We start from the raw sequence: 68,708 nt of genomic DNA on the forward strand, positions 1-68,708 counted from the left end.
GGGGTGATGGAATGGTTTCTTTTCCTTATAAATTTTATTTATTTATTTATTGGCTGCACCGCACAGTTTGTGGGATTTTAGTTCCCCAACCAGGGATCGAACCCGGGCCCCCAGCAGTGGAATCTCAGAGTCCTAACCACTGGACCGCCAGGGAATTCCCGATGGAATGTTTTGGAACTGGATAGACATGATGGTTGCATGCCATTGTGAATGTATTAAATGTCTCTCATAGTAAATTGTATGTGTATTTTACCACAATTCAAAAATCGATTGCACTAAAATAGTATTTATCTTGTTGACTGAGATTTTGATCTTAAATTTTACGCCTGAAGAAAGTGCCTTACTAGAAAGTACACTCATCCTAGTCCCAGCCCTGCCAGAATTAAATAGGAAAGTCACAATACAGCCTCATTGAGAAGGTGACATTTAAGTCAAGACTGGAAGGAGACAAAGGAATTAGCCAAACTGGGTTGTGGGGATGAGCTTTCCAGGCAGAGGGAACAGTGAGTGCAAAGGCCCTGGGGCAGGACCGGGCCTGGTGTATTGGAGAAACAGCCAGGAGGCCCCTGTGTCTGGAGCAGAGTGAGCAAGGGGGAGAGAGGGAGGAGGGGAGGGCAGGGAGGGGATGGGGCAGGTCTTGCAGGGCCTTGGGGAGGACTTGGGTTTTTACCCCGAGGGAGGTGGGACCCTGGCAGGCTGTGGGTAGAGGAGGGGCAGGACCTGAGTCAAGTATTTAAAGCCTGTCTGCTCTGCAAGGGGAAGGATTTTTGTCCTCCTTAATCACTGCTATAAACCTCCACTTAGAGCCATGCTTGGCACACAGTAGGTGCAATAAATGTTTACTGAGGGAATGAATGAATAACAGCTCCCTTTGGGGAGGGGGGCACTAGGGTACAGAGCAGTAAACTCATACTGCCCTGGGGTCACCTAGCCAGGTTATGGCAGCCAAGGGCTCAAACCCAGGCCCGGACAGCTGAGGCCCCAGCTCCACCAGGCCTATCACAGGGAGGTCCCTGTGCACACGGCAGCCACCTGTTTCCTCCCCCGCCTCTGATTAATGGCCCTGCAGCCCCATCCATCATGCGCCAGCCAGCGCCTGGCTCTGCCCTGGAGGCACGGGGCCCAGCGCTCATTTGTAAGCAGGCTGCGAGGCTGGTCTCAGGCTATTGGATACATGAGACAGATCCCCGCCCCAACTTGGCCCCAGATGTGGCCCTAAGAACCCCAGGGAGAGGAAAGATCAGGATATGGACCCAAGGAGTAGGTGATGGGTAGGAGCTGGGGGGTGTGGGATGGCAGCTTCCCAGACAGGAAGGTCTTCAAAAGCTCCAGTTTCCCCCAAATTAATTATACGATGAAGACTATTCCCTCCTGGGCTGCAGGCTGCTGCCCTGCCTTTCCCTGACTTGCTGGCATTCTGCTCTTTCTACCCGCAAAAGCTCCTCCACACAGCGGGGCCCGGCCCAGCCTGCACCTCTCCTGAGCCTTAGTTTGGGGGTGCCCCCTGGTCTCCTGACCTCCCACCTCATCTGCATCCATTCCCACTATCAGTAAGCATTTTCTACCACTTGTCCTGGTGGTCTCTCTCTGCTGCTCTAAGCCAGGGCTTCTCAGCTGGGGGCAATTCTGCCCTGAGGGACACTTGGGACTGGGGGTACTCCTGGGATCTAGTGAGTGGGGGCCAGGGATGCTTCTCAATACCCCACAGTGCCCAGGACGCCCCCCCACCAGAGAATGATTCGGGCCAGAATGTCGAGAGTACAGACTGACAAACCCTGCTCTAAACTCTTCCATGGCTCCCTAGTGCCCTCCAGGTACAAGCCCAACTCCTCAGTGCAGAATGCAGGTCCTGCATCATCTGGGGTCCTGGCCCTCTCCAGCCAGTGTTCCCACCATGACTTGCCTTCACACCCCACCTGGAGGGGCAGGACTGCATAGTGATCAAGGGCCCAAGGACCTGGGTTAACATGATGCTGCTACCCACCAGCTATGTGATTTTGGCCAAGTCTCTCAACCTCTCGGTGCCTTAATTTCCCCATATTTCAAATGGGCATAATGGTAGTACTCAGGGTTAAAATGCTAAAGCAGAAACTGGTTCATGGTAAAAACTCAAACAGGTAGGAGGGTGTGGAGAAAATGGAACCCTCTTACACTGTTGGTGGGAATGTAAACTGGTATGAACAGTATGAGCATTCCTTAAAAAACTAAAAATAGAGCTACCATATGACCCGGCAATCCCACTCCTAGGCATATACCTGGAGAAAACCATAATTTGAAAAGAAACATGCACCCCAATGTTCACAGCAGCACTATTTACAATAGCCAGGACATGGAAACCTAAATGTCCATCAACAGAGGAATGAATAAAGAAGATGTGGTACACATATACAATGAAATACTACTCAGCCATAAAAAAGAACAAAATAATGCCATTTGCAGCAACATGGATGGACCTAGAGATTGTTATACTGAGTGAGGTAAATCAGACAGAAAAAGACAAATATCTATGATATCGCTTACATGTGGAATCTAAAAAAAGGGTACAAATGAACTTATTTACAAAACAGAAGTAGAGTCACAGATGTAAAAAACAAACTTATGGTTACCAGGGGGTAAGGGGGGGGGAGGGATAAGTTGGGAGATTGGGATTGACATATATACACTACTATATACAAAATAGATAACTAATAAAGACCTACTATATAGCACACTGAACTCTATACTCTGTAATGGCCTATATGGGAAAAGAATCTAAAAAAAGAGTGGATATATGTATATATATAACTGATTCACTTTGCTGTACACCTAAAAACTTAAACAGGGACTTCCCTGGTGGCGCACCACCAATGCAGGGGACACGGGTTCGAGCCCTGGTCCAGGACGATCGCACGTGCCGCAGAGCAGCTAAGCCCGTGTGCCACAACTACTGAAGTGCACGTGCCTATAGAGCCCGTGCTCCGCAACAAGAGAAGCCACCACAGTGAGAAGCCCGCACACCGCAACGAAGAGTAGCCCCCGCTCACCACGAGAAAGCTGGCGCACAGCAATGAAGACCCAACGCAACCAAAAATAAATTAATTCATTAAATAGGTGGGTCGGTTTATTCATAGTCTGGGTCACACTTCCAGGCTTCTCTACTACATGGTGAAAGGCCTGCCCTAACCCCACTGTACTGGAGATGTCTGTGTCCATCTCTGCCCACCCAAGTCTAGGGTCTGCTAAAATGGTCACCAAGAGCTCTAATACTTGGAGCTGCCTGCCTAGATGCAGAGGGCCTCCCAGGAGAAACGGTGTCTGGTCCCTGTGTGGGAGTGGGGAAATTTGGGAGCAGGGCTGGTTTCTTGGGCCTGTGACTCGTGCAGTCTTACAGGACCCTGCACTTGAAGGAAGGGCCCTGCTTTTAGTTTAAAACTCTGTTGTCACCATCCTGAAATTCCTGATCCTTTCTGAACCTGAGGCCCTGCGTTTTCATTTGGCCCTGGGCCCTGAAAATTCTATAGCCTGTTCCACTCAGGGACCCCAATACGATTTGTGAGGTCTGCATATTCTGGAACCATTCAGAATAGTAAACTTTCTATAACTTTTTTTTTTTGGCTGCACCACACAGCTTGTGGGATCTTAGTTCCCCGACCAGGGATCCAACCCATGTCCCCAGCAGTGGAAGCAATGAGTCCTAACCACTGGACCACCAGGGAATTCCCCAGGAATAGTAAACTTTCTAAAAGTTTGCACTTTTTCTCTTAGGGTATCGGGACTAGGGAGACCCTGCATCCTCCTAACTCGTCTCTGGCCCCACTGGATGCTGTTTTATTTATTTGTTTGTTTATTTATTTAGGCCATGCCCTGTGGCATGTGGGACCTTAGTTCCCTGACCAGGGATTGAACCCGGCCCCCTACAATGGAAGCCTGGCATCTTAACCACTGGACCGCCAGGGAAGTCCAAGATGCTGTCTTATTTAATGTGTTATCTTGCTCGTGATGAATTTTTGGCATTAATTTTTATTTTAAAAAATATCGTGTTCCGGGCTTTCACTACCATGGCCTGGGTTCAATCCCTGGTCAGGGAACTGAGATCCCGCAAGCCGCACTGGGTGGCCACAGGAAAAAAAAAAAAAATACGGTGTTAAAGTACTGTTTTATCTTGAAGGGCTTTTTGGGTGGAAGGGGCTTCAATTTTGTTTGCTTACTCATGTCAACCTAGTCCTAACCCTTCCTCTGCCCAGGAAAGGTGACCAGAGTCCTAACTCCAGATGGGAAAACCCAAGGCCCATCCAGGAGGCAAGGTGCATAGTTGATGGTGAGAGTGGTAATTAAGAGCTTGTCTATTTAGCACTTGCTGGGGGTTCACGTGTATTATTTCAGCAGCTTTTTCGAGGCCTGAGTTAGTCCTGTCCCTCCTCTGCCCACAGCCCTCCAGGGCTCCGACCTCACTGAGTAAAAGCCCAAGTCCTTCCCACAGACCCCAAGGCCCTGCACCATCTGTCCGGTCCCATCACCAGCTACTGAATTTGCAGGGCCCTTGTTCAAAAATTGCAAAACAAAACTGTGAGGCCCCTTGTTCAAAAATTATTAGGAATTTCCAGACCAAAACGGCAGATCATTAACCCAAGCGCAGGCCCTTCTGGGAGCAGCGCCCCTGCGTGAATGCAGGAAGCTGCTGCCTCCCTGCCCCCATCTCCTCCCAAGCACCCCACCCCGTGCCAGCCACAGTGCTGCCTCAGGGCCTTTGCACTGGCGTTTCTCCCTACTTGTATAAGCCACCACCCCCACGGCCTACTGGCTCGCTCTCTCACGCTCTCTCACCTTCGGGCCCTCTTAGAGGCCAATCAGGCCCCCTCTGACCTCCCTCTGCGAAAAATCGCACCTTCCCAGCCCTCCCTCCTGCTTTGTTTTCTCCATAGCTGTTACCACCTTCTGACCTGCCAGGGTTTTGGTTCATGTGTTTGCCGTCTCATATCATCTCCACCAGGGTCGGGACTTTGTACCCCTTCCCACCCCCACGTCCTGGAGCGGCCTGGAACACAGTAGGCGCTCCATAAATGTGTGTTGAAAGCATGGCTCGCAGGAAGTCGGTATCACCACCTCCTTTCTACAGAAGAGGAAACCGAGGCTCAGAGAACAGCCCGTGAGCCAAGATTACAGAGCATGTCCCTGGCACGCGTCCGGGTCGCGCCATGACTGCGCCGGCGGTTTCCATGGGGGCAGCCGGGCCCCCCGGCTCTGACACATGGGGAAACCGAGGCCCTGGCGGTTGCCAGGGCCACCCGGCCGGGAAGGGCCGCGGCGAGGCGGGGGCGCGCCGGACCCAAGGTCACTGCGCCGGCCGGCCCGGGGGAGGCGGATGGGTGGGGATCCGCGGGCCTCCCCGGGAGCGCGCCCCCCCCTCGGCGGCGCGCACGGGGCCCGGGAAGCAGTAGCGGCAGCGGCGGCGGCAGCAGCAGGTGGAGCCGGAGCCTCCGCTCAGCCGAGGCCGCGGCCACTGCCGGCGTCGCCGCCATTAGACAATAGGAGCGGCGGCCGGGCGTGCGGGGAGGCGGGCGGCGGGGAGGGGCGCCGGGCGCGCAGGAAGCGGGGCCCGGGGCGCGCCGGGGCCGGGCGCGCGGGGAGGGGGCGCAGGAAGCGGGCGAGGCCGGGCGCGGGAGGCGGCGGCGGCGGCCCCGGGAGCTGCCGATCGGCGCCGGGACAAAGGCGCGGCCGCCCGGCGCCCCGAGCAGCCCGAGCCGGGGCGCACAGCCGGGGCGCAGCCCGCGCCCCCCGCCGCGACTGACATGATGTTTCCACAAAGCAGGCATTCGGTAAGCGGGGCCCGCCGGCCCGGCGCCCCCCCCTTCCGGGCCCGGCACCCCCCAGTTCCCGGCCGGGCCATCCCCCCAGCTCCGGGCCCTGCGTCCGCCCAGGTCCTGGCCCGGTCCCCCCAGTTCCCAGCCGGACCCTTCCCTCCCCCAGATTCGGGCCCTGCGCACCCCTCAAGGACCAAGCCCTGCGACCCCCGCTCCAGATCCCAGCCGGACCTCCCCCACCCCCAGCTCGGCGTCTTCCCCCCACCTCCTAGGCCCAGTCCCCTCCAGCTCCGGGCCCAGCGCTACTCCCCACCCCCAGCTCCGGGGCTCCCTCCCATCCCCCGTAGCTCCCGGTCCCCCTCCCAGCTTCCGGGCCCAGAGCACCCCCCTAGCTCCCAAGCCAGGTCCCCTCCAGATCCCAGCTCAGATCCCCCCAGCCCCGGCCCCAGCTCCTGGGCCCTGTGCCCCCCCCATCAAGCCTGCCTGGGCCTCGGCGGCCTTCTCCTCGGGCCTGGGGCGCCCCGGGAGCCCCACCAGGCACCTCTAACGCCGGGGCTGCTTTCGGGGCCTGGGAGTGGGGGAGACCGGAGGCGCACCCCTCCCGGAAGAGCTCGGCCCGGAGGAAGGGTGCTAGGAATCTGGGGTGGGCCCCCCCGGAAGATTTCGGGTGCTTAGAGAGGCCCCTCCCTCAAGGGGAGTTTGCAAGGAAGCCTCCTCACCCCCTCCCACGCCGCCAGCTTTGGGGGGGACCCTCTAGGACACGTTCTCCCCCCTCCCAGAGGCAGTTGGGGCGCTCAGATGTGCACCCCCTCCCGGCGCTTTGGAGGCGCGGTAGAGGGCGCACCCTGCCCCCCACCAAGGGCGGGCCTTCAAACGCACCTCCACAGCCTGGGGGGGGCGGGGGACGAGAGCCTCCGGGCGCGCCCACCCCCTTCGGCTTCGGGCGGAGAGGCGGGGGCAGGAAGTGCGGGCGGGGGCCGCTCCGGGGGCTGTAAACACGGGCCCGGGAAGTGGGGCGGGGGGGGGGACGCTGCAGCTGCGCCGGCCGCTGCCTCGGGGCAGCCGGGGAGAGAGGTGGGTGGCGGCCCCACCGGATCCTGACCCGGGCCGCCCCTCCCCACAGGGCTCGTCGCACCTCCCCCAGCAACTGAAATTCACCACCTCGGACTCCTGCGACCGCATCAAAGACGAGTTTCAGCTGCTGCAGGCTCAGTACCACAGGTGAGCTGGGCCTGGTGGTACTCGCCCCGGGAGAAGCTGGAGCCCCCTGCTCAGATGGCAAGACTGAAGCCTGCAGCGGGGGTTGTGGCCCCTGCTATATATCTAGGCTCCGGAAAAATAGAGGCGTTGAATGTCTTAGGTGGCAGGCACTGTTTTTAGCACTTTGCCGATGTGAAATTCATTTAGTCTTTAAGACAGTCCCATTTTGTAGATGAGAAAACTGAGGCACAAAAATTTCAATAATTTGCCCAAAGCCTCAGCTGTCTGGTGTCAGAGCCCCTCTCCCCACCCCCACCCCAATCTGCACTGGATAAAAGACCTCCCAACAGCTGGAGTTGGGGATGGGCCCTCCACCTCCCACCCCCCACCAAAATCTGTAGTATGTTATCTCTCTCTGCCTAGTTTTGGAGAAAGGGTTCCTGCCAGCCCGCAGAAAGGTGATTCTCTTTCTAGAACTGAATCTAACGTTTCTAAAGGGCCTGCCAATGTGCCAGATCTAAAGAGAAAGGAACTATTATTGTCTTCATTTTACACTTAGAGAAACTTAAGCCCAGAGAGGATAGGAATGTCCTGGGGTTGCACAGCAAGGAAGTGGCAGAACTGAGATTTGTACCCAGTCTCTGGGTTGAAGAATGCAGATTCTCAAGGTTTTGCTACGGAGGGGGGCTTTGCCTAGGAATCAAAAGGGGGTCCATGGCCACGAATACCAGTGGGGTCTTGGGCCCTCTCTGGACCTTAGTTTACCCACACAAAAGTATTCTTTGAAGGATCCCGAGTTTTCTCCAAGAAGAAACTGGGAACAGTGATATATTTGTTCTTTGGGGGTACTTCCTATTCTCCCCATTTGCTGAAGATTGAACATACATCCTTTTGTTTAATCTTTCCTGCTGCCCTATCATTGTGCCCATTTCAAAGATGAGGAAACTGAGGCACAGTTGGTTGAAGGGCAGGCCTAGGAACTTTGTTCTGGTCCTGTGGTAGGGGCTTTGTCTGGCAGGCCTGGCCTTTCTGAGCTTCCCTGGGGTGTCCCCCCCCACCCCAGCCTGGCCCATACCCATGTCACAGTGAGCACTGGGGCTGATCCAATTCCAGAGACCGAGGGTCAGATTGCTGCCACAGCGCTCTGTGACCTCAGGTAGGCCACACCCCCTCTCTGAGCTTTTGAGTCTCCATCCGCCAAGCCTGGGCTTCCTGCTTTACACTGAGGGGTCCTACCATGTTGGGGGCTCACACAGTATCCACCAGTCCTTCAGGAAGGGCCAGAAATGCAGAGTTTGGAATGAAATTGCCTGATTGTGTTTTTAACGGTGGCAACAAATGCATATTTTTAAAGAAAATTGGAGAAACCAACTGTGGTTGTCCTCCCAACCGGGGTATACAAGTCGTGGGCAGTCTGGCAGAGTGAAACTCCAGTCTCCTGAGGTGACTACAAGAGCAACTAAGTCTTTATTGGGTACTTACTGAATACCAGCATTAAGAGTGTTTCTGGTCTTAATTCATTTCATCCTCACCACCTCACCCTCGGAGGTTGGAACTCAACAGACTTGGAGACCAAGACCCAGAGAGGTAGAGGGGTTTGCCCAGAGTCACACAGCATCAAAATAGCAGGGTTGAACTTTGGACCCAGTCTATCTGGCTTGAGTTTGTGCTCTCAGCTCTTTACCTGTCACCCTGACACCCTCGTGAGGGGCCTTTGAGAAATACCCAAAGCTCATGCTTGCTGGGGGAACTTGAGAGAGGCGGGGGCGGTCACCATCTCTGTTACCCAATGGTGGAAATTTATGCCCCCCCGCTAGGGAAATCAGGACCCACAAGAGGGGCTTGGGTGCCTTTGAAGATTCCTTGGTAAATCCAATCCAGAGCCCTACCAGCCAACTCGGCTCTCACAGCCTCTCCGCAGTGTCTGTTTGTTCCTCCTTTGCTGGAGAGTTTTCCTCAGTGCTTGAGAGTATGGCCTCTGAAGCCAGCTTCCTGGCTGTGTGACCTTGAGCCCGTTCACTCAACCTCTCTGGGCGTCCATTGCATCATCTGTAAAAACAGAGTGATGTTAACAGCCCTGACCTCTTTGGGTTTCAGGAGAGGTAAAAGTTTCTTTGAATCCCTGTCTGACCTACAGTCAGGGCATTTGCTCTGATTTTTGTTATTTTTATTATTATTTTCATTGCTTTCTCTGCCCCCAGATCTGCAAGGTTTGTTTCATAATCCCCATTTTCTAGCTAGGGCACCTGAGGCTCCCCCTGCCCCATCTTCTGCCTGTACCCCACCAAAGTTAGGGGCTCCCCTGCACAATGGGGGGGACCTCAGCCTAGCCCCCGCCCCTCCCCGTGTTCTTCTTCAGTCTGAAACTCGAATGTGACAAGCTGGCCAGCGAGAAGTCGGAGATGCAGCGTCATTACGTGATGGTAAGCCAGCCCTGGGGTCCAGTGGGCAGGGATGGGGGACCCCAGATCCCCCTCCAGCACCAGCAGCTGTTGCCTGAACCCTGGCCGCCACCTCTGGGATGCATGAGGAGTCAGGGTCAGTTCTCCATTCAGCCTGCCCCTGGGCCGGGCTGAGTCCGTCTTGCTGGCCTGGCTGCCGGCCCAGGCAGTGGCCCAGGTGCCAAACCACCGGGTTGCAGCCTGGGCCTGCCAGGTCCCCCGGCTGTCCTTGGCAGGAAAGGAGCCAATGGCTGGGAAAGCCAGGATCTGACTGAGGGAGCAGCCAGATCCCTCCCCACCCCCATGATCCAGGCATCCCAGGCTTAACCCTTCCTTGTCTGAGCCTGGGAAGAGGACTCTCTGACGTGGGTGGGAGGGAAGGGGTGGCACTGCGTTCTTGGGCCTGACATTTGAGACCCTGCCCGTGCACACTGCCAGAATCACTTGCTCGGTTTCCTACCCACCAGGTGGCAATTTCTGCATCAACCCCACCCCACCCTGACGCCCCACCGCACCACCTCGGTCCAGCCCAGAGCCCACTTCTCCCAGGCTGCAGGGGAAGCAGAGCCAGACACTGAACCTCTGGTCTCAGGGGGAGGGATGGGGCTGGGGCAGAGAGAGGGACCCGGCACTGGGGGACTCCATAAGTGGGTGCTCCCGGTTTGAGAAAGGCTGCATGGAGGATGGGGTATTGCAGCTGGGGTCTTGATGGATGAGTAGGAGCTTGCTGGGCAGAGAAGGGGAGACCACACAAAGGCCTGGGAACAAACTTGGCTTCCCCCCCCACCCTCCCTGGGGTGACAGGGGCGCCATGGGACCGTTTAGAGCAAGGGAAGGGTTAGGGTCAGATCTGGGGCGTGAGGGGGGGGGGGCGCTGCTGGCCCCAGAGCCAGACCCAGCAGGATTTGTTTATCCTCGATTATTTATACCCAGGAAGGCAAACTTCCCTGGAGTCCGGGGCCACCCGCAGACAAGACACATAAAGATAAAAGATTAGGAGCCTTGGAGAGAGAGAGAGAGAGAGAGAGAGAGTATGTGTGTGTGTGTCTGTGTTTGTGTGTCTCTGTGTGTGTGTGTGTGTTAGAGGTTGGGGTGTGATCATTATTCCAGAAACCAGGGCACCCACACCACTGCTGGGGCCCTGAAGCTCCCCCAGCTTCTGCAGCAGCCCCACCAGGCACCTGGGCCCCAGCGCCTGGTGTGGGTGTCTCCCCACTTCCATCTCCCATCTTTTTCGCCTGCCCTCCCCTCCCCATCTCTCCATTTCTCCCCTTCTCCCCCTCGTTGTCTGTCTCTCTGTCACTCCCCCCATCTCTTTGTCTCTGGAGCCCCCCCATCCTTCATCCGCCCCCATTTCTCTCTGTCTCCTCCCCCCCATGCAGTATTACGAGATGTCCTACGGCTTGAACATCGAGATGCACAAGCAGGTACGCCCCCTTCCCCCCTCCTCCGCCCCATGCTTCGGCACTCCCCCAGGCAGGTAGGAGCTTGCCCACCCCTTGGCTGAGCACCAAGTCTGCCCTGGTATCCTGTTACCTCCGAACCCACCCCCCCTTCTTTCTTAGGCCTCCCTGACGGGTTTCTCTCCCTGAGGGGGAGGGGCAGAGACTTTCCGGGGACCTGCCACCCCCCACCCCACTGTCTCCCGTTTGCAAACAGCAGGGGAGGGGTGATGTGCCAACCCGCCCTGGAACCCCCAGATTGCCCCTTGCCCTCCAGCCTTGCTCTTGCCATCTGTGCCCTGATGAGGCTACTCTCAGGTATGTCGTAGAGCACTGATGCCAGCTGCCCCCACCCCTTTGCCCGTCTCTCCCACGGAGCACTCACTACCTATCAGGCACTGGGCATCATCTTCCCAGGGCCACAGGGACCCCAAGCGGCTGGGCGTGGGTTTGTCCTGTGCTCTTAGCCTACAGGGCAGAGAGCCAGCCTCAGATTCCACCTTTGCCGCTGATTGGGTGCCCATGGGCCCGATGAGTTGACCTGACCCTGGGCCGAGCTGGCCTCTTCTTAGATTAGACAGAACCCCCAGGCCTCCCGGGGCTGGTCTGCGCCTGCCCCAGCTGCTGCCCAGGGCTGAAGCGTCTGTGTGTTTCAGGCTGAAATCGTCAAGAGGCTGAATGGCATCTGTGCCCAGGTCCTGCCCTACCTTTCCCAAGAGGTGAGTGGAGCCCCCAGGCCTCCCGGGGCTGTGGGGAGGAGGCGGTAGATGGACGGTGAACTTTCCCCAGGCCCTCCCTCCTGCAGCCATCTGGGGCAGCAGCGTGCTGGGTGCCCCAGGGCACACGCCTTCCCTCTCTGGACCTCCTAGCCACCAGCCAGTCTGTGCAGAAGAATCCCCAGGTTGGAGAAACCCCAGGGGTGTAGGGCAGTGGAGGGTGGGGCCTCACCCTGCTGTGGAATTCCCAGCCTGAGTGAGTCATTGCACTGTAAAAATGTCAGCTACGCAGAAGACTGCACCAAGAATTCTGTTTCCCTGTTTTGCTTCCGTCTTTCACCCCCTGAGATTCATCTGCGGGGCCCTGCTGACTGCTGTGTGGATGGGGGGCTCTCAGCACACATAGGCAGACATACAAACAGGCACAGATACGCGCAGATGTAACACACAAACACATGGCACAGAGACACAAAGAGATGTACACGGACACACAGGAACCAGGTACCCAACTCTTCCTCTTTTGTTTCCTGGGGTTCTAAGACTCTTGGTGTGAGGCCCACTCTGTACACACACAAACACACACACGTCTGGGTCATGTAAGGCCCATCTGCTCTCTGCCAGATTTACTGTTGATAATTCATCATTTTCTCTTTAACCCCCACCCATATCTTGGGGTCCCTCAGGTGATGCCCAGGAACAATTCCAGGAGGACACCATGAAAGCCCCAAAGAAAGGGATTCTTAGGACCCTGAAGACCTAGCCTTGTGGTTTCCGTTCACAACAGGGGCTCTCTGATAGCCAAGGCAAAGAAGGAGCTTGGCAGATTCTAGCATCTGCTGGCCAGAGAGACAGACGTTCAGGGAGGGCTGGGGTACAGGGTGGGGGATTGCCCTGAGCCCAGACTGCCCAGACTCATGCCCCAGCCCTGCCAGAATTCACTGGGCCTTCCCAGCCTGTGGAGGAAGAGGAGCTTGGGTTAGCAGATCTCAGATCTCTTGGACCAGCAGTCCTGGTCTGAGATCTTAGAACCAGGACTTGCCTGTACTGTTGGCCAGGTTGTGCACTGCACTTCTGCTTCTTTGCACATGGCATTGGTCGTGGTTCAGGCTTTCTCAGACTCACCCAAAAGCTTCTTCCTAAGATTTTGGTACCAAGCCCTTTGGGTCTTCTCTGCATCTCTGTGTATCCCATTTTCCAGATGAAGAGACTGAGGCTGGATGAAAGGAATCAGCTGGAGAGGGGGGTTTCGGGAGGCGTGGGAAGCCGTGGAGAGGGAGGGCTCTAATAGCCCAGATGGGAGCGGGGCTTCTTCTGGGCTCTGAGCCACAAGCCCTAACAAGATCGGGGCGAATCCCTTGATTTCTCTCCACCCTGCCCCCATCCAGCACCAGCAGCAAGTCTTGGGAGCCATCGAGAGGGCTAAGCAGGTCACTGCTCCTGAGCTGAATTCCATCATCCGAGTATGTTTGGGGTCTTCGGGGGCAGCAGTGGGTGGGAGAAGGACAGGTGGGCCCAAGGAGGCTAACGCTCCCCTTCCTCTGCCCTGCAGCAGCAGCTCCAAGCCCACCAGCTGTCCCAGCTGCAGGCTCTGGCCCTGCCTCTGACCCCACTGCCTGTGGGGCTGCAGCCCCCTTCGCTGCCGGCGGTCAGTGCAGGCACCGGCCTCCTCTCGCTGTCGGCGCTGGGCTCCCAGGCCCACCTTTCCAAGGAGGACAAGAATGGGCATGACGGTGACACCCACCAGGAGGATGATGGCGAGAAATCGGATTAGTGGGCGGCTGGGATGGGGGCGGGGGGACCAAGGGGAGACAGACACGGAGAGAGAGAAAGATTCAGCGTAAGACACAGTATAGTTCGGGATTGGCTCAACTCTGGTAGTATTTATGGTAGCCGCCTGCTGGGGCCCTCGCCCTGCTTGTGTGCCACCCCTGACTTGGCTCCTACCCCCGACTCCCAGCCTCCCTCCTCCTTCCCTGCAGCCTGAATGGGTCAATACCCGCTCATACCACAGATGAGGCAAGCTGAGGCCTGGAGGCGCAAGTGGGAGGCCAGGTCCGAAGGGAGCAAGACCTCAAGAGGTCCAACACCCCCTGCACTTCCCCAATTCGCACACCTGTAACTGACAGTCTGCCCGCTGGCCCCCCCCACCCTCCCCGGGGCACACCCTGGCCTCACACCCTGGCACTGCATGCAAACACAATGCTAGCTGCCCCTCCCAGCCCTGGGCGCCCCGCGTCTGCCCCTCCCACTCACTCACCCTCTGCTAGTTCCCATCGCCCACGCCCACCTAGTTCTGTCCCCTCACCCATGAAAGAAAAGGGCCAGGGACAGCAAGCTTTGCCCGGGGAACAGGGTGGGGTGGGCGGCCCAGAATTCCCTTTCTCCCTTTCCCAAATAAAGATGAGGGTACTCAAGTTGTCTTGGTTTTTATTTTTTATTTTTCCTTTTTCCAGTATACTAGTTTGTCTTTTAAGAAAAGGGATATTAAAAAAAAAGACAAAAATGTTTAAAAAAAAAAAAGCAACACCCACACCTGTGTCTGTATATAGCCTTTTAGACTGTCAGCCTTTGTTGTGTTCAGTCGTTTGATCTCTACGGAGAGAAGTGAAAATGCTGTATCGAGGGTGGGCTTAGCTGTGCCTTTCAAATAAAGATGTGAGACGGTTGGTTGCCGTGTTCCTGCCTCTGTGTTGCGAGTTGCCCGCGGTGCCCCCCTTCCCGGGGGAGGAGAGGGCTTCCTTCAAGTCTGAGTCCCCCTCATCTGTTACAGGACTGGATATTGAGAGTCCTAGCTGAGTCCGGCTTGTAAATGTAGTCTAGCTCCTGAACTTGGCACCTAGCCCAGAGAGGGCCAGCTGGAGGCTCTAGGTCACACAGCACAGCCTAGGTACTTGAGGTCTAGCCAGCTGTTTTGACAGGTAGGCAAAGGGACTCAGAAAAGCTAAGGGGTCACTAGTTTCTGAGTCCCAGGCCAGAGGGTTCCTAAATGACAGTCTTTACCCTTAGAGACAGCTGCTGATACTGGACAGTTACACTGCACACACAAAATGCTTTTTTCCCAGATCAGAGAACACAGACCCCCAGCTGGACCTGAATTCTCCAAGGACCACTTGGAGCCCACCCTCGCCCCCCTGCATCCAAGCTGGACTACCCCAGAAGGGGGAGCCAGCAGGAAAGGTGATTCCCAGCACACTTGGCATTTCAGTCAAGAGAACGTCAGGGACTTTCCTGGCAGTCCAGTGGTTAAGACTCTTGAGCTCCCAATGCAGGGGGTGTGGGTTTGATCCCTGGTCGGGGAACTAGGATCCCACATGCCCCATGCTGCGGCCAAAAAATTTAATAATAAAAACTAAGAGAACTTCAGGCTCCCCACCGAAGATATGGGCCTGGTGGTGGGGAGTAGGGTGGAGAGTGGGGACAGTCATCTGGACTTTGTAAGATCTTCACAAGGGCTTCATGCCACAGAAATCCCACCCTCAAGGAGCTGGGAGCACGAGGGATCCAAGGAATTCTCACCTGTGCCCAATCCAGTGGGTTTTCATGGGGGCCAAGGGCACAGGAAGGGAAGGAGGGAGAGACAGAGGGGTGATCATGGACAGCCAACCTCCGGGTAAATGTCTCCTGTCCCTAAGGAGAGAAAGAGGAGGCAGAGAGGGGACAGGGGAACCCTCCTGCTGGGCCCTTCCCCTCCCCCACTACAGCCAAATCACCTCCAAAAATGCCAGTGAGATGGGATCACTCCCTGCTTAATGTATATCCTTGTGCTGAAAACCAGAACTCATCTCTACCCCTCGCTTGGGGAGTGTAAGTTGTTATATCTGCCTCAGAAGGCTGCTTAGCACCCAGTGATACCCCTAGATTTGAATGCTGGATCCACCCAACACATGTGCCACAAGAATGTTTACAGCAGCTGTAATTAGTCCTCATTGCCCCAAACTGGAAACCACCAGCTGTCCATCAAAGGGCAGAAGGGTAAGTTGTGACATTAGCTGCCCGTGGAATACTACGCAGCCAGAAAAAGAACCAGACCTCACCGCACTTGACACCATACATCTCGCACACAGAACACTGAAGAAGCCGGGTATGAAAAAGTCAATGCTGTGTGACTCCACTTATATAAAGAACAAAGACAGGCCCAAGGGACCTATAGCACCAGATGTCTGGAGTTACCAAAGGAGACTTCTAAGGGTGATGGTAATTTGGGAGTTGATTACACGAGTGTGTTCACTTTGTGATAATTCATCGAATTGTTTGCTTACAATCAGGGTACTCTTCTGTGTGTTCTATTTCACAGTTTTTAAAAAGGATTTAAAGAATAGATAATCTTTAGGGGCCTCCCTGGTGGCGCAGTGGTTGAGAGTCCGCCTGCCGATGCAGGGGATACGGGTTCGTGCCCCGGTCTGGGAGGATCCCATATGCCGCGGAGCGGCTGGGCCCGTGAGCCATGGCCGCTGGGCCTGCGCATCCGGAGCCTGTGCTCCGCAACGGGAGAGGCCACAACAGTGAGAGGCCCGCATACCCCCAAAAAAAAAAAAAAAAAAAAAAAAAGAATAGATAATCTTTGGCCTCCACGGTCCTTGGAATAAATTCTAGGCCCAGGAGACCCCGAGGGCCTGCTACCCAGCCCTCTAATCATTCCTTCCCAGCAGGCTGCAGCCAGGTTGAAACATCTGGCTGTTCCTTGCCTAGTGGCCTTTGCACATGCTGTTCCTTCTGCCTGGAACAGTGTTCTTTCCCCCCCCTCCCCCTCCCCTGTTCTAATCCCCCAGGACTCCCAGAAGTCACTTTTCTGAAGGCCACCCCTGACCCTCCCCCCAAAGCAAGGCTCTGGGACACCCCCACCCCTGGAGGGGAACAGTGGTTGTTATTAATTTGTCACATACTGATTCTGGGCATAGGGTCTCCAGAGTGGGTTTAAATCCTGGCTCTTCCTCTCACAGCAGGGTGATCTAAGCAAGTGGCTTCACCACTCTGGTTCTTGGTTTTCCCTCCCTATCTGTAAAATGGGTATAATCACAGACCCCACGGTTGTCATGAAGATCCTATTACTGACTCCGTGGAAAGTGCTTTAGCAGACCCTCACCCATTCATTCATTCATCTTTTTCATTCATTCATTTATTGCACCCCTACTCTGAGCCCTGGGGACACAGCAGGAAACAGGACACTTAAGTCCCCACCCTGTGGCCGGCGGGAGGAAAATACAAAATGTGTCAGCAGGTGCCAGCAGGCAGAGGAGCTATGGCGAGTGAGGCGAGTGAAATCACTTGTCTGATCTGTTTCTGGGAAGCGGGTTCCGAGGATTAGCAGAAAGCCTGCAAGGGCTCACCAGCCGTCAGCTGATATTATTATTACTGATGTTGCTGGCAGATGAAGGGCGTTGGGGAGGGGGGCAAACCCGACAGTCCCCCCCACGGGTCTTCGAAGCAAAAGGGGGTCCTGCCTAGCCACGGACACATCTGTGACCTGGGGTCTCCCTGTGGGCCTCGAAGCCCCTCATCCCGCCCGTGGGTCTGGGGAGGGTATAGGGCAGGCCCAGGAGTCCGCAGTGGGGAGCGAGACCAGAGGGTGCTGGAGGTACGCTATCGCGGCTGGGAAGCCGGGCGGGCGGAGGTACGGCCTCCCACGCTTAACGACCGGGCTGCCGGCGACCTCGGCTAATTGATCCACTAATGGGCCCCGCGCCGCGGGCACGCCTAATGAGGCGGGAGGAAGGGGAGGAGGGAGAAGGTGGGCGGGAGGAGGAGGGGAAGAGGGAGGATGGAGATAAGGGAGGGGGAGGGGAGAGGGAGGGAGGGCGGGAGGGAGGAGGGGGGTTAGGGAAGGGAGGGAGGAGGGAGAGAAGCAAAGAAGAGAGGGGGACGGAGGGCGATGGGGAGGAGGGATGAGAGAGAATGAAGGAGCAATGTGGGGGAGGGAGGCGAGGGGGAGGGGCAGAAAGGAGGAGGAGGAGGAGCCAGAGCTACGCTCCCAGCTCCTGGGGCACAGGACTGGGTGAACCCATCCCTTCTGACTCCCCGCCCTCCACCTAGACCCCAGGCCCTTCTGGGAGTCCCCTCTTCCGGCCCCCTCCCCCTTTCTAGGGGTCTTTCCAGGGAGGGATCTGTGTGCACCGGGGTGTGAGGCTCCCTGACTCTCTCTGAGCCTTGACTTCTCCGTGCACACAATGATGTCCACAGCGCTGGAGAGTCCCACAGGCCCCAGAGTGGCATGAGACTGACCCAGCCCGTCCCCACACACCCCTCCTGCACCCCAGCCCCCCCCCCAGGAGCCAGGCCCACATCCTCGTCCTGGTTTAGCCTCCAGGGCTCAGGAGGGGTCAAGGACTAACAGATTCCCCAGCTGGGGAGAAAAACATCCTGTGAAGGACAGCGAAAACTAGGATGTGACACATTAAACATTCACAGTCCAGGCAGGCCAGGTACATCTACTGCCTGAAATATTTACGTGGCCTTCCTCCTTCCAGAGTCTGTGTGCTTGCGCCTTGGACTTGGACTTGGAGGAGAAACAAAAAGAAGCGGCAGTGACGTGGAATCAGAGATCTTGGAATGACCACATGCTCTCCCCATTGTGCAGACAGGAAAACTGAGGCCGGAGGAAGGGTAGGAAGTTGTCAAAGTCGCAAAACAAGGCAGGGCCACAGCCGATCTCCTGCCCTCTGCTGGCTGGCGGAGCTCTCAGCCCCGCTAGGCACAAACAGAAATAATCAGGGGACGTCCCTGGTGGTGCAGTGGTTAAGACTCCACGCTCCCAATGCAGGGGGCTCGGGTTCCATCCCTGGTCAGGGGACTAGATCCCACATGCATGCCACAACTAAGAGTTCGCATACCACAACTAAGGAGCCCACCTGCTGCAACTAAGACCCGGTGCAACCAAATAAATAAATACATACATATTTAAAAAATAATCAGGAAAGCAACGCAAATCCTAAGGATAACAGAAATCATAGATGGCTGCAATCTGCTGAACATCTACCATGCTCTGGCTTCGGCTCAGGGCTTCAGCTAAGGGCTTCAGCTACAGCTCTCAATCAGTTCTTGAAAATGCCTGGTGAAGGAAGGTCCATTTTACAGATAAAGAAACTGAGGCTTGAGATATAAAGTGACTCGCCCCGGGCACACAGCCACGGAACCAGGATTCTGATGTGGGAAGATGCAAGCTGCCGGGTCCAGATCTTAGCCTGGATCCAGCGCAGGTGGGCAGAGCTATGGCCGCTCCCCTTGCTCAGGGCCTTCATTCTAATTGGCCTCTTTTCCGTGTCTGAGGGTGACCAAGCATGGTGCCACCTCTGGGCCTGACCCTCTGCGTGGAACACACTGTCCCCACAGTCAGCGTACTCCCGGCCATCACCACCCCCTCTCTCCTGCTCGCTTTATCTTCACAGCATTGATCGCTGTGAACAACTTAGGTCAACAAATATTCCCTGTCCTCTGCTTTCCCCCACTCTGAGATGAGTTTCAGGACAATAGGAATTGGGTCTGTTTTGGTCACTGCTGAATCCCCAGGGCTTAGACTCCTGCCTGGCACACAATAGGTGTTCATGGAAGATGTAGGGAGAAAGTGAGAAAATGGCAAAGGAGCCAGCGAGATGGGTGGGCCTGGGCCAGCCCTGCAGGACGATGTCTGCTCAGTGGGAGAGCCAGCTGCAGGGAGCCATGGAAGGTGTTTGAGCGGAGGAGGGGCGCAGCCAGGTGCACGATGAGCAAGATCTTCTGGGGTCGCAGAGGGGCCCAGCTGGAGGGGAGACAGAGTCAGGGCCCCAGGAGGGAGTCAGGGCCCCAGGAGGAAGCCCGCGCAGTATTTAGATGTTTTCTGACTTTAGGAGCTGCAAGAGGGAGCCGCATGCACCCCAAGCCCCCGTCCCACAGCCAAGCATCCTGCTCTGAGGGTCTCTCCCGGGATCTGCCCCTCTCCATCTCTTCACCCCCACTGCTTCCGGAAGCCTCTGGGTCTCTGTCTTTCCAGCTTTGTTTCAGTCCTTCAAGGTCCTACTCTATCTCTCTCTCCTCCCCCTTGATCTCTCCCTCCTACTATGCTCCCTCCCCGCCATCCCCGCCTCTCAGCCGACCTCGCCAGTGCTCCCCCCACACCCTCCCCCCGCAAACCTCTCCCACCCACCCAGGCCCCCCGGGCCGGGTTGCTGCGCGCCGGCAAGGCCAGGAAGCCCGCTTCTCCCCGCCCTTGACCCTCCGCCCCCTGGCGTCCTCCTCCCCCTCCCCGCCCCTCAGCCCCTTCCTCCTCCGCCCCCTTCGCCCTCTGCCCCTCCCCCCTCCACTCCGCCTCCTCCCCCTTTGTCCCCTCCGTTTCCTCCTCCCCCTCCTCGGCCTCCCGGATCCCGGGCGGGGAAGGGGCGGTGCCCGCGCTACCCGTGCCCCGCTGGGCCTGTCCCGGCCAGTTGGGGTGACGCGTTGGCCCGGCCCACGTGGTTACCGGTGTGTTCCCCAGCCGGGGCGGGGCGGGGAACGAGGGGACGACCACCTGGCACGCGGCCCCCTCGGCCTGAACTGCGTGGGGGTGGCCCGGGACCCCAGGACGCCAGCCACCGAGCGCCCGCCCGGAGCGCGGCTCTCTGTGACCTTGGATAGATCCCTAGGCGTCTCCGGCCCTGGCCGCCTCCCCTCCCCCCACTCCCAAACCAGACCGACCGGCAACCGGAATTTATTGGGCGCCTGATGTGTGCCAGGCTTTGTGGTGGCTGCCCTGGACCCAGGACAGGGCCCCTCTTGCCCCTAGTGGAACCCACAGCGTGTAGGGAAGACAGACAACAATAAACCAGCGAATAAGGTAATTTCCAAGAACAGTCAAGTGCTAGGAAGAAAAATCCAGCAGGGGCAGGAGAAAGAGAATGACAGGGGGCTACTTGAGCCAGGAGATGGGAGGAGGCCTCTCTGAGGAGGTGACATTTGAGCCGAGACCTGGATCACAGAAGGAGTCTGCCTCAGGGAGATGGCTAGGGGTGGAAAGGTGTTCCAGGCAGAGGGAGCCCAGGGCAGAAACCTGGAGGCAGTTCTGCCTGGTCCACTGCAGGTTCTCATCCCCTACTTTGCAGCGCAGTTGTGAGTATCAGACACAAGGTCAACGGAATAAAGCAGCTAGCCCAGAGTAATAACCGCCACGGGTACCATTATCAAGGGCAGCCCCCTTTTCCAGATGAGTAAACTGAGGCCCAGAGAAGATAAAATGTCTCCCTGCAAACCAGAAGCTGGGGATTAAGATTCATATGAGGCCACAGGGTTCCACCCACACCTGTGCAGTGCCTGGGGGCTGGGTGAGTCTGCGGTTCAGCAGGGAGCACCCCACCACCACCGGCCCCAGGGGAGAGATGGAGGCACAGCTCACAGAGATGCCAGACGGAAGGGTCCAGAGGGTGAGGGTCTGGGATGGCTACATTGACCGGGAGACCCCAGGAGTTTAAAAATAGGGGATGCCTCGGACTTCCCTGGCAGTCCAGTGGTTAAGACTCCGCGCTTCCACTGCAGGGACGGGGGTTCGATCCCTGGTCTGGGAAGTTCTGCATGCCATGCCGGGAGTCCTATGACACGGGATGAAGAAATTTCTGTCATTACCCCCATTTTACAGAATCACAGCAACACAGCAACTAAGGTAGGATTTGAACCCAGGCCTTCAGGTTGCAAGGGACCCCTGTAGGTTGGATTAGCACTGGGCAGGTTGTCAGGGACTCTGGGGCCCTGCCCCACATGTTGGGTGACCTGGGAGAGGCTCTGACCCTCTCTAAGCTCATCCCTTTATCTTCCCAACAAATATGTGGAGCAGGCATTGTTTTGGGCCTGGACAGACCATAAACACATAAGCAAATAAACTGTAAGTGTTCAGAGAGTGATGAGGCTTCTGAAGGAAGTGAAATGATAGAGGCTGACCAGGTAGGGAGGTTGGGGGCTATTGCAGCCAGGCTGGCCAGGCCAGGCCTCCCCAGATGTTTTGAGCCAGCTGTGGTCTAGGCAAAGGAAACAGCTTGTGCGAAGGCCCTGAGGCAGACCATGTCTGGTGTGTTGGAGGAACAGCAAGGAGGCCCCAGTGTGGCTGGAAGGGAGTGAGTGACGAGCAGAGAGGGAGGGGTGAGAGTAGGAAATTGATGGGGGTCAGATGATGTAGACAGAGGTGGGGAGTTTGGATTTTACTTTGAGGGTGATGGGGAGCTATGGAAGATACTTGAGCAGAGGGAAGAATGAGATCTGATTCACATTTGGGTGATCAAAACTATGGGAGGAATGGAGAGTGAGTGCATAGCCCAGCTGTGGGGTGTGAAGTGAGGCTGGGAGAGAAGGGCCCATTGGAGCATAAAAGGAGTGCAAATGGCTACCCCATTCTGAGCATTTACTATGAATTATTTTAAGTACTTTATAGACCTGAACTTATTTGAAATTCTATTATCAACCTCGTATTCCAGATGAGGTTACCCACTGAGCCCAGGTCCACCCTGGACTTCCAAAAGCCCTTTCTTTTTTTCCCCTGAGCTGTCCAGTTCTTGCCCAGGGGGAGGCTGGAGTTTGGAGTCCACAGCCAATGCTAGTGCCTCTAGCCATTGGCTGCAGTTTCTCATCTCCCACTGGTCAGAGCCTACTGGGACTTTATGGACCCTTGTGAAAGTAGGCAGAGGGGTATTACACCCATGGGTGTGTCCACTCCCCACTTCACAGCCAGGGAATGTTCAGAGGTCCACTCAGCAAGGCAAGGGGTCAGAGCTCAAGGCTCCTCAATTCCAGGGCAGGGTTTAAAGTTGCCCCATCTTTCCTCTTCCATGTTGGTCTAGGGTTATATAAAGGCACAGCTCAAATGAGGCAACTCCTATGCATTCTGCAGAACCCCAGCTTAAACACCCCCACCTGACATCTAGGAAGCCTTTCCATCTTCCCAAGCAGACATCTCACTCCTGGCTCTGCCCCCACCCCCACCTCCACCCCAGTGCCTCCCTTTTCCCCAGCCCTGACCACTCTCAAGGGTCTGAGAGCTATGTGCTTGGTTTCCCCCTACTTCCCCAAACTCAGGAACCCCTCCTGCATGGCCTAGCCCTGGCTGCTCGCTTGGGGCCAGCAGAAAGCATTGGTTTCATGAATAAGTCTTGTGCAACCATCTCACTGTACAGGTGGGAAAACTGTGGCCCAGGGAGAGGCCCTCAAGAGTCTCTAGGTCACATGAGGAGGTGGGGGGCGCTACAACAGGGCAGGAGGGCGCCCCAAGTTCTTGGGTGGAAGGAAAACTGTGTGTAATTTTTCTGAAGGGGGCTCACCGCCAAGGTAACCGAGGCTCAGAGGTCACCTGCGAGCCCTGGCCAGCAGGAGGGGACAGGCCTGGCTGGTGGCCCAGCAGCTCGGCAGGGGGGGCGGTAGGCAGAGGTTGGCGAAGTCGGAAGCCAAAGGCCTGGCCTCCCCGAGGGAGCCGCTTTCCCGGCCCGGGTCGGATCAATGGGCTGTAATTATACCGCGCCGGGCCCGGAGCCGACGGGGAGGGAGCGGGCGCTGGCAGGAGAGAGGCGGCGGGCGGGGGAGCGCGGGTCGGAGAGGGACCCACGTTACTTTGATTGACAGCCCGGGCGAGCGCCGCGCAGGAGCTTCTGGGGCTCGTAGTCTCTCGTAGAACCCCTGCTCCAGTCTACTCTCCCGCTCGCGCCCGGGGAAACTGAGGCGCGGGGACCAGCACCCCCCTCTCCTCGCCTACCCCTGGGCCCATTCCTCCCTATCCGACCTGAAGACAGAAACTGAACCATGCTGGGAGCCTCCGGGCTCGAGTGAGAGTCTCAGTTCTTCCCCGAGCGTCCGCAGTGACTTAACGTCTTTACCTCAGTTTACCTATCTGTGAAATAGGGCGAAAGACGCTAGTCAGTCCAGCCTGCTGGCCAGGCTTTTGCAAGGTAGTATGTTGGACGAGGGACTCTTGTTTTTAAGGGAAGACCCGCCAGGCTTAGGTGGTGGATCGCTTCTCCCTGTTTTTTGGATACTAACCGAACCGGAGATACCCCCCCACCCCGCCCCAAACCCTCCAGGATCAGGCGTCCGCGAGGGTCTCAGCTTCTCTTAGGGAGGGGGAGCCACACTCTCCATACCCCGCTGGGAGCGCCTCGCCGCCTTCCGATTGGCCCAGCCGATCCTTGCACCTTCTTCCATTGGTTGCCGGCTCCTTGATCCCCATTGGCCAGCGCTCATGTGACGTCACGGACCCATGTGGGAGCGCCGCGGGCTGATTGGCTGGTGCGCCCAGCCAACCACCGCGGAGAAAGGAATTTCCACAGTAGCTGGGGCGGTGAGGCTGATTTAAGGTGGTCTGAGCAATCCCGTGTCCCAGGGCTACTTCTCAGCTTTTTACTTTACAAAAAAAAAAAAAAAAGCAAACACATCCACATCATAAAAACCCAGCCAGGAACCGGGGCTGAGTTTTTCTGTACAGTGGGAGGGGAGAGATCAAAAGCTAAGCCCCTTTCCCCAGTTTTGCACCTTCCCCCTGGGTTTTGCAGATGGGGAAACTGAGACCCCAGAGGAGTGCGGCTTGAAGCCCTGGATGGCAAATGAGTTAGCTGGGGAAAGCCTTCGCGGAGAAATGAGAAGGTTGTGCTAGACTGCCCAGGCTGTAACTCATGCCTGGCAGTCCTTTCCCTGCCTCCTGCTCTGGCCGGATGTGGCATTTCAGTGAGTTATCAAGTAAGTGCTGCCTAGGGGTCCCCCTGAAACTGTGCACCTCAGATTGGGACTTGAACCCACGTGGCTGGGACTCAAACCCGGCCAAAACCCACACTCTTCCAACTGAGATCACACACCTGGTTTCAGGACTTAATGAAGCTCAGGTTCTTTTTTTTTTTTTTTTAGTTTTAGTTTTATTTTATTTATTTATTTATTTTATTTGTTTATTATTTTTGGCTGCGTTGGGTCTTCGTTGCTGCACGCGGGCTTTCTCCAGTTGCAGGGAGAGGGGGCTACTCTTCATTGTGGTGCGCGGGCTTCTCATTGCAGTGGCTTCTCTTGTTGTGAAACACGGGTTCTAGGCGTGCGGGCTTCAGCAGCTGTGGCTCACAGGCTCAGTAGTTGTGGCACATGGGCTTAGTTGCTCACGGCATGTGGGATCTTCCCGGACCAGGGCTCAAACCCGTGTCCCCTGCACTGGCAGTTAGATTCCTAACCACTGTGCAACCAGGAAAGCCCCGAAGCTCATGTTCTTGATGTCTCATCGCAGAAAGAATTCAGTGAGAGACAAAGTGATAGGTAAGAAGTGGATTTATTTAGAGAGAAACACACTCCACAGCGTGTGGGCCATCTCAGAAGGTGAGAAAGTCACCAGGCTATGGGGTTGTCAGTTTTTATAGGAGTGGGTAATTTCATAGGCTAATGAGGGGGAGGAGTATTCCAGCTATTTTAGGAAGAGGCGGGGATTTCCAGGAATTGGGCCACTGGCCACTTTTTGATCCTTATGGTTGGTCTTGGAATTGTCATGGCGCCTGTGGGTGTGTCATTCAGCTTGTTGATGTGTTACAGTGAGCATATACTGAGGCTCAAGGTCTACTGGAAGTTGACTTGTCCGACTTATCTGCCATCTTGGACCCATTTGGTTGTAATCAGTTTATGTCATGTCCTCAGGCTATGTCATTCAAGGTTGTGCCCTGCCCCCTCCCCTCCTGTTTCATCCCCATCTCACAGACTGCTGAGCCTCCCCAAATTCTCAAAGCTGCTCCCAAAACGGGTTGCTGCTGCTCAGAGCAAATCATCTCCTCCTTCCTGGCAGATTACACACACTAAGAGGTGTGTGTGTGTGTGTGTGTGTGTGTGTGTGTGTGTGTGTGTGTGTGGTTTTGTGGCTTCTCAGGCAATCCACAAATCTGTATTTTCCCTCCCCTGTGGAGTGTGCCTGGCTGAGGGATCTAAAAACTGATGGGTAAAAGTCCCCTCTTCCAGGAAGCCTTCTCTGAACTCACCAGGCAGAGCTCCTGTTCCTCCTCTGGGTCCTTTAGGCCCTGGGCGCTCCTTTGTCCTGGCACTGATTAGGTGGGCCTGCGGTGTGTCCTCAGCTCTGTCCCACCCACCTTGGGAGCCTCCCAGGCTAGGCCTGGGGCTGGTCCTTGCTAGGGCCCCATCATCTTCCCCATGAAGAGGTGGTTATAGAATAAATACCCATGTACCTGCCAACTTTAAACAGTCTGTGTGTGGAGGGGGAAATGCCTTTCAGAGAAGCTGCCTGGAGGAGGTGCATTTTGGGTTGGGCCTTGACAGAATGGATTTTCTCCAGGCAGAAAAGGAGAAGGAGGGAATTCTAGAAAGAGATAACAACATAAACAAAGACTCAGAGGTGGGGAGGAACACAGATTAGGTAATCTGGCTGATGTGGCCAGAGCAGAGAGTGTTTGAACTGGTGGAAGGAAGTGAAGCTGGGCTGGGCCAGGTGGTGCAGGGCATCTGATGCTTGCCTAAAGATCTGGAACTTTGTCCCAAGGACCATAGGAAGCCATGGGAGAGTTTTAAGTGAGGGAGGGCCAGACTCAAACAGAAGGTGACAATAGTGAAAGCTGCTCAGAGTGAGAAGGTGGCTTGAGGTCCAGATGGGAGAGGATGAAGTGCTGGTGCAGGTAGGGGGCTGTGTGGATGGGGAGCAGGGTTGCATGGTAGGAGAAGGGGAGAAAAGAGGCTAGGCTGAGGCTCTGTCCTGGGGGATCAGGGTGGACTGGGGCCTCACAAGGTGAGGGACAGGTCTGGGCAAAGGTGCTGCATCTAGTGGCCTGGGGAACATCCAAGGGGACATCCATTAGTTGGTGGCTCTACTCACAGGGCTGGGTCTCAGGGTAGGGACCAGGAGTGGAGCCACAGCTTGGAGCCATCTTCATGAATGTGATGCCTGAGGCCTCCAAGAGAACATGGTGGCTCAGAGCCTGGGCAACCAGAGGTGTGGGCAAAGGTGACATTCAGGTGACTAGACTAGGAGGAAAGAGACCAGCCTTCAGAGAGGAAGGAGGGCCAACAGGTCAGGAGGGCATGGGGGCAGGGAGAGGAAAGGCTGCTCTGGGCAGAGCTGCGAGATGAGGGTCAAGAAGGAGCTGTTGAAGAGGTGGAGGGCTTTTTTTTTTTTGGCTGAATTGGGTCTTTTTTTTTTTTTTTTTGCGGTACGCGGGCCCCTCACTGTTGTGGCCTCTCCCGTTGCGGAGCACAGGCTCCGGACGCGCAGGCTCAGCGGCCATGGTTCACAGGCCCAGCCACTCAGCGGCATGTGGGATCTTCCCGGACCGGGGCACGAACCCGTGTCCCCTGCATCGGCAGGCAGACTCTCAACCACTGCGCCACCAGGGAAGCCCTGCATTGGGTCTTTGTTGCTGCATGCGGGCTTTCTCCAGTTGTGGCAATCAGGGGCTACTCTTGTTACAGTCCGCGGGCTTCTCATTGCGGTGGCTTCTCTTGTTGCAGAGCATGGGCTCAAGGCACACAGGCTTCAGTAGTTGTGGTGTGTGGGCTCAGTAGTTGTGGCGCACAGGCTTGTGGGATGCTCCCAGTGTGTGGGATCTTCCTAGACCAGGGCTCGAACCTGTGTCCCCTGCATTGGCAGGAGGATTCTTAACTGCCGTGCCACCAGGGGAGCCCCAGGTGGAGGGCTTTTGTCAAGAGAAGGCCCAGGAGAAGACAGAGGCTCTGAAGGAGAAGAGGATAGGGTACCACTGCTTGGACTAGTGGCCCAGAGAGGGGAGCTGTTGTCTTCCCAGGGGAGGTAAGGCACCTCCTGGAAAGGTTTTGGAATTAGGACTTCACAGATGCCCCAAAACTTGGAATGATGAACTTTCGGCATCATGGAATTGTGGAACCCCCTGTTTCTTAGAATTCCCCAGCAGGAGTGTGGCCAGTGATTTCTGGCTTTAGCTGAATCTGCTGTTTCTTCTTCTCACACCAGTGCCTGTTCATTTACTGAGCACTTATTGTATGCCAGTCTCTGCAGGCACCAAGATGGGCTCTGTCCCTACACAACCTAGCGAGGGAAACAAATAATGAGTACAACAACCCCAGAAGAAACACAATCATGTCAAAACAAAACACAAACGAAACAAACTCTGATAGGACCTAGAAAGAGAGAGAATAGGATGCAGTGTTTGAGAATTACAGGGTGGAGTGGGTGAGTACTGCTTAGATGGGTGGCCAGGAAGGGCCTTTCTGAGGAGATGACACATGAGCTGAGACCTGAATGACAAGAAGCAAGGGAACAGCATTCCAGGTAAAGGGAGCAGGAAGTGCAAAGGCCCTGGGGCAGGACTGTACCAGGTGAGCAGGAGGAGCAGTGAGGAGCCTGTGTAGCTGGAGCAGAGTGAATGAGGGTGAAAGTGAAGGAAGTTGGGATCAGGGAAGGGAGGGTGGGGAGGGGGTTTGTGCAGGGCCTTGTGGGAAGAGGGAGGAGTTTGGATTTTATCTTGATGGCAATAGGGAGCCATCAAATACTCACTGCCTCTGACACACATACACACTCATATCTTTATCCTCAGGATCTCTCTTCCCCTCCCTTCCCATGGCTGCCCATCTTTATCCTCCAGGTCTCATCTCCAACATTACCTCCTCCAAGAGGTCTCTCCCAGATAAGTAGATTCCCTCTGCTATCTCTATAACTGCCCCCTAAACTCCTCTTTGTATGCACACAGAATTCCATAATTTCCAAGCTGTGATCGTGCCTTATCCCCTGAACTCAGAGAAGGCAGGAATCTATTCTCCATCCACCCTGGTGCCTGGAAGGATGCCTGGCATGCCATAGATGCTCAATAAATTTGATAGGGCTTTTGTAAGCTTCTGCTTACTCACCTAATGACACAGGGGCAACTATTAACACGAGGCCAGGGATTTTCTCTGTCTGCTTCCCTGCTGAGCTCCAGTGCCTAGAACAGTGTCTGGTCCACAGTAGGCTGTCAACACGTGTTTGTTGATTGACTTAACAAACAACCTTGAAGTTTCTCAGAAGCATGATGGGAATAAGAATGTCCCACCTCCTACCTCACTGGATATCTGTGGTCTGCGATGGGAGATGGAGCCCCTGCCCTCAGAGAGACCTCAGTCTGATGGCAGAGATTCGTTTTCATCCTCCTTGGGACCTCTGCTTTCTAGGAGCCCATCGTCTGAGAGGGGAGACAGCCCAGTCTGCTGGTGGTGGCCACCGGAACCAAACTCCCAGCTCTGGGAGTCTACTCTGTACCAGGCCAGGCTGAGGGCTGTTCATGTGCCTTGTCCTTTAAAAATAGCCCCTGCCTCTGCCATTTTACAGATGCGAATACTGAGGCCAGGAAAAGGCGAGGGCCTAGCTCTGCCCCCCAGCCCCATCCCTCACCTGGTCCCTTTCTGTGCAGGCAGGTTTCCCAGCCCGCACTCGGCAGGCTGCTTCCTCCCGACCCTTGTCTTAGCCCACTTCCTCAGAAAGGCCATTTCTGGCCCCCAACTGCCCCCCTCCCCACCAAGCTACTCCCACAGTGGGCCACTAGGTATTTATTGGGCTTTTCTCTCATGGGCCCTCAGGGAGGGCGAGGGGGCGACGTTTGCGGGGCTGGACGCGAGCCTCAGTTTCCCCGCTGGTCCCTGGTGGAAGGGAAGGGGTGGTCTCAAGGCCGCGGCTGCGGCGCGGGGGTGCACGGGTCGGGTGGGCCGGGGGGCGGCGGCGCCACCTTAAGGCGGCTCTGCCCGCGGCTCCCGGCCGAGCCCCGCCGGAGGGAGGCGGCTCTGCGCGGGGCCCGTCGCCCGCGCCTCTGAAACCCGCCGCTGCTCGCCCGACCTTCTGCGCCGGCCTCGCGCCCCCCGCCCGGCAGGGGCCTCGGCGCCCCTCGGTCCCCGCGACCCCGTGCGCTTGCTCGGGGGGCGGGGGACTCCGGGGTCCCCTGCCCCACGCCGCTGCCCCCTTCTTTCTCGGGCAGCCCCCCACCCCAGCCTCTCCCCCATCCCGCCGCCGCCGCCTCTCCGCCCCCGTCCCCATATCGTCAAGCTCAGGCGGCGTGGGAGGGGGGGCCTCCCGAATCGACAGGATGTACCCCCAGGGAAGGCACCCGGTGAGTGGGGGGCCTGGCTGCGGGGGGTAGGGGGGTCGCGCGTCCGGGAACTCAGACCCTGGCTTCCCACCCCCAGACCCCGCTTCAGTCCGGCCAGCCCTTCAAGTTCTCAATCTTGGAGATCTGCGACCGCATCAAAGAAGAATTCCAGTTTCTTCAGGCTCAGTACCACAGGTGAGGGGGGGCGGGGGCGTCCCGCCCCAGGGGCCCCGGGATCTCACCCGGGGGCTCACCTGGGGGCGAAGGGCGGGGCCCGCTGGGGCGAAGGGGCGGGGCCTCCGGCGTGCAGGGAGGAGGGAGAGGCCCTAGGGGCGTGGGGAGGGAGGGCTTCCAGGTAGAATCGCAGGTGAGGAGGACGGATGGTCCAGTGCTGGGACATTTTGAGCCTGGGAAGGGATGGGGTGGGCCTGGGGGCAGGAGGTTGGGGGTGTGTGTGAGGAAGTGGGGCGGGAGAGAGCCAGTCCTATCGCTTTGGAAACTGGCCCAGAAGGGGTCCGTGGGTGTCCCTGCTGGGGGGGCAGGGAGAGTGGGATCCCGATGCCCCGTCTCCTTCCCAGCCTCAAGCTGGAGTGTGAGAAGTTGGCCAGTGAGAAGACAGAAATGCAGCGACATTATGTCATGGTAAGGCGGGTTGTCAAAACGGGGCGGGGGGTGGGGGGGAGAGTGGGGAAGAGAGCTTGGCTGTGAGTGGAAACACGTGGGGTGTGAACCCCGACTCCAGTACCACTCTGGGGCAAGTCCCCGGCCTGCTCTGGGCCTCATTTTCCCTCATCTGTAAAGTGGGCTGCTTGGGATTCCAGGCTGTCTCCCAGGGCCCTCCCAGCTCTTAAGAACAATAAGGGAAGGATGCCCATAGGGTATCTGGGTACTGCCCCCCTCCCTCACTCCCCTGGGGAGAATGGAGGGGGTTCCTGCTTTCTTCTCTGGGCTCCCCCTCTGGGCCCCCAGGGAGCTGGGAGGCTCTGGATCCTGCTGTGATCCCCCCCAGTCTGGGGGCTGTTGGAAGACCCAGCGTCACCCAGAGCAGCTGGACAGCCATGGGCACGGTGGACATTGCCAGACAGCTTTTCCTTTGCAGTACTATGAAATGTCCTACGGGCTCAACATTGAAATGCATAAGCAGGTAACTGTGTGTTGGGGGTAAGGGTGTCCAGGGGCGGGGGTGGGGGGGTCTGGAAGTTGTGAGAGGGACCCAGTGCTCCCTCTGCTCCAGGGAACAGAGATCTTATCATGAAATCTCTGGGATCAGGGGGCCAGATTTCAGCCTCATGAAAGGAAAATGAACTGCTGGAGACCGTGTCTACGAGAGAGTTGGGCAGTGGACAGGGGCCAGGCGTCCCTGTCAAGGAAGGCTCATAGCAGAAGCCAGCAGCCAGGTCAGCCAGGCTGGGGAGGGACTTCTGTCCCAGGAGGGGGACAAACGGACAGTCTTAGAGGTCTCTTTCAGATCAGCATGTCTGACATTTGGAGATGGATCCTGAGGGTCTGAGATGGACCCCAAGGTTCTGTCGTTGTTTTGAATGTTCTGAGATTAACCCTAATGATCTGAGGTTCTGAGACTGTCCTCAGCTTCTGAGTGTGACCTCAAGGTTCTGAGTTAGACCTGAAGGCTCTGCAATTGACTTCAGTTGCCCAAGATTAATCCCCAGATCCTGAGACTGAGCTCGAGATTTTCTGATGGTTTCTAAGGGCAGGCGAGGATTCTACCACCCATGCACCCTGATGTTTTCTAAGGGGATGAAAGGGACCCCAAGATTCTGAGGTTGAAGGAATCTTGGATTTTGTCCATCCAAATATTAGAATAAACGGGCAGAACCCAGGGTCTTTCTGGTGGGTGGGAAGAAGTAGGGTTACGTTGGGAGTGTCTGGGGGCGCCTGCCTTGGCGTGCTTTTCTGGGTCTCTGGGGACTCTGCTGCGTCTGGTATAGGTGGCGGGGGCTTGTCTGCCTGGAGCATGGTGTGGTCCCATGGGTGCATGAGATAGACCCCCTTATAGGATGGAGGGTAAGGGATAGGGTACCGGCCCTAGGAGCCTTCGTTCCACCCTCCTGGTAGCAGATGGAAGACACAAACCTCACCCAGATACACAAAGCACCCAGCACTCCTGTAACTGACGCAGAGGCAAAGCACAGGCTGACAAAACACCCCCTTACCCACCCACATGCTTCCCCTCTGTTCAGCCTCTATGGGGCGTCCCCGGCCCAGCCCCCGGTCCCAGGTGAAACCTACAAGTAAAACCACACTCTTCGTATCCTATCTCTATCCTCTGACACCAAATATTTCGTTTTTGCCACACCAACGAGTTCTCCAACTCTGACACCAGCTGGGTGTCCTACACTTCAGCTCAATCCTAACACACTACCGAGAGTCAGTGTAGACCCCACAGGTTCAGGGATCAGCCCCCCAGGACTGCCCCCACTTCAGATGCCTATTGCAAGTCCAGACCTCCTGGGCTTCTGACCCACCAGCTATACATCAAGGTTCCCGCGACCCACTCCTCGGTCTGATAATTTGCTATAATGGCTCACAGAACTTGGGAAAGCTGTTACTATCACCCTTTCATGATAAAGGATATCACTCAGGAACAGCCAGATGGAAGAGATACACAGGGCAAGGTATGGAGAAGGGCATGGAGCTTCTGTGCCCGCTCCGGGCGCCCCCTCCCAGCACCTCCATGTGTCCACCCACCAGAAGCTCTGGAAACCACTTCATTTAAGGGTTTTTAGGGAGGCTTCATTACCTAGGCACGATTGATTTCACCAGGGGCCACTGGTGATTGACTCAACCTCCAGCTCCTCTCGCCTCCCCGGAGGTCGGGAGTTGGGGGTGGGATTGAAAGTTCCATCCCTGTTAATAAACTCACGTGCGGGTGAAAGGGGCTTATTGTGAATAACAAAAGATGCTCCTCTTGCCTTTAATACTCAGAAATCTCTAGGGGTTTTAGGAGCTCTGTGCCAGGAACTGGGGCAAAGACCAAACGTATATTTCTTTCTTTTTTTTTAAACTTTTTATTTTATATTGGACTGTAGTTGATTAGCAATGTTGTGTTCATTTCAGGTGTACAACAAAGTGATTCAGTTATACAATATGCATGTATCTATTTTTCAAATTCTTTTCCCCAAAATGTATATTTCTTATATCACAGCATCACACCCCCGAGCGTGGTGCTCTGGGATCGCCCCTGACTACAGCCCCTGGGCGCAGGCACGACCCAGAGAGGGGCCATGCCCAAGAGAGACCTGGGACCAGCCAGGGTTCAAACTCAAAGCTCCTCGGGGTCCCAGTCCGCGCTGGGTGGCTGCGCAGCTGCTTTCTGGAAATCTCTGTTGAGTGGGTCTGGCGGGTGGTGTATCTGTCTGTCCTGTCTTCCGGCTCAAGGCTGCCCTGGACATCAGGTGGACGGTGTCCTCGCCAGGCTCTCAGTCTATCCCGGAGCCCGTGCCCCACACTTGCACCTGCGGGTGACAGGCCCCTCACCCCAAGCTTTGCAAAGGCTTGTTATGCCCTGGAGTGGAGGTTCTGGATTGACAGCCTCCCCTCCAAGCCTCCTCCCCATTGCTTCCTGCCAGGCTGAGATTGTGAAGCGCCTCAGTGGTATCTGTGCTCAGATTATCCCCTTCCTGACGCAGGAGGTGAGTGGGCTTGGTGGGGGGGTGGGGAGCGGAACTGGAAGAAGGGTGGGGGAGGGGGTCTGGCTGGATGCCACAGGCACTGGTTCTGCTGGGTGGCCTGGGAGCCTGGGCACTGGCTGGGCTGGGGCCTTAGGGATGGAGGGGTGGTGTTGGCTGAGGGGGGAGGAGGGGGGCTCAAGCCTACAGCCAGGCTGCCTCGGTCCAAGCCCTGGCTGTGTGGCCGTGGGCTAGTGGCGTGCCCTCTCTGTGCCTCTGTCATGAAATTTAGAACAGTTGATACATACAAGGTGGTGAAGATGATGCTGGGTGCTTAGTAAACACCCAATAAAAATTAGTCCTTAGTACTTTGTCCCTACATTATGTTGAGTGAAATCAGCCAGTCACAAAAGGACAAATACTGTCTGATTCCTCTCAGTGGAGGTCCCTAGAATCATCACATCCATAGAGACAGGAAGTAGATGGTGGGGGCCAGGGGCTGGGGGAGGGGGATGGGGAGTCAGTGTTTCCTGGGTACAGAGTTTCCTTTTGGGAAGATGAGAAAGTTCTGGAGATGGATGGTGGGGCTGGTCGCAGGACAGTGAATGTATTTAATGCCACTGAGCTGTGCACTTAAAGATGGTTAAAAGGGTAACTCTTACGTATTTGTAACCACAATAGTACAAAAAGGTGGAACAGGGCAGATAAAACAATAGAGTATGAGCACTTCATTGAAACTTAAAAAAATAAAGTTAGCCCTTGTACGAATGCCCCAAGTTCTTCAGGACCTTTGCATGCCCTGTTCCTGCTTCCATCGGGAGCATCCTGTCTCCAGAGAGACAAAAGGACAGATTGTGACACAGGGTGGATACAGGGGGGCCCTCACTGTGTTGGGGACCAAAAAAGGGAAAGGTGCTCCTCTTGGTTTGGATCTCATTGAATCTGAGGTTTCTGGGCTCTTGGGATGAAGTGAGATTCTGTCTGGTCTCAGACTTAGAGTTGGTGACTGAAAGCCCAGGATGGGAACAAGGTGGCCCAGAGTGAGAAAGGCCCAAACCACAGGAAACAGGGTAAAAAGACTTTAGGAAGGAGTGAATTAAGACACATGTGTGCCCCAGCAAATTCCATGCTTCTAGACTAGGAGTCAGCAAAGTACAGCCCGAGGGCCAAGTTACCTGCCCTTCACTTGTTTTGTAAATAAAGTTTTATTGGCACACAGCCATGCCCACTCATGGCCTTATTGTCTATGGCAGCTTTCCCCATAAAATGGCAGAGTTGAGGAGTTTCCACAGAGACCCTCTGGCCTGCAAAACTGAAAATATTGACTCTCTGGCCCTTTACAGTCAAAATGTACTAATCCCTGGCCTGGACACACTCTCACAGGCATGACCTGTACAGGAGCGCCTGGTTAGCATCCTGACACCTCCTTAGTGGTGTCACACAGCCCAAATCCCCATCCTGGGTAGTTGCAGGTGCACAAGTGGCCTTAGAGCACACACAGGAGCAACCAGCCATGTGTGGCCATTTACATTTGTATTAATTTATATTTCTTTTAAAATGTATTACATTAAATTTACATGTAAATTTCTATTAAATTAAATTAAAGGAGGCATTCCGTTCCCAGTTGCACCAGCCACATATCAAGTGCCCATGGCCACATGTGGCTTCCGTATCCAACAGTGCAGACTGAGGACATTTTATCACTGCAGGAAGGTGGGGAGAGGAAGGAAGGAGGGTGGGATGAGGGTGGGGTGTACAGGGCCTCTAGAGGCTGCCAGTTTGTATATTGTGACCTGGGTGGTTGGTACTCGGGTACTGATTTGTACAGTGGTTCTTGACTGGGGGTGACTCTGCCCCCAGGGGACACTGGGTGATGTTGGGGACATTTGTGGTCATCACCCCTGGGGGTGCTCCTGGCATCGAGTGAGTGGGGGCCAAGGATGCTGCTCCACACCCCACAGTGCCTGGGACGAACACCCACAGAGGGTGACCCAGCCCCCATGTAAGCAGTGCCGAGGGAGGGACCCTGATGTATAAACCCCGATTTCTAATTATTAGTTTGAACTGCACTTAAATGCTTTGTTTCTTTGTCTGTCTGTTTCATGATTTTGAAAGGAAAGGGAGAGAGGGAGAGAAAGAAACTACAAAGAGCAAGCGAGAAAAGGGACTTCCCTGGCGGTCCAGTGGTTAGGACTCCACGCTCCCATGGCAGGGGGCACGGGTTCGATCCCTGGTCAGGGAAATAAGATCCCGACGCCAAAAAAAAAAAAAAGTGAGAGAAGAAGAGGGGCCCCGGAGGGCATGGCCTGGGAGGTGGGGTTTCCGAGCAGATGGGGGGCTCTCCTGAGCGCCCTCCCCCCACCCACCCCCAGCACCAACAGCAGGTCCTGCAGGCCGTGGAGCGGGCCAAGCAGGTGACCGTGGGGGAGCTGAACAGCCTCATTGGCGTGAGTCTTCCGGCCCCCGCCCCGCCGTGGGTGGTGAAGCTGGGGGTGCCGGGTGGGCAGCTGGCCTGGTCTCTGGCCGCCCTGGAGACCCCAAGGGTGCCCCTTCTGCCTGGACCCTGCCTGTCCCGGCTCTCTCTCCGTAGCCTTTTGAGGGGGGGCGGGTAGGGCACGGCCGGGGCCCCGCCCCCGCCCGCCCCTGGCCCACCCCCCTCCTCTCCAGCAGCAGCAGCTCCAGCCGCTGTCCCACCACGTCCCCCCTGTGCCCCTCACCCCTCGCCCGGCTGGGCTGGTGGGCGGCAGTGCCACAGGGCTGCTGGCCCTGTCGGGAGCCCTGGCTGCCCAGGCTCAGCTGGCCGCGGTCGCCAAGGAGGACCGGACAGGCGTGGAGGCCGAGGGGTCCAGAGGTGAGTGGACATCACCAGATGCCGCGGGCTGGGGGCACGCAGGGGCCCAAGGAGGGGATAGCAGGACCATCAAACTCACCAAAGGGACTGCAGGGTCGTGGGTTCAACTCTGTTCCCAGTGGGCTGTGTGTCCTTGGGCAAGTTCTATCCCTCTCTGGGCGTCTATCTGAATGGTGCAGGGAAGGGATTGTCCACCCCTTGCAAGGGTGTTGGAAGGAGAAGGGGGGTTCTGAGCTGGGAAGGGGGCCTTATACACTGTGGAGGGCTCTGCGCTCTGGCACGGTGGGATACAGACCCCTTATTCTTTTTCCTTCTCTCTCTTCACCACGTCCCCCCCGCCTGTCAGTGGAGAGAGCCCCGAGCAGGGTAAGTTGAGGGGCATGGGGGATTTGCCCTCTTATCTAACATTTGCTTTGTCTTCACATGTGGCTGAAGCTGCTTGTTCTGAGCTGATAGGGGCCTCAGAAGGAGGCCGCATCCTGCTTTCACACTGTGTAGCCATTTTTTTTTGGTGGGGGGGATGCCCATAAGACTAGAGTTTTATTTATTTAAAATTTTCCATCTCTAGCGAGTTTTTGCAATTGAATAAATGAATGTGTGCTCGGGTAGCATTCCATCCATCCCTCCGTCATTAATTTATCCCTCATCCAATCCATTTTATCATATACAAGAGTGCTGACCAATAGAAATATCATGTGAGCCCTGTAGGTAATTTTTTTAAACTTGTTTAATTTTGAAATCATTACAGATGCCCAGGAGGTTGCAAAGAAATGTACAAGGAGGTCCCATGCACCCCTCACCCAATGATAACATCTTGCAAAACTAAAATACCATACCAAAGCCAGGAATCAGACATGGGTGCAACCCACAGGGCTTATTCCCACTTCACGGTTTTACACGCACTCGTGTGTGTGTGTGTGTTCATGCAGTTTCAGTCACTCGTTTAGCTTTGTGTAAACATCACTGTAAATTTTCTAGTAGGCACATTAAAAAAGTTTGGGCTTCCCTGGTGGCGCAGTTGTTGAGAGTCCGCCTGCCAGTGGAGGGGATGCGGGTTTGTGCCCCGGTCCGGGAAGATCCCACATGCCGCAGAGCGGCTGGGCCTGTGAGCCATGGCCGCTGAGCCTGCGCATCCGGAGCCTGTGCTCTGCCACGGGAGAGGCCACAACAGTGAGAGGCCCACGTACTGCAAAAAAAAAAAAAAAAAAAAAAAAAAAAAGTTAATCAGGTGAAATGAATTTCAATAGTAAATTTTATTTAACACAATGCATCTAAAATATTTCAACCTGTAATCAACAGGTTTTTTGTTTTTGGTTTTTTTTTTTGGAGCAGAGAAAGGTTTATTGCAGGGTCATGCAAGGAGACCTGCAAGGTTGGCTCATGCCCCCCACAAAACCCCAACTCCCAACATAAAACAGTTTTAATGGTATCTTTTCCGTTCTTTTTATTGTACTACGCCTCCAAGATCCGAATGCATTTTGCACTTAGAGCTCATCTCAGTTCACACTAGTGCCCCCAACCCAGGGGACCCTGGGCGATGTCTGGGGACATTTGTGGTTGTCATGACCCCACTGAGTCTGCCCTTGGAAGGTCCCTTTTCCCAGATGGGAAGCTTAAGGCACAAATCCTAATAACAGTGATGGGGATCCTTGGTTTTGGCTGGACCGGGACGCAGTCTGAGGCCCTGTGTCTCTGCAGAGTGCATCCCCCTCACCCCCAGAGAGTGTGGCGGAAGAGGAGCGACCCAGCGGCCCGGGTGGCAATGGGAAGCAGAGAGCCGAGGAGAAGGATCTGTCGGGACCTTATGTGAGTGGGCGGCACACATGGACTGGGGTGGGCAGACAGTGTGGGAGGCGGACCAGACTGAGAGATTGATTGCCCTTGTGGGTCGAGAGCTGGGAAGGAGGTAAGGATGCCTCCTGGTCTCTGGCTCTTCCCCCACTGCACAGAGGAGTAAAGTGAGGCCACACAGCACCTCTTGGGCACTCAGCTCCATCTCCTCCATTGAAGGATTCCCCCTTCCCCTGGCCTCCCTTGTACTTGAGCAAATGAACCAAGCCACAGAATCCCAGTCAAACCCTCCTGAAGAGATGTAAGGGGGCGTGGAGGCAGGAGCATGGCCAGGGTGAGCTCTCTCCCCCGTGTCCCCCCAGGAGAGTGATGAGGACAAGAGCGATTACAACCTGGTGGTGGACGAGGTGAGTCGGGGTCCAACCTCCTCCCACTCTGACATCAGGACCAAGAGGTCTGGGCACAGAGTAGGCAGTGGGTTATCTGGGGGAGTTGGGGGACCCAGAGGGAGTGGGTGTCCTGGTGTTCCCCTCTCTATGGGATGGCTGGGATGGGGATGGCATGGGGCCAGGGGAAGTAGGAGAAACTGGGGCACCCCAGGCTGACCTCCTCTCCATAGCACAGGTGGGGAAACTGAGACCCAGAGAACCCTGGATGTGGGCAACGGAAGCAGCTTCAAGCCCTGGCTCACCGTGTCACTTTGGGGGAGTGACACCCCCTTCCCCAGCCTCACTTTTCCCCATCTGTTCAATGGGGGAAAACAAAACCAAGCCCATATATAGTCCTTGCTATGTGTGCTTATGTCATTTAACCCATTTTACAGATGAGGCCACTGAGGCTCAGGGAGGTTTCATAATCCTCCCAAGGTGCGTCCTAGGTGCCCAGTCTAGAGGTTGGGGTAGGACACGAGCAGGGTATAGAGAGGGCCTCTCCTTTCCCTGCCACTTCACCCCCGCCCCCACTCATCATCACCTCCTCCAACCCAGGACCAACCCTCCGAGCCCCCCAGCCCAGCAACCACCCCATGTGGAAAGGCACCCATCTGCATCCCTGCCCGTCGGGACCTGGTGGACAGTCCAGCCTCCTTGGCCTCCAGCCTTGGCTCACCACTCCCCAGAACCAAGGAGCTCGTCTTGGTAAGGAGTAGGGGAAGCCTTGAAACTCATTTTATTCATCCTGGGGACCTGGAAACAGATTCTACCACATTAGATGTGGGGTGATGAGAAATGAAACAGGCTGTTATGGTCCAGGATTCCCTTAGTGATTATTTTGCTGCCTTCCTAAAAACCACCTCTACCTACATTAGTCCAGTAATTTTCCTAAGTGGACTCACTCTGTGGAACCTCAGTAAATCTGGAAAGGCAACTTCGTAAATAATATTAAAAGGCAGCTCACCATCTTATGTGGAAACCAAGTATCTCTTGCAATAAATAGGAAATCCGGTGAAAATAAACACAGTGAAACTATAGAATTGCTGGCTTGGCCAGGCTGATTCCAGCCCTGGGAGTGTTAAGGCCTTGGGGACACACCAGCCCCAACCTGGGATGTGGTCCCTGCAAGAAAAGATGATCCATATCAGAACAACTCTCTCCTTGGGCCTCCTGATGTTTAATGCCAGCTGTATGGACCACCTAAAAGCACTCCCCCAGGCATTCTCAATTCAGCTCCTTTTGTCCCTGCCCCCAAATCTTCCCCAGACCCCTGCCCTGCCCTTACCAGGGAGACTGTGTCGGTTTCTAGGCCTCCCCTCCCAGCAGGTTGCTATGGCAACCGCCAAGGTTGGGGCTCCCATCGCATCTCTTGTGCCCTCCTCCCACTCCAAGGAGACAAAGAGGGGGAGGGGCAGCACTGTTCTAATGGAGAAGGCCCCCCTGGTCCCCACGTTGGCACCGTCCACTCCCTGTCGTGGGTGTGTGAGTGTGGCTATCACAAAATGTGTGACCTTGTAAAGGAAAGATAGGGTGCAACCCACACAAGACGAGGATGTGAAGTTTCTTGAAAGGCAAAGGAAGCGATGGCAGGAAGCCGAGACAGAGCTTGCTCCTCCGTGAAGGAGGTCCGGCTCCCCCTCTCCTCCAGGGTCCCCAAGGGAAGGGACAGCAGTGGGGGAGCTCCTCGTGGTCTCCTGCTTCGAGAGCCCATCCTAGAGTTTGTTCCTTGGCCCTAAAAGATGCGACAGCCTCTAACTTTGTGCATCGCCTTCTCTTGTGATCCCTGTGCGCCCACCATGCCCCAGATGTAGGAATGTTCACCGCATCCCTTACCCTGTGGTTGCCCTGTGTACCTTATCACACGCATGCGCAGTTCTCCCAAGATTGCCTGGGTTCCCGTGGGTACGCACGTGTGTGCACCCCATGGGGTGGACACTCAGGCGTCCGCCTGGTGTTCCGATGCGTGCAGATGCTCACATGGGCCCCATGCTCAGGAGGTCGGCTGTGGGGCCCGCTCCCCTGGTGTGTGTGTCCCTGCATGAGCCCTGGCCTGCTCCAGGTGTACTCCCTCCTCCCACTCACCTTCTGCCCAGATCCTTGGGCTGCAAGGCACCAGGTGCCTGGGGGTGTTCAGTCCCACCCTTTCTCCCCCAGAACGATCTTCCTGCCGGCACCCCTGCCTCCAAGTCCTGCGACTCCTCCCCGCCCCAGGACGCATCCACCCCTGGGCCCAGCTCCGCCAGTCATCTCCGCCAGCTCGCGGCCAAGCCAGCACCTTCCACGGACAGTATTGGTGAGTACCTGCTGGTGCCTGCCAGGACAGGCCTCCTTTCCGGGGAGTTCTAAAAAATGGTGGGGGTGGGGGAGGCAGGACATGTGGATTCCAGCTGGGGCATTGCCTTGCCCTTTCCATGGCTCAGAATAGACACTGCCTCACTCTGGGCCTCCGTTTCTTCATTGTCTTGGCTTGATGGGTGGGGAAACTGAGGCCCAGAGAGGGGAAGTGACTTGCTCTGGGGCTTCAGCCCAGTGCTGGAGAGACAAGCTTTGGAGTTAGACAGGCTTGGGTTTCAGGCCAGCTTTGGACACTCACCAGCTGTGTGACCTCGGGCAAGTGATCAACCTCTCTGAGCCTCACTTTTCCCATCATTAGTATGGGGATGACAGCGCTCCTCTTTTCTGTCTTATGGTCGGGCTCTGGCTGGTTCCGGAGTCCCAGAAAGAAACTAGTCCTGGAACTTGCCTTCAGGGAGCTCCCAGGTGGTGGGGGAGGAGACCCAGACCCCAAAATTCCCAGCTCTGTGTGATCAGGGCTGGGGTAGAGGAAGGGACCCAAGATGGGCCAGGTTGGAGGCAAGGGGTGGAGTGGGGAGGCTCAAGGATGTTCCTGAGATGTTGCTGGACATTGAGTCTGGGTTTTGAAGGATGAGTAAGAATTCAACAACTGAAAAAGGAAAAGGAAAGGCTTGTTGGCCAGAGGGAACAGCATCTGTAAATGTCTGGAGATAGGACAGGGTATCTGGTGGATGCTGGGCCAGAGCATGAGAGCCCTGGAGCTCCCTCCAAGGCAGTGGAAGGCAGGATTTGGCTCCAACGTGTCTGAAGATCTGTCTGTGTCTCTTCTCTCTCAGCCCTGAGGAGTCCTCTGACCCTGTCCAGTCCCTTCACCACGTCCTTCAGCCTGGGCTCCCACAGCACCCTTAATGGGGACCTCTCTGTGCCCAGCTCCTATGTCAGCCTCCACCTGTCCCCCCAGGTCAGCGGCTCTGTGATGTATGGACGCTCCCCCATGGTGAGTCCTCAGGGTGGGAGATGCCAGGAGGTGTGAGCAGGGCCCAGGGGCTGGGGGCTGGGAGGAGAAACCAGGTACACACAGAAAGACCAGGGAATTGGGAAAGGGAGGAAAGTCCTGGCCTGGCAAGTGCATGTGGGAAGACGATCTGAGGGTCTCAGTAGCCCCACAAGCTTAATACAAATAAGCACCTGTGACTGTGGAAAAAGCAACTGTGATTATGTTGCATTAAGAGAACCAGAGAACCTCAGCCATGGGATGTGAGGGTCCCCTTCAGCCTGGTGTACAGTTGTTTGCCCTGATTTTTAAGGGACTTTGGTGATTCTGGTAGATTGTAGAGGAAGGATCACCCCAGGGAGAGGACTGGAAGTGATGTACTATGGGAAAGAGTTGAAGGAGAGGCATGAGACTCCTGAGCTGGTGCAGGGGGAGGAGACAGGGTCTGCGTGGGCCCCAGAGGGCAGTACTGGGACCGATGCTTGCTAGAGTGAGCCATCCTGAAGTGGGTGTAGATGCCTCCAGAGGGAATAAAATGCCTGTCATTGGAGTTATTCAAGGCCTGAGGCTGGGTGGGCACTTGCAAGGGCTGTTGTAGAACAGGGGTCATCAGTGTTTTCTGTAAAGGGCCAGATGGTAAGTATTTTTGGCCTTACAGACCAGTTGATCTCTATCACAACTACTCAACTCTGCCTTCATAGCTCAAAAGCCACCACAGACAACATACACAGGAATGGGTGTGGCTGTGTGCCAATAAAACTTTATTTATGAAAACAAGCAGGGGGCTAGAGTTTGCTGACCCCTGTTCTGTGTATTGCACAGAAGATTCATCAGGATCCTTCCACCTCTGGGGCCATAGGATTCCCCAGCCAGAGACCTTGGGGTTCCCTCATGTGAAAGCCTCCACTTTCCCATCTGTAGGATGGGTAAAGGAAAGGGCATCTCCCCTTTCTTGGGGAGGGACTGATAAACAAATTGGGGGGTGTCCTCTGATAAACAGAGAGGAATATGGCAAGTGAGCATGGGAGAGGGCAGTTGTGGGTTTGAGTCATCCGCCCATGACACTCCCGTTGGCGTTTTGGCAGATGGCATTTGAGTCTCATCCACATCTCCGAGGGTCGTCCATCTCTTCCTCCCTGCCCACCATCCCTGGGGGAAAGCCGTGAGTACTAGGGTGGGGCTCCCTGCCTCCTGTCAGGTGCTTACATTGTGGGGTGGGTGTTGGGCTTCCCTGCTGTCTTTCCAGAAAGTCTCTTCTGTAAGATAATCGGGGCTCCCAGAGTTGCTCTCTGGAGAGAGGGTTATGTAACAAGCAAAGGCTAGTGGTTCTCAGCAAGGGGTAGATTTTGTGCATCCTTACTGCCCCCCCTCCACCAACCCTAGGATTTAGTGATGTCTGGTGATATTTTTGGTTGTCACACCCAAGTGCTTCTAGCCTCTAGTGGGTGGGGGCCAGGGATGCTACTCAACACCCTACAATGCACAGGACTGCCTCACCCCAGAGAATGACCCGGCCCCAAGATCAGTGAACTTTCTGCCGTGATGGGAATGTTGTACACTTACAGCTGTCCAATCTGATTGCCATCAGCCATCTGTGGCTTTTGAGCACTTGAAATGTGGTCACTGCGACTGAGGAACTGAAATTTTAAATTTCTTTCAATTTAACTGGCCCTGTGGCTGGTGGCTGCTATTGGACTGCGTTCTCTGGAGCTCACAAGGCATCTTCCTGGACCCTCTGTTCCATGGAGATTCACTAAGTGCCTGCTTACCATGCACCAGGCCACGGCCGGACCCCTTCCTCTTCAGTATCACGCTGACCTTTGATCCTGGGGCCCCGTCCCTAAACGCATGGGGGCACAGGCAGGAGGGTGAGGGTGGGGAGGGTCCCGGCTCCCCGTGCGTCATGCCCCACCTCCCGTCCAGGGCGTACTCCTTCCACGTGTCTGCGGACGGGCAGATGCAGCCGGTGCCCTTCCCTTCTGACGCGCTGGTGGGCGCCGGCATCCCGCGGCACGCGCGGCAGCTGCACACGCTGGCGCACGGCGAGGTGGTCTGCGCGGTCACCATCAGCGGCACCACGCAGCATGTGTACACGGGCGGCAAGGGCTGTGTGAAGGTGTGGGACGTGGGCCAGCCGGGCGCCAAGACGCCAGTGGCCCAACTGGACTGCCTGGTGAGGGCGGGGCGGAGCTTGCAGGCCAGCAGGGCGGGGCTTATAGGCCGGACCCGGGTGGACCTTACAGGCCACCTAGGGGTGGGGCTATAGGCCAATGGGTGGAGTTTATCGGCCAATCGGGGCGGGGCTTGTTGGCCAATTTGGGGCAGAGCTCTTAGGGCACCCACAGGTGGAGATTATAGCCCAACAGGGTTGGGGATTATGGGCCAGTGGGGTGGAGCTTATGGGCCAACCAGGGGCAGGATTTATAGGCCAATGAGGGTGGAATTTACATTCCAGCAGGATTGGAGATTAAGGCCAATAGGGTGGAGCTTATAGGCCAACCGGGGCAGAGCTTACAGGCCTACCGGGGTGGTTTTTTCAGCTGGGCTCTGGCAGGCATGGCTGAGGGTACTACCCCACGCCCTTGCTTCTCTCCCCTCCCAGAACCGGGACAACTACATTCGTTCCTGCAAGCTGCTGCCGGACGGCCGGAGTCTGATAGTGGGTGGTGAGGCCAGCACCTTGTCCATCTGGGACCTGGCGGCCCCCACCCCTCGTATCAAGGCGGAGCTGACCTCCTCGGCGCCCGCCTGCTACGCCCTGGCCGTCAGCCCCGACGCCAAGGTCTGCTTTTCCTGCTGCAGCGACGGCAACATCGTGGTCTGGGACCTGCAGAACCAGACCATGGTCAGGTGGGTGGCCGGTGCCCTGTGACCTCGGGCAAGCCCCTGCCGTCTCCCCTTTGTGCTACGGGAGCGGCCTGGGAGGATGCTGAAACAGCATCACCTCCAGGATGGACACCTGGGCCCTCCTTCCTCCAGGCAATTCCAGGGCCACACGGATGGGGCCAGCTGCATCGACATTTCTGATTATGGCACTCGGCTCTGGACAGGGGGCCTGGACAACACCGTGCGCTGCTGGGACCTGCGGGAGGGCCGCCAGCTGCAGCAGCATGACTTCAGCTCCCAGGTGCCGCACGGAATCTGGCAGAAGAGGGACACAAGCTCCAGGAATCTGGCCTCCCTTCCTCTCCCCCTGAGGCACCCACTTCCAGATGCCGGGCAGAACCAACTACCTGCTCTCTGTGTCCATCTTTCTTGTCCTTGAGACAAATCCACAGACCTTCCTCTTTAATTCTTCAAAGACAGCACAGGGAAGCACAAAGGAGCTGATTCGTATCAAGCTGTGGGGCTACTAAGACCCTCAGATCATCTTCCCAGATGCTCTTGCTAAGCCATTCCTCTGTACCTTTGTCTCTTGTGTAGCTGGTTTCTCCTCCCAGCCTTCAACCCCTTGACCCTACTGAGAGCTCCTGACCACCGCCCCCAACCAGGACTCATCGTGGGGGAGCTGCTGACCCCAGGGGACAGATAGGAGCCGGACACAGAGAGATCTCTACTGGGGGTGCTGTGGAAGGCCAGATTGAAGGATGTGGTGAAGGGGTTGGACAGAATCATGGGGCTCCCCAGGGCTGAACAAAGAGTCAAGGACAGGTCTCCAGATACCCTGGACCCAGATCCTGTCTCCCATTGCCTTGGGGGCAGGTTGTGAGCTCCTTGGCCTGTTCTTTAAGGCCTCTGTGCTCTAGTCTCACACACACCATGCCATGTGATACCTCTGGACCTCCCCACTTACAGTTCCCTCTGGCTGACATGCCTTTCCTTTCCTTTCTCCCATTGGTAAACTCCTACACATCCTTCAAAACCCATCTCCAATTTGCCCCCTCCTTGAAATCTGGTGGGCACTAGCCCCCGAACTCTTTCTTTTTTTACCTTCTCTTTAGCTTGAAGCTTCCTTTGATAGGGAAATCAGGGGTGCAGGTGGGTATAGTTGTCCATCCCGTGTCCCCAAAATTTAGATGGGTGGCATATGTATCTGGTGATCCCATGGTGAATATCTCCCATCCCACCGGGCCCTTCTTTATACAGGAACACTTCTATATGGCCAGGAACATGTGAAACCTTCCAGGCTTTGCTGTGAATTTATGGTTCTTTCCACACGTCTCATTTGTCAGTAAGACTTTGAGAGGCTTAGGATGGGTGAGGGTCTTAGGCCTCTCTGTGCGGCACTGGGCATGGGGCACAGACTTATGAAGCCACCGCGTACTTTCAAATCAAAGTAAAAATTGGTGTTGGCAAGTGGGGAAAGTTCCAAGTTGGGAGTCAGAAGGCCTGGTCTTTGATGGACTTGCTATGTGACCTTGAGCTGGATGTGGCCTCAGCTTCCCTTCCACCATCTGCTGAAGGGGAGCTACTGTCCTTGCTGGCTTTGCCCCCTCCCTCCCTCCCTCCCTCCCAGAGCTGTTGTGCGTTCAGAGCAGATAATGGATATGAGGCCCCAGGGTTCCGTGTAATTCTGATTAATATTAATGATTCAACACGCAGTTGCCTGCTGTGCTCCAGGCCCAGGGCCAGCTGCTTCTCCACGCGGGAGATGCAGCGGGAGAGTGTTGGACATCTCCACTCCCCGCCCTGGCCCCCCAGCTCTGGGCATCCCCCCCACACCCCAAGGGGTTTTTCATCGCCTGTCTTCCCTCTTCACCCCCAGATTTTTTCCCTGGGCCACTGCCCCAACCAGGACTGGCTGGCGGTCGGCATGGAGAGCAGCAACGTGGAGATCCTGCACGTCCGAAAGCCCGAGAAATACCAGCTGCATCTTCACGAGAGCTGTGTGCTCTCCCTCAAATTTGCCTCCTGTGGTGGGTGTCTGCCGGTCTGGGGTGGGGACTCCGGGGCGCTGGGGCAGGGTTGCCAAAACACAACCACAACAAAAAAAAACCCACGACAGAAAAAGAGGATCCATGGTTTAATTTGAATCTTAGGTAAACAACAATCATTCCTTACTTGTCCCATTCTAAGTATTGCATGGGACATACTCCAAAGGACAAAGAATTTGTTAGCATATATAAGTAGATCCCAAGTATTTTATGGGACATACTTATACTAAACAACACATAATTTATTAGCATAAGTATGTCCCCCAAGTACATGGGACGTACTTATACTAAAAAGCAACTCATGTGTTAGTGCAGATATATCTCAAATATTGCATGGGATATACTTACACTGAAAAAGCTTTTTTTTTTTTTTAGTAAAGATATGTCCCAAGTATTTCATGGAACTTACATATACTTAAAAAACAACCCGAACAAACAGAGAATGTCCTATGTGGGGCCCACCAGTACTAAAAAGGACGTGTGGTTGATCTCGGATTCAGATGTAACTGGGCACCCTGTTTTTATCTGGCAACATTCTCCTGGGGCTCCCCCTGCTTGAAGGCCAGTTGGAGCCCTTTGAGGCCTTGGCTTCAGTATCTGAAATGTGGTGGGGGGGGAGCTCGAGCATCAGCTAAGGGGCCTCCTGTCCCCCAGAGATGGGCAGAGGTGTAAGAAAGGGAGCGAGAAGAGAGGCCAGACCAGGCTGCCCCGCCTCTGCCCGCAGCCCCCAGCCCTGGCTTCCTCCAGTCTGCCCCTCTCCTGAACTCCCTGCCCTCCTTCCCCCAGGGCGGTGGTTCGTGAGCACCGGCAAAGACAACCTGCTCAATGCCTGGAGGACGCCATATGGAGCCAGCATCTTCCAGGTACTTCGTGTCTGAGGTCCCCAGCCCTGCAGGACACCAGGTGCCTGGGGACCCAGTGGAGATTGAACAGGGAAGTGTCCCCACCAGCCACAAGCTACTAAACAGAGTGGTCAGCCCGAGGGCCACATCTGTGCGCAGCCTGTTTTTGTTTTTAATTGTGATAAAATGTATATAAAAGTTTCCATTTTAACCATTTGTAAGCGCACAGCTCAGTGGCATTAAGTACATTCACAGTGTCGGGCAACCATCCCCACCATCCATCCCCAGAACTTTCTCATCTTCCCAAACTGAAACTCTGTCCCCATCAAATACTGACTCTCCGTCCCCTCCCCCAGCCCTTGGCCCCCACCATCTACTTCCTGTCTCTATGGATTTGATGACTCATATGAGTGGGATCACACAAGATTTATCCTTTTGTGTCTGGCTTCTCTCACTGAGCATCATGTCCCCAAGGTCCATGAACGTTTTAGCAGGTGTCAGAATCTCCTTCCCTTTTAAGGCTAATATTCCACTGTATGGATGGACCACATTGTGTTTACCCATCACCCGTCGATGGACACTAGGGCTGTTTCCACTTTTTGGCTGCTGTGAATATTCATATACAAGTTCTCGTGTGCATGCATGTTTTCATTTCTCCTGGGCAGATATCTTGGAGTGGAATTGCTGATAATTGTTTAATCTTTGGAGAAACTGCCAGGCTGTTTTCCAGATTTTCTATTCCCACTAGCAGTGTGTGAGAGTTCCGATTTCTTCCCATCCTCAACAGCACTCTTTCTTACAGCCATCCTGCTGGACGTGGAGTGGTTTTTACATTTTTTAAAGGGTTGTAAAAGAAAAAGGAGATGATGTAACACAGACTGATTTGGTCTCTGGACGTATGGCCAGAGCGCATTTGGACTTAAATGAGCTTTCGGGTCAAAGCCTAAAAATTTACTATTGGCCCCTTTACAGAAAAAGTTTACAGAGCGCTGGTGTAGGTCCTCCTGCTGTGAGCCTTAGCCCTCTGCTGTGCTGTGTGGCCTCATGCCTGGTGCATACCCTCTCTGAGCTTCCCAGGAAAGGGCAGTTCTCCTGTTCCAGAGAACTGAGGTCTCACTCTTCCCAGGAGCATTGTCACCTGTCCAGAGGTTCAGCTCCAAAGGACCTTTCTCTGGAAAATGTGTCACCCTCCTTCCCTCCCCCCTGCTAGGCTCCCCACACTGGGCTCCCCTGAGTCCTGTCTTGGGCCCAGCCTGGACCACAGACTCACCCTTGTGGGCAGTCTCCTTCCTCTTTGCTCTGAACTTGCAGGTGGTCAGAAGCACAAACCAGACCATGCTGGCCTTGGCCGTGCCTCACTTTCCCTTCTCTCTCCCCCTTCCCCTCCCGATCGACAGTCCAAGGAGTCATCCTCCGTGCTGAGCTGTGACATCTCCGGGAATAACAAGTACATCGTGACAGGCTCTGGGGACAAGAAGGCCACCGTGTATGAGGTGGTCTACTGAGACACCACTCTTCCTGCACCCCTGGCCCAACTCCTGAGGGAGGGGCATCCAGGACCCCCTCTCCAGTCCTACTCTGAGCACTAAATCTCATCTGCTCTCTGGCTGACCCCCTTACGTCCTCCCCTGCTGGATGTGGGACCAGATGTGCAGGGGGACTTTGGGGAAATAAATAAATGTATTTATCACAACCACCTTTCTGTCTTGGGCTGAGGAGCCAGGAACCTTTGCTCTTTCTAGGCACTCTTCCGGAGGGAAGGCCACTTGCTAGCTGTGTCAGCCTCTTTTTCCTCACCTGGACACTGAAGGAATTCATTCCGCATGAAATGCAGAGGGGTCGACCACAAGAAATGGGTGTTGTCTTGGGCCGTGTGGCTTCCATTGTGCCATGTAACAAACAGCTCCCAGATCTCGGTTGCTTGAAACAATAGATGTTTATTTCTCACCCACACCCGTGTGGCAGGTGGGGCTCGACTCCAACCAGACACTCAGGGCTCCAGGTGGAGGTTTTATCACCTCAGTGTGTAGCTTTTGAGGCCAACGTAGCAGGGGGGATGCTTTTACATCCTTGGCCCCAAAGCTTCAACTATCTGCTCTACTGCAAACTCACCCCAAGACCCTGCCCATGTACAAAGCGTTAGGGAATATGGTAGAGCACGAAGGTATTTGGGGTGCAGTCATGTTTCCTTTGAGACTCAGTGATAATTCCTAAGAGCCTGTCACACAGTGCCCAGCGCACGGTCAGGTGCTGAGTGGAGGTCACAGTCCCAGAGGAGGTGACAGCAAAGAGAAGAGCTAAAGGAGGAGGAACAGCCATTTGGAAGAGTGATGGAAGGATGTGCTGGGAACAGAGGGAACAGCATGTGCGAAGACTCAGAGGTAAAGAGCTTGGCCGTTGTGGAAGTCAGGAGAGCAGGGGGGTGGGGTTTCCTCCTCAGCTCCAGATCAGGCTTAAGCAGAGAAAGCCCATGGAAATGTCAGCCAGATTTTGGGAGAGGCCGGTGGGGGTGGTGAAGCCATCAGAGCTGGGTTCTGGAAGTTCACGGGGGCTGCCACGAGGACCATGGATTAGAGGGGGCTGGGGGGCAAAGTAGGGCTGCTGCTGGGAAACTTCTGGAGGGAGATGGCAGGGTGGCAGGGTCGCTGTTGGAAACAGTCATGCCCAGGGGGTTTCTGAAGGCATGGGATGGAGATAGGATAATTCTCCAGTTAGGGAGACCAGACCCGTTGATGCCACCTGGGATGTTGCTCATCCCAGAAGGACGGGGTGAGCAAATGGTGATTTCAGAGCCCTACTGAGAGGGTGGAAAAGTGCTGGCCAGCAAGAGCCACCCCTGTAAACTAGTCTTCCCCTCGGCACAGCTGACATTGGCTGCATAATTCTTGGTTGTGGGGCCATCCCAGGCATTGTGGGGTGCTAAGCAGCATCCCTGGCCCCCAACCGCTCAAGGCCAGGAGCACTCCCAGTCGTGACAAACCACATTTGTCCCCAGACATGGCCCAGTGTCCCCCAGGGGTCAGACTCACCCCCAGGTGAGAAGCACTGATCTAACGGGACACAGGTAACTTGGGAAGGACCGAGGACCCCATCCCTGGGACTGTGCAGGCAGGGCTGGGAAACATCTCTCCATGACATCAGATGAGCTCAGTGGAGCAGAAAGAAGGGCTCCAGGCAATTCCCTGATGGTCCAGTGGTTAGGACTTCATGCTTTCACTGCCGTGGCCCGGGTTCCATCCCGGGTTGGGGAACTAAGATCCCACATGCTGCGTGGCGTGGCCAAAAACAAAAAAGAAAAAAAAAAAAAAGAAAGAAGGGCTTTACGTCCCGTTCCCCCAACGGCAGGGGTCAGTGGCTCTGATCCGATTCTCAGGGAATGTGGACTCAAAAGGCTCAGAGACCCAGGCTGGAAAAGTCCTTCCAAATCTCCACAAGACAGCCAGGGGACAGGATGCAGCACTGGATCCGTGCTTTTTCCAAATGCTTTATTACACGTGACAAAGATCATAGGTCCAGTTGTGCTCACCCCACCCACCCTGGCAAGCCCTCAGTACGTGATCTGGTACACTGAGGCGTGGTCCCTGGACCCTGTGACGATCAGGTGGTTGCTGGGGGACACGTCACAGCACACGATGGAGGACGTCTCGGGTACCTGGGAGAGTCGGAGAGCAGAGCGACGGGGTTCACCCATCCTTGCCCTTAACATCTGCCCATAGATTCAAACGTGGTCCCTCGGTGTTGGGGGGGTGTCTCTACATTTGGATCCCTGGGCTCAGCCCAATGGATGCTGCCCACCTGCCCCACCCCTGTACCTGGACCACTGTGGTCCCCGTGGGCATGCTGAAGATGCTGACCAGGTTGTCCGTCCCCACGCTCACCCACCACTGGCCTGGGAGAAGGCAGAGGGAGGCCCGGTCATGGGGAAAGCTGGCAGCTGAGGGCTGGACCCCTGGGGATCTGGGAAACAGGGAGCCCCCCCACCTCCCTCACACCCCTGCAGAGAGCATCACTCAGGGCGGTTCCTGCTGATGAAGGTCTTGGGGGGGTCAGGAAGGGTCAGAAAGGGCTGCGTGGAGTCAGTCTTAGTGAGGCAGGGCCCTGTGGGAGGCTGGGGACCACGGCGGACTCCCCGCCGCGATCGTGGCCACTCACCCAGCGGGGAGAACTTGAGACCGAGGATGGTGCCGTCCTTACACCCCACCATGTGCTTCTGGCCCCCGAGGCTGGGCTGCAGCCACTGCTGGCCGTTGGCTGTGCCCACCAGCACCCAGTCCTCCCAGGGGTTGGGGGACAGGCTCATTATCTGGGGAGAAGGCAGCAGGGAAACACTGTCCAGGTCCCAGCGGGGCCCGAGAGGTGGCAGGAGCACAGGGATCCATCCCGGGGGCCAACTGCCTGCCCACTTCCTGGTTGTGAGACCCCCCCAGAAAGCAACTTCACATATCCGGCCTTGGCTGGCTCATCTGCAAAATGGGTGTGGTCCTCTCTACTTTATGGGATTATCACAGAGACTCAATGAGAATAGGAACCCCTGATACAGGGTACAAAAGCATCCCATGTTATCTGGGCAACTGGGGAGGATGTAGCTAAGGACCCCTCTCTTCAGAGCATCACTGAGACTTGAGGTACCACTAACCCCTGCCCTTCCCGCCAGCCTCCACCTCCTTCAGTCCACAGCCCAGCTGCTACCTGGCCAAGCAGGCCCCATCCCAGCTGCACACCTGAGACTCGAACTGGTATTCCTGGGGCTCCCCAGTGGTCCTCAGGTCCCAGCACCGCAGGCAGGCGTCCAGACCCCCCGTCCAGATGTGCTGGTCTTTGACAGCGATGCTCTTGGCACCGTTCGGGTGACCCGGCAGGTCCCTGGCCAGGAGAGGCATCGGAAGGGAGGTCAGGGCTGAAACTCTAAGCTTTGGGCCCCTGAGGACACCCCCCCCCCAATCACACCCGAGTGACAGATGGGGAAACTGAGGCAGGCAAGAAGTACCACAACTGGGCTTCAAGGACCCAGCCACGGTTTGAACCTGGGTCCCCAACTCTCAAATGCAAGAGTTACTTAGGGAAAGGGGCTTTGGCCTTGAGACTGCTGGGTCCCTACTCAGGGGTCCAGGTGGGAAGGGGCTCTCAGGGTGACCCCGCCCACCCCTGGGCCACACCTGACCACGCTCTGGTTCCGCAGGTCCCAGATCCTGACGCTGCCATCGGTGAAGCCGGCAAAGGCCAGGTTGTCCTCAGGGCTGGCAGCCAGGGCCTGGCAGGTGAGGCCCGCACAGGGCAGCTCCACTCTCACGTACAGGGAAGGTGCCGTCAGGTCCCACAGGCTCACGCTGGTCAGGTTGTGACCGCCTGTCAGCAGGGCCGTGCTGTTTGAGAACAGCAAGCAGGTGCGCAGGTAGGCCCCCTGGGTCTGGGGTGGGCAGAGCCTGGGGTGAGCTTCCTCCCCTGCAGGGTGGGGGGCTCTCCCTGCTCCCACAGGCCCCGGCCCAGAGCCAGCCCTACCCTCACCTGTACACGCAGGTAGCTCTCCGGAAACCTGGCCTCCACCACCTGGCCGACCAGGCTCCACACCTTGACGCCGCCCCTGCCACAAGTGAAGGCGTGCCGCGTGAAGCTGCTGATGGCCGTGGCCAGCACAGGCTCCCCATGTTCTAGCCTCCGTATCTTCTCCACTCTTTGTGGCACGGCCAGCTTCTTGGACTGCCAGGGCAAGGCATCAGGCCTATTCCACGTGTTTTCAAAGTCCTCAGGGTCCCAGCATCTTGGGAGAGGAAGCCTCAGGGTCACCAGCCTGCCTGTGAGCCTCTCTGCCCAGAGCAGGGCACCTATCAAGCCCCAGAGGGGCTTTGTTCTTTGTCAGATTTGGGGTTCTCTCAGGCCTCATTTCTCCACGGCACTCTATATCCCCCCAGGTTCTACCCACACCTCCAAGTATTCTCCTTCTCCCATGACCAAACACTGCTCCCTTCTGCCTGACATGTTTTGCCCTACCCAGCAAACTCCTACTCATCCTTCAAGGTCCTAACCATTATGTCCCTTCCTCCAGGAAGCCTTCTCACCCCCATATCTGGGTTCCCTTAGCCTCAGACCACAAGGTTGGGACATACTTACATGGGCTTCAGAAATTGATAGGTTTTTACGGCAAGCTCCTGCGGGTGGACGAGGTCACGGCTGAGCCACATCCTCCTCCCGCCCCAGCCCCCCCAGCCTGTGTGTGGGGTGCGGGGGTCTCACCTGGGCCGTGCGGGAGAACACCCCCTCTCCTACAGTGCCCAGTCCTGTGCTTCCCTTTCGGGAGCCCTCAGAGGAGCTGGGGGAGGGCGTAGCTGGGCTGAGAACTGGGCAGAGACAAGAGTGGATCAGCGGCAGGTGTGGCTCCCCTCCCCCCGGGTGGGCTGCCCTCCCCCCACCAGGATTACCCAAAGTGTCCTTGGGGAGCAGTTTCACTCCCAAGTATCCTGGTGCTGGCTCCTGGCTTTCCTGCCCGCGGGAATTGGGGAGATCAGTTCAGACCAAAGGACCTGACCAGGGTTGGTCTGAGAACTGGAACACGGTAGGCGGGCCCAGGCAGTGTGGACAGGATGCTCCAACTGCCTGAAGTCCCATCCTCCCGTCCAGGCGGAGCTGTAGACAGGCTCAGGTCCTCTGAGGGTATCCAAGGGCTGAGGGTTGGGGAGGCATGCCAATCCCACAGGCATCCAGAGGTCAAAGCCAGGGGGCCCAGCCAAGACAAAGCCCACCCTTCCGGGTACCAAGGATTCCAGTTACTTACCTGGCCTGGCGCCTGCTCTGTCGCTATGATGACAGAAGGGGATGAGGGGGAGAAGCCAGTTCAACCGGTGCTGTCCCTCCACGTGGCCTGATTCCCCACTTCCCCTCACCCTCAGGGAGACTCACTCCTGCGTCTTGGGCGCTCCTGGGTGCCAGCAAAAATCTGCCAGAGCTGCTCTGTCAGAATATCCTGCCAAAACCGGGGCTCCGAGTCCCAGGACGGCCGCATGTCTAGCTGGTGGACTGCGTCGTTGTCCACTCCGGGGGTCTGCTGGAGCCAGTCGGATGACCTCGTGGCCATGATGTCTTCGAAGTCTGGCCCCTGGAGACTGGAGGGCCGTGGGGTCTTGGCCTCTGGGTGCTGGGGGGCCTGGTTGGGCTGCTCATTGGGGAACTCCTGGTTTCCCTGGTGCTGTAAGCACAGGGTCGTGAGGAACACGAGGATGTACCCTTTGCCCCAAGCCTATCCCCACCCTACTCAAGGACCCAGGGACCTACCTCCCCCAGCTGGAAGCCCAGGGATCGGCTGCAGGTCTCCACTATCTGTAGGAAGTTTTCTGCCTGGAAGGGGAACATCATCCCAGCTAAAGCTTCATTAAAGGACAGCCCTGGGTGCGAATATCTTCCTACAAGCCAGTTTCCCTGTTATTCAAAGTGAGGCCACACCACCTCCCTTGAACGTTTTTGGGTGGATTCATGATCACCTAGCAAAAAGCAAGATCTCGGTACCCAGAGGCCACCCTTGGCTGAGGGTGACAAAATTGAGCCCTAATGACCAGTCACCGCTATAATATGGTCACAAGTCAAGTCAGATCTGGGTTCGCATCCCAGCTGCTTTTCTTGGGATGTTTGGAAACAAAAGCCTGAACGCCACCCCCTTGCTTAAAATGGCTTCAAGAAGCAAAGCCATGTGTACACATGTCCCCCTTATGGGGATGACATTTGAATCTGCTGAAACATTGCAAAGATCCTAAGAAACCGATGGTTACCGCTTGGGGAGCAGGGCTGGCGATGGGGAGGTTAGGGGCCCTGGTGGGAGGGTCACTTATTTTATATTTAAAATCAAGCCATGTGGCTGCTACCGATTCCAGATTTAAGTGAATAGTTTCTGTGGTCATGGAAGGCACCCTAAATTTTCTTTTTCTCCCTCCCAGCAGGCTGTCCATCCGTTCCTTTAGGACAGGCTCCCTCCTATGGCACGTCCTACTGCTTTTCTCAAGAGCATCTATCTGGCCCAGGTACCAGATTTGTTTTTAACCTCTCTTTCCTCAAGACTGTACCTCCCTGCACAGTGGCTACTGGCTGCAGGTCACTATTTAAATATAAAGTTGTTTAATTAAAAATGCAATCCCTCCTGTCCCACGGGCCACATTTCAAGTACTCAATAGCTACGTGGGGCTGGGGGCTGCCAGAGTAGACGGCGAGGCGTGAACCTAGAATGTGCCTGGCAGCCAGCTGAGGACACAGACCACGCAAGACACGAACTGCCAGTACTGCCAGGAATTCACTGTGGGGAGACCCACCTTCTCGGCCCGATAAGGGGCTCTACGGGAATGTGCAGCTATATTTAGTCCAGATGGACTAAATACAGTGATATTAGGAATGTTCTAGACCCGCCAGCTAAAGCTGAATACTTGAAATGTGGACGGTGCCACTTGATTGCCAATTAAAGTGTAAATAGCCACGTGTGTCCTGTGGCTACTGTGGAGGGTGACATGGATTTAGTCTTTGGCCTTTGGCTTTGGAGGCAGTGCTGTGGGCCTTCCGAATGTACATGCACCTCCATGGTGGATGCCAAGAAGCTGTCTGGCCCAGAGCGAATTCCAAAATCCTGGGGAAATATTGTGATTCACAGAAAGAAATAATTGCTAAGTAACGTGGCATAAGGCCTGTGGCTGTCAGTTCTGTTGAACGGGCACCACTGGCGTTCCCATTCTGCAGATGAGAAAACTGAGGCTCAGAGCATCAAAGTCAATTTCCTAAAGTCAGGACACCTGGGGCCCAGCAGTGTTTACCTGCCTCCACTGGCAGCCTGGTCCCACCCCCTGCCCCTCGCTGGTTGGGGCAGGGGGCGAGCAGGATGGTGGAGGGAGAGGCTGGAATGGAGGACCCCCTCCCTGAGCTCTGGGCGCTCCAGGTGGCTGCCTCCTAGGGTAGCCAGCGATGGATTCCCCAGCTGGGCCTCCCAGCAGCACGAGGCCCAGGGGAGCCTTCCCCAATTCTCCCTGGCTCGTTAATGCGCAATTTACTGGCACTTTAATGCACTCAGCATGAAAAGTGCTGCTCCCCCCTGCCTGCATGCTGGTCCTCCCTGGGGAGAGCTGTGTGCAGGCGGGCTGGGGAGCAGGGGGCGTTGCCACTGCTGCTGCTGCTCAGGATTTTAAATACACAGCAAGGAGGCTGGGAGACGAGGAACAGGAAACAGGGGAGGGGGAGGTGGTCCCTGTGAAACCACAAGTCAGCTAGGGATCATCACCTGGGGCCTTCTGTTGGGGGAGGAGGGTGCTTAGGGGCGACCCTCCTGGGTCCTCCTCATCCCCTTACATCTTATGTATTTATTTTTTTTGGCAGCACCCCACGGCATGCAGAACTCCCCTGACCAGGGATCATCGAACCCGTGTCCCCTGCAGTGGAAGTACGGAGCCCTAACCACTGGACCACCACGGAATTCCTCCCCTTACGTCTTGATACTCAGCACATGCTGTCAGTTTCCTGACACATCCACACTCTGACTGCTTCTCACCACCAAATTGGCTCAGTGACCAGCCTCCCACACCTGGATGGTCCAACTGGACCCCAACTCCTATCCTGGCCCCAAATATCCATCCTCCCCAAAGCAGCACCAGAGGGTGCATGGGAGCACCTGAGTCAGGCCCCGCCCCTCCTCTGCCCACCTCCCTGGGGGTAATAAAAGCCGGAGTCCTCCCTACGGCCCACAAGGCCCTGCATGAACTGTGGACCTGCGGTGTCCCCTCCCTGCCCTCCCCTCCTCCCTCTCTCCCCCTCACTCACTCTGCTCCAGACACACGGGCCTCCTTGCTGTTCCTCCAATGAACCAGGCCTGGTCCTGCCCCAGGGCCTTTGCACAGGCTGTGCCCTCTGCCTGGTCTACTTCTTCCAGACATCTACACTCCCTCTCTGATCTCCTTCAAGAGTTTGCCCAAATGTCACCTTCTCAGCAAGCCTTCCCTGACCACCCTGAATCGTAACCCATTCCCACCTTGGTTCCCCCCACTTCGCCTTGGGGCTGCTCAATTCCACCCCCGCCTTGCCCAGACCTCACCATCTGACACTTCTGTTTACCAAGCTCCTCTCACCCCAAGGGCAGCGGTTTGTCTGTGTTCTCCTTTGCTATTTCCCTGGCGCCTACAACTGCACTTGGCAAGGAGGTGATGGATAAATATCTGTTGAATGAATAACCGTGTTCTGGTTGCTTCCTGCCCCACCCCACCCCTGCCTCTGGATCTGTCTTTCCCTGTTCCCTGAGCTACCCACCCCAGGCCCCGCTAAGTCGCAGACAGCCCTGGCCCTCTGCCAGTCACATCTGGCACAGGCAGAAAGTCCTGCCAGCACCCAGGAGAAAGGGGCCAGGTGGCGGGAGGACAGGCAGGGTGGAAGCCATGCTTAGCCTGGGCAAGGCTCCCTGTGCTGGGAGCTGGGCCCCCAGTGCAGGTCTGTCCCTCCCCCCATCCCCGAGTGTGAGCCAGGTCCTTGGGAACCTCAGACACATGGAGACCGCATCTGGCCATGCCTGGCACATAAAAGCCCCTTCCTAGCACAAGCAACTAACCTGCGATGTGCTGACAGGTCCCTGGCCTCCTCCAGGCACGCAGGGACGAGCGAGCAGGACCAAAGGGAAGAGGCTCAGGACCAGAGATGCACTCCTGAGATGTGGGGGGGCCCACTGATACCCTGGGGATTCCACTTTGGGCCCCACCCCTTCTGCCCCCAGCCCTCCAGGGCTCCCACCTCCCTCAGGGGGAAAAGCTCAAGTCCACCTCCGCGGCCCACAAGGCCCAGTAGACCTGCCCTGTCCCCTCCCTGTCCTCACCCCCTCCCTCTCTCCCCCTTTCCCCTGCCTTGCAAGGAGGGGCAGCCCTGCTCCAAGCTCCTGGTCACTCATTCACCTGCTTGTGATGCTCCTGGAGCCCCTGCCGGATCTCCTGGAACTGCAAAGGAACAACAGCGATCACACTGGGAGATGGTCAATGGAAGTGGGCAAGAGTGCAGAAGTGAATGCTGTGCATGTTTCTCCCCAGCTGTATGACCCTGGGCAAGTCATGCTACCTCTCTGGTCCCTGCTCTCATCAAATGGGATACTGCCTACCATACTCAGAGTAGGAAGTAATTAGGGAGACCCCTGGTTTTCATTCTAGGTATGAAGTGGAGGTCAAAGAGGGGCACAACCTGCCCTTGCTCCCTCCCTGCCCTCTCCTCCTCCCTCTCTCCCCCTCGCTCACTCTGCTCCAGACACACAGGCCTCCTGGCTGTTCCTCCAACACACCAGGCCCGATCCTGCCCCAGGACCTTTGCAGGGGCTGTGCCCTCTGCCTGAAACAGCCTTCCCTGTTCTCTCTAGAGTGGCAGGAACTCCTTATCTTCCATGTCTCACTGAGACACAGAGACATGGTGTCACTGTGTCTCACGTTCAAGAAGCCCTTCCTGGGCTTCCCTGGTGGTGCAGTGGTTGAGAATCCGCCTGCCGATGCAGGGGACACGGGTTCGTGCCCCGGTCCGGGAAGATCCCACATGCCACGGAGCGGCTGGGCCCATGAGCCATGGCCGCTGAGCCTGCACGTCCGGAGCCTGTGCTCCGCAACGGGAAAGGCCACAACAGTGAGAGGCCCGCGTACCGCAAAAAAAAAAAAAAAAAAAAAAATAGAAGCCCTTCCTGACTACCTTAGCTCAAAATCTTGACTCACTTTCACTGCTTCACCTTCTATTTTCTTTTAAGCACTTACATTTTGTGAACCTTGTTTCTCTATTTACTTATTTGTCTCTCTCCTTCCCTTAGAGCTGCCAGGTCCTATGGGGTAGCCACTAGTCAAACGTGGCTCTTTAACTTTCAGTCGATTAAAATTCAGCTCCTTACAGGAGCTCAGTAGCCACATGTGGCTGGTGGGTGCCATATTGGACCCTGTTGATAGAGAACATTCTTATCTTTGTGGAAAGTTCCAGAAGACAGCACACACTAGAACATACATTCCTGAAGGGCAGGGACTCCCGTCACGTGCTGTACCCCTAACTCATCAACTGTGGGCTGAAGAAACTTCTCCTTAATTTAAATACAGAATTACTTGTTTTCACAGCAAGGTTTTTATTAATTAAGAAAAACTCACACGAATTTGTTGCTCACTGGGTTAACTCACTAGCCTAAAATAAGCAAAGTAAGTAGAGGAGAGGGTGCCCCCAAACCCGGATCCTGTGGCCAAACTCAACAGCCTTTCCAGGAGGCTCCTGAGGGGCTACCTGGTGGTGGTGGGGAGAGTAGGGGCGGGGCTTCCCGGAGAGGGCGGGGCTTCCCGGGCGGGGGGTGGGGTGGGGTGGGGTGGGGTGGGGTGGGTGGGGGCTCACCAAGTAGTAAGCGCTGTCCATCTGTGTCGTCAAGTGAGTGGGGAACCTGCCAGGGAAGACAAACCCGCTGCAAGAGGAGGCCTCAAGACCCTTCCCCAGAATGAGCCCTGCCCCCAGTCCCCCAGCAGGGCAGTTCTGGCAAGTGAGCTAGTCCCTTCCAGGTGCCACACTGAAGAAGGCGCCAAGACGAATATGATTTTAATGCGGTATTTTAAAAAACATAATTGAATGCAAGCAAATTCACACTGAACAACAACAAAATCAAAAATTTAAATGAAAGCCAGGATTGGTATTACTGGCTTTCCTTTCCTTTTGCTTCAGCCTTCAATATGGCTCCTCCCCCCTCCCCGCCCCCGACCAGCACTGGTCCTGTCTTTTGGGCCATGGAGACAACGATGGGATTCCTTCCCTCGTGGGACTTAGGGCCCCAGCGGGGCCTCCAGCCCCCGAGAATCGCCGTCACCTGGGGAAGTGCTGCTTGAGCTGATCCAGGGCGTCCTGATAGTTCCGGGCTGGAAGGCCGGCCTCAGGATGAGCCTGGAGAGGTCGAAGGAGGGATGAAGAAAACCCACAGCCTCCCCGTATCCCTGCCGTCAGGTCATCAGCCCCAAAGAGGGTGAGGTAGGGCCTCCTGAGACCTGAAGGTAGTTTGCTTTCTCTCTTATTACTTAAGTACCCACAGGGTATCTTCCATCTTGATTTTTGGCCTAAAGTTGAAAATATTTACTTCCTGGCCCTTTACAGAAGCTTGCCCACCCCTGGCCTAAACTGTTAGAAATGGTTTTCCCTGGGAAGTAATGGCGGGTGGGGAGGCACAGAGAGGGACTTTTGCTTGTGAAATATTAACTGAGTAGGTGATGTAGCCCTATGTTTTATCACCTGGGTAATAATAAGTTTAAAAAGAAAGTGCCTTGAAGTATGATGGGTTACTGTCCCCAGCTGAAGGCCTGGCCAGCTGGCCCATGTCCGTCCTTCAGGAGCAGGAGAATAAGATTGGAGCCTCTTGCCCCCTCCCCCAGGGGCTAATGCCTCACCATCCTTTGAGGGGGTCCGTGGGGGCTGAGATGGCCCCAAGAAGTCAGTCTTCAGGCTGGAGTCACAAGGACTTTAGCCAGGGACTCTAAAAGTAAAGAGGAGATGTCAGATCATGAGCGCAGAAGGCTGGGCAGTGGCAGAGGACAGAACTAGCCCCACCCCACCCTCGGCCTCCAGCACCACCCACCTTGGTCTTCTTTCCTCCAGGACTCAGTCCCGGGCCCCCAAACCCCTCCCTGACTGCGACCACCCCACTGCATTCCCTACATCCTCTGTTCTTTCATTCATCACTCTGGTGCTTCCAGCTGTGCTGATTAGTGGTGGGGACCCCCTGGGGCCTCACACTATGAGGTGGGGGGCGCCGTACGGTGCCAAACATACTCCCTGACAGGAGCAGTCAGGGATGGAGGTACCCCAGAGAAAGATGTCAAAGCTCAACCTTAGTTTTGAGACAATTTCCTAAAGCACGGGAGAACATCATTTGGAAAGGGGTTTTGAAGGATGAGTAAGAGTTGGCCAGGTGAATTCGGAGAAATTTCTCAGACAGGAGGAAAGAGACGTCTCTCTACCCCCAATCATTCCTGCGGCACCAAGCCCCTTCTTTACTTCGCTTCTGCCCCTCAGCTCCCCTCTAGGCTCCTCCCCAGCCCAGGGACCATGGGGTCTTCCAGGAGACTGGCAGGCCTACCCGCCTCCCTTAGGATGGTGGCCCAGGAGGAACGAGAAGGAAGCCGCGGGTCAGCCAAGTTCAGGCTGACAGGAAGCACGTCCCCCCATCCCCGGGGTCCAATTGACCCATCGGGCCCCGCCCCACCCCGCCCCACCCCGCCCCGGCCCCGCCCCGGCCCCGCCCCACCGCCACCTGCAACGCGAAGCTGGTCAGTGAACTAGCAGCAGCTGCACGTGGGCTCGGGCTCCGCGGGCGGCCGCTGGCGGTGCCGACCAATCGCGAGGCCGCTTGCCCACGTGGGCCGCAGTCGCCGTCGCTGATTGGTCAGCTCTCCCCAGCCTTTGGCCGGGCTGTCAATCAGCGCGCGGGGCGCCGCCGCTTAACCCTTGCGGTCCCGCTGCAGGGAAGGGTAGCATGCAGAGTCGCAGGCAGGTTGGGATCCAGGCAGGGATGAAGATATTTAGAAGGGCAAGGGGCTTGAAGTCAGAGGGTGCAACTTGAGGAGGGACTGGGCGGTGTGTATTTGCCTTGTTTGGTGAGAAGCCCTGTCAATTTTTCGTCTTGCCCAGGAGTGGCTCATGGCTGGGGGTGGGGGTGGGGGTGGGGGTAGTCTTCTGCACTATCACTCCAATCCTTAGATCTGGACTCAGAACCTTTTCCTCAGTATTAAATAACGTGCAATGCAAACGAAGCTTCAGTCCCCTTTCTTGGGGAAAACTCAACGGTTCCCTTTTATCCAGGCTTCCTAGGAGCCAAGCCCGGGGCTGTGCATCTTATCAGCGAATTTTCCCAGCTGCCCTTCAAGCCCAGGGACCGAGACTCTGAGAAATCTGAGAACAAAAAGCCAGAACTGCAAAGGCCTTGAGGCTGGTACAGTTTTTCCAGGTTCAAGGCCAAGGAGGGAAGCGTAGTGCCTACTCTAGGCTTAGGGTAGCCTCAGAGATAAGTGGTGGGGTGTATGTGGGATTCGGGAGTCCTGTTTTGGTGTGAAATACCTGCTTGAGATGGGAAGTGGTCAGTCCAGAGTCTGGGGGTGAGAGGTCAACTTTGTACCCAGCCCAGAGCATTTGCACTGGCTGTTCCTTCCTGGGCCAGGGAGAGTCTGTCCCCTGACAGCCACTGGCTGGATCCCTCACCTTCGGCTCTGGCTCAGAGGTTACCACCTCAGGGAGGCCTCCATCCCCCCTTTCTTATTTTTTCTCCAAATCTGGTTTCTGTTGGAGCTAATCTTGTAATCTCCATGGCCCTATATCCTGCTGTGTTCAAAACTCACTGAATGCTGACGGGATTCTCCCACTTGCTTGCACCTGGTCACAGGCACTTGGGTGGGTATGCTGGCTCAGGATCCACAGAAACCAGAGCATTCTCTCTTTCCCCCCACCCAAGTCTGTGCTTTGCCATGGGGGGAGGATGGAAGGAAACGGGTGACTAAGGGTTCAGATCTTTGGATGCGTAACCCCCAGAGGTTATGATGTAAACACACAAATTGGGTTTTGTGGCTTGTCTATGGAGGACAAAGTGAGGGCTGCCATGTAAGAGCCACAAATAAAGGTTTTCACCCACAATCCCTCCACTGGCCCTTAATGGAAGTGTATTTTATTTATGGTCCAGACTGCTAATTGCCCCTCTCCCTGTTTGTAGACAGTCAGCTGGACACACCAGTTTATCCGAGGCTATCCTGTCTTCTACTGTATCCACTGGGTACCTGTGGTTATTTAAATTATAATGAATTACAATTAAATAAAATTTAAAACTCAGTTCCTGGGGACCACTGACCAAATGAATGTCAATTGCTTAGTAGCCACACCTGACTGTCCGCACTGCAGATCTAGAACATTCCCACCATCTTAGAAAGTTCTGCTGGTCAGTGCAGACCTGAGAGTCTCTTTTTTTTCTTTTAATTTTTATTTTATATTGGAGTATAATTGATTTACAATGTTGTATTAGTTTCATAGATCTGAGGTTCTTAAAAAAGAGAAATTCCTAGGTCCTGGTAGAAATCGGAGCCGTTTCATAGCAGCCATTTCATCCTCACTCGTGGAAAGCCCCCTGCACCTGGGGCTGGGGTGATAGTTGGCCCTTTGGCTGGTGTGGGCTCACCCCTGCTTCTTCCTTTTACTGTCCCCCGCGTGCTCCAGCCTGGCGGGCAGAGAAGCAGCCTCCTTGAGCACTCAGGAAGGGGATGGATGACACAGCAGCTAGGAGAGAAGGAAGCAAAGATTTCCTTCTTGGCTCTCAAGTTGCTGTGGTTTACTTTGGAAATCCAAGGTCTGGATGAAAGTTTGAGAGAAAAACAGTTTGAATTTCCAAAGCTTTGGAATTCCCTGGGCTCACCCCCAGAGACCTCAGACCTGGATGCCCAGAGGCCACAGGGTCACCTGGGTTGGGTGTAGACCAGACAGAGGGCTCAAGAGAGAGCCCAGGGTGGAGAGGGGCCTGTGGAGTGACCTCAGGGAGGTGACAGCTGGGAGGTAGTGACAGGTTTCAACCCCCCAACTTCTCTCCCCCATCCCCAGAACCTCCCAGCGGGCCTCGTGGGCCACAGACCATAGCCAAGTGACAGGAGTGAGGGGGAAGCTGCAGAAGCCTGTAGGTAAACGGCCCTCGTGTCCAGGCAACAGATGAATGACCAAGAAGCAGCAGTAAAGGGACCCTCCAGAGACACTGGCCGGGCTGGGAGCTGCTCAAGGGCCCAATGCCCCCAGCTGTCCCCACTCAGCCACCACATGAATCCCCTTGAACTTAGCCTGGCCCCAGGAAAAGTGAATTTATCAAATTACTCAGAATTGATTGAGGTTTGCTTTCTGCCACCTGGTGGAAAGAGGTTTGTATTCCTTTCCTGGCACCGCTGTCACAAATAACCACAAACTGGGTGGCTTAAAACAACAGAAATTTCTTCTCTCACGTTCTGGAGACGGGAAGTCCAAAATCAAGGCTTTGGCAGGCAGGGCCCTGCTCCCTCTGAAGGCTCCAGGGGAGGATCCTTCCCTCCTCTTCCAGCTTCTGGCATTGCTGGCCATCCTTGGCGTCCTTGGTTTGTAGAAGCATCACCCTAAGCTCTACCTCTGTCTTCACGTGGTGTCTGTGTGCGTGTGTATGCCTGTATCCAAATGTTCCTTTTCTTACAAGGACACCAGTCGCTGGATTTGGGGCCACCCCACTCCAGTATGACCTCATCTTAACTAGTTACATCTGCAAAGACCCTATTTCCAAACAAGGTCCCATTCCCAGCTAACGCGGGTTAGGATTTAAATGTATGTTTTTAGGGGATACAATTCTACGCTCTACAAGGCTCAAAAGAAAAATTAAGTAACTATAGCAACCCACCTATCCTCCATGAATCCTGACATCCCCCTTTCACAGAGGAGGAAAATGAAGCTCAGAGAGGTTAACTGACCTGCCCCGGGTCGTGCCGTTACTAAGTGGCTAAGCTGGGATTTGAACCCATGATGTACATGCATAACCCTTACGCCCTAATGCCCAGATCTAAATTAAGCTCCCACAGTTTTTTTTGTGTGTGTGTGAAATGAAATTAATTTTCCTTTATTTCAGGACTTGCTGAAATGGTTCATTTTTAAAAAAAATTTTATTGGAGTATAGTTGGGACTGCCCTGGAAGTCCAGTGGTTAGGGGTCCACACTCTCACTGCTGAGGGCTTGGGTTTGATCCCTGGTTGGGGAACTAAGATTCCACAAGCCACGTGGTGCAGCCAAAAACAAAAAAAAATTTTTATTGGAGTGTAGTTGATTTACAATGCTGTGTTAGTTTCAGGTGTACAGCAAAGTGATTCAGTTATACATATACATATATTCATTTCTTCAGATTCTTATATAGATTATCACAGAATATTGAGTAGAGTTCCCTGTGCTATACAGTAGGTCCTTGTTGGTTATCTATCTTATATATAGTAGTGTGTATATGTTATTCCCAAGCTCCTGATTTATCCCTCACCCTCACCACGTTTCCCCTTTGGTAACCATTAAGTTTTTTTCCGATATCCGTAAGTCTGTTTCTGTTCTGTAAATAAGTTCATTTGTTTCATTTTTAAAAATTAGATTCCAAATATGAGTGATATCATATGATATTTGTCTTTCTCTGTCTGACTTACTTCACTTAGTATGACAATCTCTTGGTCCACCCATGTTGCTGCAAATGGCACTATTTCATTCTTTTTTATGGCTGAGTAATAGTCCACTGAACATATGTACCACAACTTCTTTATCCATTCCTCTGTTGACGGACGTTTAGGTTGCTTCCATGTTTTGGCTATTGTAAATAGTCCTGCAATGAACATTGGGGTGCATGTATCTTCTCTAATTATGGTTTTCTCAGGATATATGCCCAGGAGTGGGATTGCTGGAAGTCCCATTTTTTTTTTTTTTTTTTTGCGGTACGCGGGCCTCTCGCTGTTGTGGCCTCTCCTGTTGCAGAGCACAGGCTCTGGACACGCAGGCTCAGCAGCCATGGCTCACTGGCCTAGCTGCTCCACGGCATGTGGGATCTTCCCGGACCGGGGCACGAACCTGTGTCCCCTGCATCGGCAGGCAGACTCTCAACCACTGCGCCACCAGGGAAGCCCATGGAAGCCCCACATTTGAACTGTCCATGTAGCGATATGTTGGGCCATCCCATGGACCTAAGCTTAGAGGAAGGTGTGTCCATCCCAGAAGTGGATTTTTGGTCTCTGGGACCTGGAACTTCTGAAGAAATCCAGATGTATTAGTTAGCTACTGCTGCATAACAAAGTGCCCCCTAGCTTAGTGCCTTGAAATGAGAAACATCACCTCACACGGGTTCTAGTGGTCAGGAATCTGGAGGTGGCTTCACTGTTTCAATGCTGGGTCACTGGTGAACATTTATCCATGTTTCAGCCTTTCTTGTTTCCTTTTTTACAGGGATCATCTTCTGCCATCCAGAACTCAATTTAAAATCTCTTCTCAGTAAGGCTCCATCACTTTCTCTCTCTTGCTCCCCTAATCCTACTCACCACCCTGTGATTTTTTTGGTTTTATTTAATTCTTATTTTTCAATTTATTTTATTTTTGGCTGCGTCGGGTCTTAGTTGTGGCACTTGGGATCTTTTGTTGCGGCTCGCAGGCTCTTCGTTGCAGCACACAGGCTTCTCTTTAGTTGTGGCGCCCAGGCTCAGTAGTTGCAGAGCGCGGGCTTAGTTGCCTCATGGCATGTGGGATCTTAGTTCCCTGACCAGGGATCGAACCCGCATCCCCTGCATTGGAAGGCGGATTCTTAACCACTGGACCACCAGGGAAGTCCCTATTTAATTCTTTCTTGTCCGTCCTGTCCATGCATGGCTGAAAGGGTGGCTGGGTGGATGACTGTTGTGTTCATCCAAGTGCCTTTTTTGGGGGCTTATTTCCCCCAGATGGCTGGGTCTCAGGTGGGGGTCCAAGATGGCCCCCTCCCCAGGAAGCTCTGCGTCCTCTGACTCTTCCCCACCGGGGCTGGGCAGGGTGGTGGTATTGAGGTTGTCTGTTTTTCTTTCTTTCTTTCTTTTTTATTTGGCTGCGTTGGGTCTTAGTTGCGGCATGAGGGATCTAGTTCCCTGACCAGGGATCAAACCCGTGCCCCCTGCACTGGGAGCGCAGAGTCTTAACAACTGGACCACCAGGGAAGTCCCCTGAGGTTGTCTTTTGATGGCCAAGCCCTGGCCCCCTTGTTACATCCGATATTGTCAGTTCATCCCAATTCATACTTTGCCCTGTAAAGACCCCTCCGCTGGGACTTGGTGAAGGGATGTGACCCAGGTGATGTCCCAACATCAACCCTCCCTGTCACGTGCTTAACTGACTTGCCCATCCAGCCCCCTGGTGTATATTTAGGGCTCAGCGGGACTACGGTTGGTTAAACCAGGCATTTTAGGCTGCTGAGGGCTTACGGGCAAACTCCCAGTTGGCCAGTTGTTCACTCCAATGGCATCATGTAAAGGAAGGTGGTGGCTTTAGCCCAGCGAGACCCCCACAGTGTAGAGGGGCTGCAGAACACCTTCCTGGGGGTCCAGCTCACTCCCTTTATGAGGTGGAAAGAGGGGAAGGTGGCTGTAGATCTCATACCCAAGGCATGTTCTGAGTTGAATTTGTGGTCTCTGGCGCCCTCTTCTGGGGGAACTTTATTATAGCTTCATTGACGTGTACAAAATGTGAGTTGACCTGTGTTTAAGCACAGGGTTCCATGATTTTTAGTAAATTTGTCCAGTTGTACAACCATCACCACAATCCAATTTGAGCAACTTTCCATCACCTCAGAAATGTCCCTTTTGTCCGTTTTGAGTGGATCCCTCCTTCCCTCGCATCCATAGCTTTCTGTCTCTCCTTTTCTAGAAACGTCATGTAAATGGTGTCATAAGATTGTAATCTTTTGTGTCTGGCTTCTTTCACTGAGCATATCTTCTTGAGGTTCATCTATGTTTTTGCATGTATCAGTACTTGCTTCCTTTTTATGGCCTAGTACTATTCTATCACCTGCTGATGGACATTTGGTTTGTTTCCAGTTTGGGGTGATCATGAGTAAAGCTGTTATGAATATCTGTGTACAGGTCTGTGCATTGGAATTTGCTTTCATCTCTCTCAGGTGGATGCCTATGAGATAGGTATGGTCTGATCAGGTGTCTTCTTAGCCTTTTCAGAAGCTGCCAGGCTGTTCCAAGGTAGCTGCCCCATCTTCCTTTCCCACCAGCTGTGCCTGAGGGCCCAGTTGCTTCACATCCTCCCAGTGGGAAAACTTTCACATTAGGGGATTCACGGTGGTAGGAACTTCTTCTTTCTCAGAAGGGATCTCCTGGTAGCCAGATGCCAGCTTGCCCTCATCAGCCTCTAGGCTGTCCACCTCCAGTCCTGATTTAGAGGCTCATTTCTGCCCATCCTCTGAGATGGGACACCAGAATCAGAGTCAGATGGATCTGGGTCATAGTGGTGGGTGGAGCCCTGACCCTTCAGTTCCTCTGTTTATCCATCTTTCTATTATTTAGCGTCTAGGATACTTTAAAATAACGTTCCACCAAAGAAGTACACGGACACGTTGCTTCTAAACATGAAATAAATCCATTCTTTGGTAATAACTTTTAATAGAGTGTAATCTGTAATAATACTGAATCACAATGCTGTACACCTGACGCTAATATATTGTAAAGCAACTAGATTTCAATGTAAAAAATATAAACACAAAATAAAATGAAGCAAATGGAACCCAAAGATCTCAAATGACAAGTGAACATCCCCTGCTGTGTCCTCGAGTGGGGTTCCTTGGAGTCTGCTGTTTGTAACTTTTCTTAGGTTATTTACCTTCATATTTTTGAGTCAATCGTTCGTAAACTTGTGTGTGAATAAGAACCCCTACTGGTGGGCGGGGCGAGCTTGAGAATTTGCATTTCTAGCCAGGCCGGGGGT

General features: G+C 55.2%; 3 protein-coding genes across 4 annotated transcripts; 2 read left to right on the forward strand and 1 right to left on the reverse strand.

Moving 5' to 3' along the window:
- Positions 1-5,624: 5,624 nt before the first annotated feature.
- TLE5 (TLE family member 5, transcriptional modulator) lies at positions 5,625-13,993 on the forward strand. Its single transcript, XM_082621077.1, has 7 exons — positions 5,625-5,795; positions 6,904-7,001; positions 9,340-9,403; positions 10,804-10,848; positions 11,520-11,582; positions 12,965-13,039; positions 13,129-13,993. Exons 1-7 carry the CDS (start codon positions 5,769-5,771, stop codon positions 13,348-13,350), a joined length of 594 nt encoding a protein of 197 aa, XP_082477203.1. The 5' UTR covers positions 5,625-5,768; the 3' UTR covers positions 13,351-13,993.
- A 15,420-nt stretch (positions 13,994-29,413) lies between these two features.
- TLE2 (TLE family member 2, transcriptional corepressor) lies at positions 29,414-48,943 on the forward strand. Of its 2 annotated transcripts, none has more exons than XM_082621075.1 (20): positions 29,414-29,572; positions 29,649-29,746; positions 30,130-30,193; positions 30,651-30,695; positions 33,142-33,204; positions 35,553-35,627; positions 35,848-36,031; positions 36,378-36,397; positions 37,730-37,837; positions 38,185-38,229; positions 38,809-38,958; positions 40,408-40,546; positions 41,385-41,545; positions 42,628-42,704; positions 43,466-43,715; positions 44,145-44,392; positions 44,522-44,669; positions 46,248-46,398; positions 47,203-47,279; positions 48,656-48,943. In XM_082621075.1, the coding sequence occupies exons 1-20, from the start codon at positions 29,549-29,551 to the stop codon at positions 48,761-48,763; spliced, it is 2,235 nt and encodes a 744-aa protein (XP_082477201.1). In that variant the 5' UTR covers positions 29,414-29,548; the 3' UTR covers positions 48,764-48,943. The 2 variants fall into 2 exon arrangements, with proteins under 2 accessions (XP_082477201.1, XP_082477202.1); XM_082621076.1 differs by having other exon boundaries at positions 35,851-36,031.
- A 1,862-nt stretch (positions 48,944-50,805) lies between these two features.
- TLE6 (TLE family member 6, subcortical maternal complex member) lies at positions 50,806-60,707 on the reverse strand (the record flags this gene model as incomplete). Its single annotated transcript, XM_082623220.1, has 16 exons — positions 60,635-60,707; positions 60,064-60,137; positions 59,601-59,646; positions 58,154-58,195; positions 54,525-54,587; positions 54,153-54,438; positions 54,028-54,050; positions 53,675-53,735; positions 53,490-53,593; positions 53,367-53,404; positions 52,764-53,016; positions 52,415-52,665; positions 51,980-52,121; positions 51,411-51,561; positions 51,071-51,147; positions 50,806-50,910 (listed from the first exon to the last, which is right to left on the reverse strand). Exons 1-16 carry the CDS (start codon positions 60,635-60,637, stop codon positions 50,806-50,808), a joined length of 1,719 nt encoding a protein of 572 aa, XP_082479346.1. The 5' UTR covers positions 60,638-60,707.
- Positions 60,708-68,708: the final 8,001 nt, after the last annotated feature.

This window comes from Mesoplodon mirus (assembly GCF_964341445.2).
Source record: "Mesoplodon mirus genome assembly, chromosome: 5".
NCBI lineage: Eukaryota > Metazoa > Chordata > Mammalia > Artiodactyla > Ziphiidae > Mesoplodon > Mesoplodon mirus.

Bases quoted from the DNA above. Each gene is read 5' to 3' on its own strand.
- TLE5 (XM_082621077.1), top strand. From the start codon at position 5,769: ATGATGTTTCCACAAAGCAGGCATTCG. The intron at 9,404-10,803 runs GTAAGCCAGCCC...CCCCCCATGCAG, and splicing joins TGCAGCGTCATTACGTGATG to TATTACGAGATGTCCTACGG. The intron at 11,583-12,964 runs GTGAGTGGAGCC...GCCCCCATCCAG, and splicing joins TGCCCTACCTTTCCCAAGAG to CACCAGCAGCAAGTCTTGGG.
- TLE2 (XM_082621075.1), top strand. From the start codon at position 29,549: ATGTACCCCCAGGGAAGGCACCCG. The intron at 29,747-30,129 runs GTGAGGGGGGGC...TCTCCTTCCCAG, and splicing joins CTTCAGGCTCAGTACCACAG to CCTCAAGCTGGAGTGTGAGA. The intron at 33,205-35,552 runs GTGAGTGGGCTT...ACCCACCCCCAG, and splicing joins TCCCCTTCCTGACGCAGGAG to CACCAACAGCAGGTCCTGCA.